At 36.4% G+C, this 72,089-nt stretch overlaps 2 protein-coding genes across 2 annotated transcripts; one reads left to right on the plus strand and one right to left on the minus strand.

The window, feature by feature from the left end:
- Positions 1-6,411: 6,411 nt before the first annotated feature.
- On the plus strand, positions 6,412-25,844 carry LOC129262114 (photoreceptor-specific nuclear receptor-like). Its single transcript, XM_054900160.2, has 7 exons — positions 6,412-6,545; positions 9,175-9,278; positions 17,783-18,070; positions 18,361-18,635; positions 20,864-21,101; positions 22,803-22,908; positions 23,533-25,844. Exons 1-7 carry the CDS (start codon positions 6,412-6,414, stop codon positions 23,663-23,665), a joined length of 1,278 nt encoding a protein of 425 aa, XP_054756135.2. The 3' UTR covers positions 23,666-25,844.
- Positions 25,845-31,691: 5,847 nt separating this feature from the next.
- Positions 31,692-55,500, minus strand: LOC129261554 (small conductance calcium-activated potassium channel protein 2-like). The gene is made up of 7 exons (XM_064100238.1): positions 55,271-55,500; positions 54,209-54,397; positions 51,802-51,937; positions 49,403-49,513; positions 45,472-45,599; positions 43,798-43,867; positions 31,692-35,402 (listed from the first exon to the last, which is right to left on the minus strand). Exons 1-7 carry the CDS (start codon positions 55,456-55,458, stop codon positions 34,938-34,940), a joined length of 1,287 nt encoding a protein of 428 aa, XP_063956308.1. The 5' UTR covers positions 55,459-55,500; the 3' UTR covers positions 31,692-34,937.
- Positions 55,501-72,089: the final 16,589 nt, after the last annotated feature.

Below are 72,089 nucleotides of genomic sequence, written 5' to 3' on the forward strand. Positions count from 1 at the left end.
ATTCTTGTAGTTGCATAGCATATAAAAATCAAAATAACAACTTGATCATGAACCAGTTAAATTAAAAGGAAATAGGGGAAATTAAAATAGAAAAGGAAATAAGAAAAAGAGAGATTAAAGGTCTCCAGAATCCAGCCTCAGCACTCACAGACGGACCGCGTCGATCAATAGGAAAACGAAAGAGATGGAAAAGCGTACGTGACATGATAACCTCTTTGTCTCTTTTATCTCATCTGTGTCCAACACGCTAAATGTAATATCGTTATTATATATATATATATATATATATATATATATATATATATATATATATATATATATATATATATATGAATATCGTTAAACCATCTTTTCTATGGTTCGGATCTTCTCCAATACTTTAGTAGTCAGATGAGTAATCTTTAGTTCAGAATCATTTTCAGGCAACATATACTACATGTATATTATTCAAGTATACGTGTTCCCAAATGGTTATATGATAGAAACTGCTTTACATCAAAAATAGATGTTAGTCTCGGGACTATTTTTCCCACATAGAATATACTTTTACTTTGAAAGGCCAATTGGGAATGAAGGGGTGTTCCGGAATGGATCAAAACTACAGAAGATCACCAATTCTGCGGAATACAAAACTTTATATCATTTTTGCTTCCTGAAGTTCCTGTTACTATTTCTGCTTTAAAATCCCTCCAATAATTATTGATGCCAGGCTTTAACACATGTCACGATTTGAAATAGTCGCTGGTTTTCCACAAGAAGAGACTTAGGGCAATTTTTACGATTATTATTTTTTATTTTATTCAAATATTGAAAGAATACACAGAAGGCTATCTAATGATGTAAACAAATATTTCGAAATTTCAAGTAAAACTCAAAGTATCAACAACAACAAAAAGTTTCAAAAATAATCATCCCTACTTGCGGATAGCCGACGAGACTTTGTCTCCATTTTAGTAGAGCAGAAAATTTCAATTGTTACTAGATTGGTATCAATATGGTAATGTATTAAAAGAGAAGCATACGAAATAAAAGCATCATCAAACATGTCAAAACATTGCAACTGTGTAATAAGAATAATTTTTTGTAAAAAGAAAATAATGTTATAGTGAGAAATTGAAACACTTATTCCATTATTTGTCAGATGGAAAAAGTGTTACATATACCTGGTAACCAATTTACAAGTTAATGATCAGGTATGAGATTGAGAGTGTCTATATATCTGTATATTCAGTCTAAATCTATAAGAGAAAACGGCTTAGCGTGACACATTTATTTATCATGTGTATTCTTAGATGGATCAAAGATGAATATCGCTCCAGGATTTGGGTAGAAGATTTTACGTCATTTAAAGAAAATTCTTCTGATATTTCGACCAATTATTTATAATATATCAAAAAGCTATCTACTTTCCTTTTTAGCCTGTCTCGATATCGGGTCTGCTTATTTAAAACCATTATGTGCGATTAAATATCACGATTACACGGAATTAGATCACAACCACTTATTAGCTTATAAGAAACACGAATATTACAAAAAAAATCACCTAAAGCAATATCAACCTTCTTCCTCTCAATCTTGAAAATTATTGACCTATTTAGATATAAAGCTGAGCCGTTGAAATGAAGTCATCCAAGAAAATATCTGTTCCTGTTTCTGCATTTATAGTTTCCAAAGGTTACCATTTGCATGGATATTTCACTGAATGAATGGTACAACCCATATCCTAGATTTTATCTGCTATATACGGCAGTGAGTCCAAACTTCGCGCGTGTCCATACTTCGCGGACGGTCATTATGTAAAAAAACTAGCCAATATCCTTAAAATCTGACATCATCAACGTGAAAAACGACCTAAAATTAACCTTTGGTGTAAGTTTTTTTAGGATGAGTTAAGTATTCATGAAAATATTGGCAAAAGATCGGCAAATTTGTCACCGTTAGCGCCCGTTTTGATAAAATCTGATATTCTCAACAAGCATCACGATATCACCATTTTGCAAGCAGAAATCATCAAACGTGTGAGTTAAATGTGGTACTAACTGATTCTATAGCATTTTGCCGTCAATCTGATATAAATATGACACTTTTTGAGCTTGAGTTTTTGTTTAAATGTCCACAAAAACTTTGGTCCGCGAAGTTAGGTCACACTTTTTCTGAACGGTTTTCCAGCACAGCGCGCATTCGCCGATCGGAATAGAATTTTGAGATCGCGATACCGGCGAATCCCCTTGACCTACTTTACATTTTCGTCCATGATTTCATAGTTTACGATCTTGCCGTCAATGTGGTAACTATTTTCTTGAATTGGTTTTGTATAAATTATGAATATTTTGTGAACAAATTTAAGCCTGATGAATTTTTTTGAAAAGTGCGCGAAGTTTGGACACCCCATCATACACTCGTAAAATTGGTGGGCAGCATACTGTCCACACAACAATTGGCTAAAGCTTTATCCAATGCCGGGTAGTTTTAAACCAATAATGTGTGCTTTGGGTGAAAACTACACAGTATTAGTTGAAAAGTACCCAGAGTTGGATAATTTTTGGATAGTATGTTGCCCAACATTTTAAGAGTGTAGATTTAACAATATTTAACACATTCATGTCTTCATAATGTGTCTGTAAAGGTAGTTCACTTGGTTGTATAAATTTACATAATTGACATTGATTAAGTTAGAATATGTGCCAACAATCAAGTAAAGAATTTGAAAGAAGATGTTGTTAATGCAATTCCGTTCAAATTTCACAAATAACTTTATCATAACTCTTGCTATATTTTTTTCGAGATCAGTGTCTGTTTAATAAGATAATTTCTTGGTTGTGGGTCCACTCTTTAAACCCCTCCCCGAAAAGTCAATTTCAAAATGATGACGTTCTGGTAAATAATTTGAGTACACACCAAGAAAAGAGATCGCATTAGTGGTCTGCTCCGGTCAGTGAGTATAATAGTAATAATCTGATCCAACCGACTATATTTAGTATAGAGAAACGGCAGAATCCTGTCTTTGGTCGTCTTTTCGATAAAACTTTTCGTCATTTTAACTCGAATCGTGTAAAAATTTGGTAAACTCGCGCAACTGCCCTGGAAGAAACGTATCTCGTCTATCAAAAATGCAAGCGCGTAGCGCGAGCTAAAAATTATGGATATTTAGCACTTAAACAAATCATGAATGGGATGCGTATCTCGATTAAATAAAATAAGAAAACTCGAAATGCGAGCAGTCTAATTTGTACATATTGACTTGAAAACAATATTTTAAGCCCATCGTTTTTAATATTCTCTTCAGCAGATTGTCATCACAATTAAGCGCAAAGCAAGAGCGATTTTTTAAAAAAGTTTTATATGATCCCCATTTTCTTAATTTCAAATTACTGCCCTCCCCTTGTTTCCATTCACTTTTCTTTGTCCTCTTTTTTCTTCCTGTTCTCCCCTCCTTCATTGTTTCTTCTCTTATTTCATTCCTTTCCCCCATTTCCCTAATAGGGGAGGGGCGGCCCCTTTGCCCCTGGATCTGCCTATGGTTCATTTGGCTAATTTTCCACATCCGGGTTGGATGTCTTTAAAAAATGACACCGTGCATTTTTTCACTGACAATCGAATCATGAGCTTCCAACCGCGTGGAGTGTTAACTACTAGACCATTATACCATTCAAACTTTCAGGCTCCCTATCTGCATAAAGATACGCCGTAAGTGAATTGGCTGCCGTTGTCAGCGAATTCATTTACCTATTACGTTCAGTTCTTATATGTATATATATTTTTCATTTTGCTGCTTGTATGGTTTTGATACTGAATAAAATGAAATAAAATGAAATAAAATAAACTCTAGGATTTGTTAACGTTGATGGATGTTTTAAAGAACAGTGCAATCAGTTGTGAAATAAATTGAAAAAGAGAGAAAGTTGAAAAAGAAATATTTTTTAAGTGGTGACCGATTTCATTCGAAGCCCCTACACCAGGTAGGTTGCATAAATTCATATTGGTATTCAAAGCTGCATGGTATAGAATAACTCTTAGTTCGTCCCGTTTATTTTATTTTCTATTGAGATGCAAAAATCGTACACAGCTTAAATCCATGACTTGGTAGGCCTAGTTTGATATTTGCTTGATTCTTCTTAGTTTTATGCACCTGCGCAGATTTGGCTGATTAAGTTGTCAAATTGTTTGGAGTCTCAAGCAGACAGTGTTCAGATATACTTTCTCCCCTCTAAATTCATTATCCTTTCGTGCTTTTCCTATTTTGCTTTCGTTTTCTATTCTACTGTTTGGCACGCTTATTATGCGAGGCTAACAATTCCTTACATTTGAGCTATCCTCGCGAATTTCTGATCTCAGCCACCAATTTTCTAACCTTACCATTGGCTTAAACTGTCAATCAAACAAAATTCAATAATATTGTGATTTATCTCTCTTTTATTTTCCCTTTGATTCTTGTTCGCTTCTCGTCTTACAGTTTCCCTTTCTTTTGATATATTCATTAATATCAGCAGCACCATCCTCGTAATCTTTAGCCAAATCACCTAGGATTTGGATAATCCTGATACTCATTGCTAATTCATACACGAGCAAATACTGAAAATCACCTGAATATATGTAGAAGAGGAAATTAGGGTTCTTATTTTCAACCCTTGATTACTTTTAATCAATTTGGATTTCTTTTCTTTTGCTCTTATTCCTCTCCAAACAGATGAGCTATTATGATAAAAAGTAAGAAACCTGGATATAATTTCTTGAAATTTTTGGCCGTTACAACGTTTTTTTTTCCCCACTAAACCATTGGTTGTCATGAATACCTGTGATCAATAATTACCACTTTAGTCAATAGAAAATCATGGGAATTCAATACCTTGGTCATCAATAATAAACCCGATTCTGTTAAAACTTGATACAATTTGAATACAACTGACTATTTTACGAAGGCCACTTGTACGGTTATCGGACTGTAATCCAAGTTGTGGAGAATTTTTCATGGCCATGAGCAGCGGGGGGGGGGGGGGGGGGGTAGGGTTGATGTCTCTTTGATTTTTTCGCTGTTGAAATCAATAACCTCCCCTTGTTGACTGCAAATAGTACTGTAATTACACTGTTAGAAAATTTCTACTTAAAAAAAAAACAATTCCTACTTCAGAGTCTCGAGAACACCTGTAATCTTGCTGCACTATGCAATATTGCATGCATTTGTGTAAAATTACAGAAAATAGATATTTGTAGGGCCTCCAAGGACAACAGTATATCAATTACTGATGGAGCCACCCTACTAAAAAAAGACTTATAAATAAATAAATAAATAAATAAAATAGTTACTTCTTTCTGTAAAATCTGCTTTTTAATTTTTCTTTTGTAAAATATTTTTTTTCTTCTAACAGTGTATATCAAGGTGTGCACTGTTGGGCCCCATCTTACAAAACATTGCAATAGAATAAAGAATCAAACTCAAATTGAGATCGTTCTGAATTTCTATCCCTTAATTACATTGCCTCAGTTTGAATTTATGTTTAATAACCAAACCTTTCAATTTCGTTAAAAAATGTAGGAAAAACATTTGTCATCATTTCTGTCGCTTCGCCCCCTATATACATTTGAAAAACCCTTGTCTATACATGAACAAAAAATCTTTTGGGTTACACATATTTTTGTTTGGAGATTATTCTTGCAGTATATGTCATCTATAGTTACACTTTTTATTACATCCTTGCTGGTAACAAAGCTTGTGGCAAACAAACAACCAAAGGAACAAACAACATTTCAATTTCCACGACGCCTGCCCATCGGATCTTATATAGTCTTTATAAGATGACGAAAATCCTAGAGTCGCAATTTAGAGACACCGAGAAAAATGGTTAAGACATTGTTTAAAAGAAGGCGTTATGTGAAATCCCAAACCATTATTTGTACAGAGATCTGAGATGAGCAACATTCTAAAAGGATACGATGTAAGGGAACTCGCCTTTGAGCATGATATCGAAGAAATACACTTTTATACCTCCTAAAGCTTGATACTTTACCTTATTTCTTTTAAAGTGATGCAATTAAATATTTCACATAAAATTTGCTACAAGCACAATGATGATAAATTTAATATCATTGTTTGAAGGATAAGTTAAAGATTATATTTTATGATAAGCTGCAAAAGTGGCGCTGATTAACTTCATGGAATTTTGTTAGCAATATCTGTACCTTGCCCATTTCTGTTATACGATTTCAACTTTTTATCCGTCATAAAAAAAAATCCTTGGCTGATTTTTTGTCAAACTTTTACTTTTTATATACCGCTTAAATTTGTCTCCTCCCGATATATGAATACTAGTATCGGAATTTATTCTCCTTTTCAAAATTACAATCTTTTAGAAAATGATGTTTGGTATAATTCTAATAAATATCAAACATTTTTTTAATGTACTGCGTGCAGGTATGAAAAGAGTGTGCAGTGGCTTGACGTGTACAGTCTGTGGCGATGTTTCGAGTGGTAAGCACTATGGGATCTACGCCTGCAATGGATGCAGTGGGTTCTTCAAGCGCAGCGTCAGGAGAAAGTTGGTCTACAGGTAAGTGGTGTGGTGTAGTGTGGTGTGGCGTAGTGTGGTGTGGTGTAGTGTGGTTTGGTGTGGTGTAGTGTAGTGTAGTGTGGTGTGATATGGTGTGGTGTAGTGTAGTGTAGTGTGATGTGGTGTAGTGTGGTGTATTGTAGTGTGGTGTGGTGTGGTGTGGTGGGGTGTGGTGTGGTGTTCGTTTCTTATGCTAGGCCTATACAGTCACACCAAATAAACCATCTCCAGACCGATCTAAGCTATTACGATATTTCGAATGGCGTATCACCGGTCGGTTAGGCGTTGATTTCCTGCCGAGTGTGCCTGTATAGCTTAGTGTTTTCGCGGTAAGCCAGTGATGACATTTCCACATGGTGGCCACACTATGAATCTCTTGCTACACTGTGACTATCAATCGGATTGCTTGCTTGTTGAAATTATTACCTTCTTGTGAAGGGTGTTTACACTGTGACCACACTGTATCGTTCACACTATGGAAAAATTGAAATTATGACCTTCCTGTAATAGTCATTTCACACTGTGGTAACACTATATTGCTAACATTGTGAAATATCATAAAAATTATTAACTTCTTGTGAAAGGTATTTTACTCTGTGACTATGTTTATTGTTCACACTGTGGAATATTATTGAACTTATTACCTCCACGTAAATAATAATAACAATGATAGTGATGATGATAATAATAATAATAATAATAATAATAATAATAATAATAATAATAATAACAATAATAATAATAATAATAATGACAAAACGGTACATTTACCCAGGGTAGCCAAATCAGTTCCGAAAACTGTTCTCCCACCTGGCCCTGCTATTATTACGGTATTTTACTCTGTGACTACATTTATTAGTCCACCGTGGAATATTATAGAAATTATGCCTTCCTGTGAATGTGACCACACTGCATAATTTTCACTGTGGCAGGAAGTAATTCCTCAAAAAGCTGTGTGCACCTGAATACGTAGCCTAGCTTAGCCGGGGTAATAATAATAGCAGGGCCTGCTGGGAGAACAGTTTTTGGAACTGAAGTGGCTATCCTGGGTAAATATACCATTATTATCATTATTATTATTGAAAATATTACCTTTTTATGAAAGGTATTTTAAACTATGACTATACAGTATTGTTCACATTGTGAATACCATTGAAATTTGACCTCCTTGACAAAGAGCTTTGTATTTCCTTTTTACCTGCGATTTTAATTTACACTACATGTATTTTAATTGATTAATGTATCATAAAAAACAATATTCATTATTAACACAAGAGGGAAAACGCAAGGTAGAAATTTATTCATGCCTTGGCACAATGGCTGCTACGCGTGTGACCATCCCCCCCTCCCGACCAGGCATGCCTTTCATGAAAGAGGAGCATCGCTTTTTCATTTAAAGGGCATAAAAGATTGAATAGATTTCAATTTTTCCGGAGAACAGAATCCCCCTGTTCTCTCTCCCACTGATTCTGTTTGCTAGCGACGCCTAGCATCATTGACATTATGTGCTATTCGTGTATCGTTCATTAATGAGAGATGAGGTGTCTTTACTAGTGTCTGATAGTGGAGAACTCCCGGTGATACTCTCTGAATATTGGTTCAATCAAAACAATCAAGTAACCATATTTGTGTTGTATAGGGAAAATCTTAAATTAATAATTAAGCAAAAATGTTTACTTTATTAAGATTATTTGCTTGCATATCCCTTTAAATGTGTTGGGATATGAAAAAATCATCTTCTACTACCAATGGACAGTAGGGGGGGGGTTGCAAGATTGGAAGACATGATAATGGCAAATCAATCCATCTTCAGCACATGGTAAACAATAGAACATGCATCCGGGTGGGGGTGTCAACCTGTCCTAAATTGGTCCCCTATAAATGCTCCCTGTGTCAACGAGAGGTTAAACCCCCTTTTGTTATTTTTAAAGGTCAAGTCCACCCCAGGAAAATGTTCATTTGGATAAATAGAGAAAAATCAAACCGGCATATTGTTGAAAATTTCATCAAAAATCGGATGTAAAATAAGAAAGTTATGATATTTTAAAGTTTCGCTTATTTTTCACAAAACAGTGATATGCACAACTCAGTGACATGCAAATGAGTCAGTCGATGATGTCCATCACTCACTATTTCTTTTGTTTTTTATTGTTTGAAGTACACATTATTTCATTTTTTACAGATTTAACAAGAAGGACCAACTTGACTGAACCATATAGTATTAAACAACCCCTAATTCCACATGTTCAGGGAGGAATCAGTGTTGTTTCACCTGACAATGAGGAGAAAATTAGAATATTTCATATTTCATATAATAAAATACAAAGGAAATAGTGAGTGGATGACGTCATCAGTCTCCTTATTTGCATACCAGCCAGTATGTGCATATAACTGTTTTTTGAAAATAAGCGAAACTTTAAAATGTCATAACTTTCTTATTTTACAGCCGATTTCGATGAAATTTTTAGTGTTATGCTTGTTGGATTTTTCTCTTTTTATTCAAATAAACTTTTTGTTGGGGTGGACTAATTGTCCTTTAATGGGCCCTACTCTGGTAAGATCCGGATCCATCACTTGGCCAACACTCCCTTGTACATTCAATGCATCTGTCTTTTCTTTATTTCTCAAGATGCCAAGCTGGGACCGGATGTTGTTTAGTAGATAAAGCTCATCGCAACCAATGCCAGGCATGTCGTCTTAAGAAATGTTTGGAAGCAGGGATGAATAAAGATGGTAAGTACCTACATTTATCAGTTCTTCACTCTGTTTACTATTGATAACAATCATTATTTCGGTCACAACTTCAGATACACGCCGTCATTTTTTAATGAAAGCTGTCATGTCTATTTCTTTCAAACTGTTCTTGTATTTGCTCTGCACGGTCGTTTTCATCATCATAAGCATCATCATCACCATCACCATCATGGTCATTATCATCATCGTCCTCATCATCATCGCCATCATCATTACCATCATCACCATCATGATGATGATCATCATCATCACAAGCACCACACATCACCACGATAGTTCGTCATCACCATCAACATCATCATCATCATCATTACCATCATCAACATAATCTTCATCATCATCATCATCATCATCCTCCTCATCGTCATTCGAGGAATAAAATCCATCTCTTCTGTCTATACTAGTTGCAATTATTCTCTCATTCTTTTACAGCTTCAAACATTTCCCGCTACTATTTCCGTTTTGAAGAATCTTTCTTGAGTATTTCTCCTATTTTTGAAGATTCATTGCATTATCGATTGTTGGAATACAAACTAGAAGCAACGCAACACGATCCCTCATATTCCATTTGTCTTTCCTATCCATGATTTGATAACTTCCTCTCAAGGCACTTCATGTTGATTCTCCGATCTTCTCCTTCCAAAACCTTTCTTTACAGAACAACATAAATCAAATTTGATGGGCGTATTCCTGAAAGTTATCCCCCTTTTCTGTCACGCCATCCCCGAAGTGTAAGCAAGCATCGCCTATTTTTTCTTTATTAATTGAAAATGAAGGCAATTCAAACCAAGTGCAATGTATGGTCGTCAACATTGATTTGTTACGGACACACATCGGAAGCATGCAAGGGCACGTTTCGTTACAGACGTAACGCATAACATCAATACATTTTACCTCTGAGAAGCGTTTAAACAGCTCGATGCAAAACAATACAGATAAGTTAACAGGTGGGGCTCTGCCGAACGCCAAAGTGTTATCGGATACCCTTGAGTTTAAGCTAATTAGATCAGGAAACTCAGGAATGTCTCTTTGACATATCAATAAAATAGCAAAAGAGACGAAATGGGCTGCTTTTATCACAAAATGGTAAGATTTAATAGCGAATATGGGGAGAAGAGAAGGGGGTGGGGTGTTCTCTCGTTTGGATGCTGCATTGATGTGCGTGCTGTAAGCAACATCAAACAAATTAAATCGCGACTTTTTCCCGCCTAGTCGCTATAACGCCTTCGGATCATTTCGAATCACGGACTAACGCAGGCAATCTCTTTTTCGTTTCTCTCTATTATATCACTCAGTTTTATCTTTTAGATGATATAAACTGATTATTTTATAATTCATATACCATCAAGATGGACTAATAGATTGAGGGATATATGGGATAGATAGACAGAAGGAGAAAGAGAGTGAGAGAGGAAGAGAGAGAGAGAAAGAGAGAGAGAGAGAGAGAGAGAGAGGGGGGAAGGGGGAGGGAAGACGAGAGGTAAAGGCGTTGAAATTGTTTTCAAGGTTAGCTCTCCTCTTATATTGTGGGATCAGAAAGCTGGTTTTCAATTTGCATACCAATCACTTAACAAGAAATGATGGATTCCATTCAATATTAATGACTAATAAATTTCAGTTTAGATATTAAGATACATGTTTTGAGAGTGTGTCACATCTGAGCGGCTTTAATATCCTATGCTTTTGTCAGTATGTAAAATATTAAAGGCTCATGAACGTACAAGAGAAAAGAAAGAAGAATGGCCCCTAAAAGAAACCCTGTGGAACACCAAAGATGCAAAAGGGAATATGAAAACATTCTGTTAGTGGTCCTGGCTTATGTAATATGATGCCCTGTTTGGGACAATAATTATCAATAAATATTGGCACATTTTCAGGACTTATATACCATTGAAATCTAATTAACAATGTTATCTCCACATTGATTTCTTTTCAGATTTTTGGAAAGATCATAAAAATAATGTCCCGGTGTTTTTTGTATTTAACTGGCAAAATAGTATCATATCCTGGACAAAGATTGAGTTTCGATTAAAGTTGATTGTATGTTTAGGTGAAGGATGATTCTATTTCACATTCCTTGGGAATAAAATTATCTGAAACGTGATAGCAGGGATATTTTACTGGGTTGACTTTGCACTATTTCCCATTACGCAATTGTGGTAATTGTAAACTTGCATTACGAATCGTAATAACTTAATTTCACCAGCGGTTACATGTCCTATAAGTGGCGTACAGATGGTGGGGGGGGGGGGGGCTTGGTGGGGGCTCTTCCCCCCGATTTTTCACGACGAAGAAAAAAAAGAGGAAAGGAAATAAAAGGAAAGAATAAAAGGTGAAATATAATATTATTTTTTTATTAATATTATGTAAAATCTATCACAAAATTTGATTCTTACCATGAAAATTTCAAAAATGTTACGCCATATCTAGACCCCTCAAAAGTTTTGGCACATTACACAACTGTGTCCCACGCAAAAGGAACAAATCTAAATTAAGCATGATAGTACCAATATCAGAATGATGAAAATAATAAAGTTATGGAATAGATTTATGGAATTTAAATGCCTCGTTAAGAACCTTATAATGTCACATGTAGGAAAACTGTAGTGCTACATAAAACAGGGTTCAACATTATATCCATGAAACAATCAGGTAAATCTGACTGACAATCGAGAAGTTTGGCTTCTTCAGAAGTAGCGTTTAGTGCTGCCCTATACCTTTCAACACACGGCTGTACTTTTCACTTAGGTTACTTTTCTTTGCCGTATCTCGTCACAGGCTCTCCTCGGAGAACTCCCCGGCACAATCTTGTCAAATTATAGCCCGCAAAAATCATTCCATACTTGCGTATTATGTTACAATTCACCAATACGCCAAATGTCTCTGCCAAAATCAAGCTGCCCCAATTTCGAGGATGTAAGGAAAAAGGGAAGGGAAAATAGTAGCAGAGAGGTAAGCTAGAAGTGGGGATTGCCCCTTGGGAAATCTCCAACATGGCCAAAAAGGAAAAAGGATCATCTACGGGTACTGTAGATTTAATCACATTTTGTCTTGTTGAGAGGGCGAAAGAGGGGAAAAAAGCCCGCTCTCCTTTTACGCCCCGTCCTCTTGGGGGCAGTGGGCCGGGCAGATCGGCAAGAATTTCCGATGAGAATATTTTCTATTAAAGAACCGCGAGCTGGATGCTGGCAACAATAAAAGGCAGGAGGAGAAAGAGAAGGCTCCGTTTTGAGGTTTGGTGCAGGAACTAATCCAATTTAACCTACACGAGGTGTCCCATTACCTTACCATCAAAGGTCAGAACATTTTGACGCCCTTAAGAGATGAAAATCACTTCGTAAGGTGATCTCCATCTATCCAGCCTAAATTTGTAACTTTTTTCCTCTTCGCTTCCTCTTTCTCTTTTTATTATTGTTGTATCCAGCGCGCACCGAGCAGCGTTCCATTTTCTTTTGTGCGTCTTCTGGCATCATCTATGCGGTGAAGGAGGTGTGTGCTAGCGGCCATCGAAAGATGATCGCTGCAATCATTAGTGTCTTGGCTGAGGACATCTCAACACAACAGAGGCGCCGCAGAGAAAAGAGAAAATATCGTTTCATTCATCTCCCTCTTCAAGAAAGCAAATCTTCCATTATTAAGAAGGCATTTTCGGTTTCAAGATGATAAAGTATACGTACATACACCTAAGTAAAAAAAAAAAAACTCTCGTTGATCGAATAAATAAAAATTACAAACAGAGTTAGCACAAGCAAAGGGGTGTAAGAAAGAAACAAGAGATAGATGGGATGAAAGAACGGGAAAGAGTGAGAAAGAGAAAACGAGAAGGAGAGAGAGAGAGAGAGAGAGAGAGAGAGAACACAACGTTAACAGACAGAGAGAAAGAGGGGAAAAGGGATAGAGAGAGAATATGGGGAGGAGGCTTCCAGCTATCGTACATTCTTTAAATATTTCTCGAACATTTTCAATGATTTTTTTTTCATTATTTTTTTTCCAAATGATTTTAAATAACACTAAAACACTACCTACACGCATTCAGATTATGATATTAACCAAGCATGATCCTAGTAAATTAAAAGACAAGTCCACCCTCACAAAAAGTTGATTTATTTATTATTTATTTATTATTATTTATTTTGTTTTATTTATTTTATACTGCAGGGTAGGCCTGATCAGTTCTTAAAACTGCTTTACAAAGGCGCCCTGCAGTTTAAAATACATGTCAAGATAGCTATGAACAACAACAACAAACAAAAAGAGAAAATTCCAACAATCATAACACTGAAAATTTCATCAAAATCGTGTGTAAGATAAGAAAGTTTTGACATTTTAAATTAAATCACTTAATTTCACACAATAGTTATATGCACATCTTGGTCGGTGTGCAAATAAACAGACTGATGACGTCACCCACTCACTCTTTCTTTTGTATTCTATTATACGAAATATGAAATATTCTGATTTTCTCCCCCTCTTGTAAAATTGAGTTTTATTCTTCCCTAAGCATGTGATTAACATTTTTTAACATTATGTGGTTCAGTCAAGTTTTAAATTATTGTCAATTCTGTAAAAAATGAAACATTGTATGATTCAAACAATAAAAAACAAAAAGAAATAGTGAGTGATGGACATCATCGACTCTCTCAATTGCATATCACTGAGTTGTGCATATAACTGTTTTTGAGAAAAATAAGCGAAACTTCAAAATGTCACAATTTTCTTACTTTACATCCGATTTTGATGACATTTTCAGCGTTATGCTTGGTAGATTTTTCTCCATTGTTTCAAATCAATATTTTTCTGGGGTGGAATTGACTTTTAAGACTTTCTTGTATAAATGACCAGATTCTGGTAAGATCATGAAGATGATTTGTACACATCACTGTATTCTGCATAGCTATCAAAATGATTGGGTCAACACATGAACACACGAGTCATAGGCTCCGTAACACGATGAATTGCAATGAATTGCAAATATGAAAGAATCTTACTGATCATGCTCATTGGTTCCCGGTCAGTATTTTAAACAGAGCGCGCGTGCAACGATGATCTTGATTGGTCATTGGTATTTAGCGATTTATTGCATAACTTTGTGTTACGGAGCCATGGGGCCCGTAACAAAAAGATTAGCAATGATCGTAGAACATTTTTCTACGATTGATTCCATTGACTTCAATGTACAATCAGTCGTGAAAATCAAACGTACGATTAATCGGTAACCTTTGTGTTACGGGGCCCAGGTCAGATCACACCTTTGACTAAAAGTCTAGTCATTCTGAGCTTGGTCAATCCAGTGTAGAGATGTGTAACGAGGATGCAGAGATCTTGACAAATAATGTTATACAACAAGGATCTGATTATATTGACTAAAATTCGTATTGTCTTTAGCAGGTTTTGTGGCTGTAACATTAAAGCAAGACATTGACATTGTTTATGGCGCAGTGCCTGGTTAGTAATTATTAATATGCTTGTTTCTCATTGTTTGCTTTTAATCACTAGAACTGATTTGTGTTATTGTCAATTTGTGACTTGCTTGTGAGGTATGTTAACATGTACAAACACATTTTTAATGTCAAATTGTATTTTGCCATGGCGATAAAGGGGAAAAGAAAATGCTTATCGAACGTCAGAGTTAGGCATCCTTGTTTTATCTGGAGCTAAATGTGCATTTTTCTCCGACAGAATCAGCAATTGGGCATATCACAGCTTTGGCATTATAGTGAAATGGATTATCACAATCATTTTTATTTGTATTTTTTTTAATCAATTACAACTGGGCGAGGTATCGTGGCTGAGTGGTCTATCAAGGTGCCTGACTACACTATGGAAGTCCGGGGTTCAATTCACGGCTTTGAGCAAGGAATTTTATCTATATAGTTCTTTTATTTCGCATCAATAATTGAAAATGCTTGTATTATTAATACCTATACGTGTGCAACGTGATTTAAAAAATAACATAAATGAATGTAGTTCGTTGGCCTTCTGGATTAAATCCTAAAATAATGGGAGGTTACTTTGAGTCAGATTTTGCTTTTTCTGTTGGAAATTTATTACTCCAAGGAGTTATAATATCACATTGCTTTTTATCGGTTTTGATAACCGCTAATTCGTAAGAGAGGATGCGGTTCTTAAAGTAATTAATTCCGTCCAATTTTCCATATAGAAATGACGCAATGATAATGATGATCGTATAATGTTCCACTTCATAGCGCTTAATAGATTGGAACGAGGTCTAAGCGCATGACAGATCTTCATTTTTCTCAGTTAATTTGAAGATTACAGTCATGGTATATATACCAGTGATCAAGCGAGAAACATGAAGAGGAGTGATTAGAGATGGACAGAGTGGAGAGAGAGAGAGGAGGTAGGATAGGCCTATACACTGTAAAAATGCTGTTTGAATGTTTAGCATATTGTTTAAGCCTGTCACTTTAACAACTATTGTTTAAAGTTTTTAACTTTTTAAACAATCTGTTTAAAACTTTCAATAATACTTGTTATAGTGTGACGGACTTAAACAACGTGCTAACAAATTTAAACAGTGTTTTTACAGTGTAAAGAAAGAAAGAAAGAGAGAGAGAGAGAGTGTGGGGGGGGGGGGGAGATGGTCATTGGCATCATTGGTTGCTAATTATTATTACGCCCAACCTATTAAATAACGTTATATAGTTACACTTTATATTACTACACTTTGTTACATTGGAATTATTATTACCCCGGTCATCGGATCCTTGCATGCCCGCGCACACGATGCCTCCACCAACGTTACCTGTACTGAGTGTTACTAAAATGCATGTAAAATGTGGAATAATATTAAACTAAACTGTGGTAGGTTCATGTTAACCAACCAAACATATCAGCTAGGGTCTTTTAGGGGTCTTTTAGATATGTTAGACCAGCACGTGAGAAGGAGGTGGGGGGGGGGGGGTAAGGATGAATTATATAAGCATTGAAAATATAATATCATTCCTTGTGTTGTTGCCATGTTTGTGCTAGTATGTTTTTCAGTGTGAATTATGTGCAATGCAATAACAAACATAGATCACAATCCAAGCAAATCTATAGATTGGGCAGGATTTTAATGTTTGTTAGTCTGTCAAAACGTGTAAATAAAAAAGCCTGAAAGTAGAACAACATGCAGGATTACAGTCAAATTCCTTATCAAGAAAAAAAAATGATTTTAAAGAATATTGAAATTCAAAGAAAATTGTTAAAATATGTAAATGGAAAAACATGAGCTAATGGGAATGTTTCATGGAGAACATGAAAGGAAAAATAATGGTGCGGATTAATATTGGTACACGGTGTTTTATTTAAAAAAAGATGATAGAATTTATAAGGAGATTGTATTATTCTCGACTTTCTATATGAAGACTTAGTGAATGTTAAAAATTTGAATAATCATGATAATGGAAAAACAGTGCTAAAAACTATATGAGGATATATCATGTCGTACTTTTTTCGTATATTCTTTTAAAAATGGGGATTCGCTTTCATGAATTCTTAATTCATTTTCTCACGTTAGGAATTGTGCCTAACTTGAATCTCGTCCTGGAGCAATTAATACATAAGGAGCGTTGCTAAGATGAAATTTACGTTTAGCCAATAATCTTCAAATTTTGATGCGTGTTTTTTTTTTTATATCAAAAACTTCCCTCCTTGTTTTCCCCCTTTTCATTCGCAAAGTAAGCGGAATGCTTGGGGCATTACAAAGTGTACGTAGCAGATCAATGTTTCGCACGAGCTTCTACCAAAGCCCTCATTTCAATGTACCAAAGAGAAAACAATAAAATCTACCACAGATGCGACGAATATGAATAATGCATGTCATCATACCGTATTAAAGTAATGCATCTAGTCTTAGCGGATTGGTTTGCCTTTTAATGGCTTTTGATTGTTCGTTCTTGTTGCATACTATATAAAGTACGCACCATCCTTGTCCTTAGATGTTGTTTATAAACTCCTGGCTATGTCAGATGGATGCTAGGGTTGTTTAATTCTAATTGAAGCTCCTCGTCGACTCGACCGTTTGTAGAATATAAATCCAAGTCTCCCTTTTCTGAATTTCGCACGACACCCATGATTTGTTTAAGGTGTATAATTTTAATTTGCATTAACAGCTGTGGGCAGTTCCATCTCAACGGCTACAAAGTCGGTAGATTCAATTACCATATTGATGAAGGAAAATCAAGTGGGTGTATATATGTTCAAAGTCTGAATTTATTAGTCTTTGATTGTAATAAGAATTTTTTTATTTAGATTTGTAACGAGCTTTCGATATAGAAGTGGCGGGTCTTTTGTGTGATTTATGAGAAATGGAAAGTAGTGAATTTTTAGATTTTATTGAGTTTGAACAAGCACATCCTACAATTATAACTAATATGAAACTGAGAATTTATAAATATATGATTTACAATCGAAAGATTTGATTATGTTAAGATCAATATCCACTAAGGTTTTTCTTCTTTTTATTTTCTTTTGTATAGCTGTACAGAATGAGCGTCAGCCTCGAAACATGGCCCATGTCCGACTCGACAGTGTACCTTCTGTCACAACGGCTGAACCCCATGAGCTCGCTCCCAGTCCGTTGGCCCGAGAACCGACCTCCTCATCGTTCTCCACGTCGTCGTCATCATCGACGTCACCATCGTCATCGTATGGTGGGCCGATGTCGGCGTCGGCGCACGCTGCTGCGTTTGCGTTCACGGCCAATCACCGATTCATGGCAGGCTTGATGACAGCAGAAACATGTGCCAAATTGGAACCGGAAGATGGTAGGTGACATTCTATCTAATAATGATCAATTGAATAGTTGTTGGAAGAAGTTGGTAGTGATGTATTCGATCTGTGATTAGTTATCTCTAAATTTTCGGCTACATCGATTTTATTCTTCTTCTTCTTCTTCTTCCTCCTCTTCTTCTTCTTCCTATTCTTCTTCTTCTTCTTCCTTTTGATCTATAAGTTTTCACGTTCATATCGTCGCACTGAAAAACATATACAAGATTCATGATCACACTCACTAAGTAAATATCTAAGCAATGTGAAAATTCACGTTATCATGCAGCACTGCAAGACACATGCGAGATCGACGTAACCGGTGACATTGAGCCCAGAAGCGATCTCCGACCAGATCATCGTTCCGACCATCATCACCATCATCACCATCGACGAGCAGGAATGATCCTGAGCGGATCGGAGCTTGCGACCACGCCCAAGGAGATCGCTGTTTATCCATCAAGCAATGATAGCATCTATGAATCATCGGCACGCCTTCTCTTCATGGCCGTCAAATGGGCCAAGACGCTGCCATCTTTTTCTAGTCTCCCTTTCCGAGATCAGGTAAGGATATATGGTGGTATAGTAGAAGTAGTAGTAGAAGTAGTAGTAGTAGAAGTAGTATGAGTAGTAGTAGTAATAGTAGTAATACTAGTAGTAGTAGAAGTAGTAGTAGTAGTAGTAGTAGTAGCAGCAGCAGCAGCAGTAATAGTAGTAGTAATAGGAAGAGGAGGAGGAGTAGAAGTAGTAGTAGTAGTAAGTAGTAAAACAGTAGTAGTATTACATGTAATGGTAGTAGTAGTATTAATAGTAGTAGTAGTGGTAGTAGAAGTAGTGTTTTATTGGTTTTCCGTTTAGATTTTTGTATATGTTTTAAGAAAGATTGAGTTATCCATGTCGTGCTGTTGTATATAGTGAAATATAATTTGTTTAGTATTTTATGTAATACTATAAAGGTAGAATAAGGAAATCGTGACATGAACATTCTTAACTTATTGGATAATCACTCACATATTAAGATAAGTGATTCTTGAAAATGAGGTAAATTTACAAAGCTCTCACTGAGGTAAATGTTTCGATAAGAGAAGATTTTGTTGACATCTTACGTAGATGTAGACATACTCTGTGTGGTCCTTGCTACGAATCAATATTTCATACAAAAACTAATAACTTCTGACATCGAAAATTATTTCTTTGGAAGTAAAAACTAAAGGTAATTGTATTTGGTGTTTCATTGACGTTTACAATTTAAAAAGAAACGATCTGTTTGATATCTTACGTAGATGTAGACATTATATTGCCATTACATTGGGTTTATGGGGTGCAAAAACTTTATATAAACCAAATGTGAATTACCATCCACATAATCGAATTATTTTTTCTCTCTAAAAATATAGTGATCGCCAACATCACCAATGTTTGAGTGAGTCAGTGAGACCATAGATAGTTTACGTATTTTTGTTGATATCTTGCGAAGATGTAGACATACTCTACATTTTTTGTTACGAATCGAAGTTCACCCAAAACAAGTGTTCTATATCCTCTTCCTCATCACCATCTAACAAACTTATTATAAAAAAGGACAATTAGCTCCCTCATTTCTAAAAGAGAGTATATATGTTGATATCTTGTGAAGATGTAGACATACTCTGTATATCTTGTTACCAGTCAGAGCGAATACACTTTACAGTATATAATGATAACAATAATAATGATAACGTCATATTTACCGACGGTAGCCACTTCAGTTCCGAAAACTATTTTCCCAGCGGCCTTGCTCAACATCGTAACATGGTAATTATATTACCTCGGCTTTACAGTCTTCCTGAAGGAATTTTAATTTTGTTGATTCCATGTGAAGAAAAGCACGCCATACTTGATTCTTATTATTATTTTGATTCTCATTACAGATCTAAATAAATTTTTATTTATTTACTTTCTACACTGCAAAAACTCCGGTGTTGATTTAGCATCAGCCCGTAATCTATATATGTCCACACCAGAGAAGTGTTAAACAACACCAGCTTCGTTTTGGTCTAACACCAGAAAGGTGTTTTTACAACGCCAATTAGTATTAAAGCATCGGTTTGATTCCAAACTGGTGTTGTTTCAATACTTCTCTGGTGTGGACATGTAGATTCCGGGCTGGTGTTAAATCAACACCGGAGTTTTTGCAGTGTACTTTCTTCTGAAACATAAGTAGATTAAACAAGTCAGGTGAAGATGTACACGTATTCTAAAAATCAAAAATTCACCCGAAAAAACAAAACAACAACAACAAAAAAATAACACGTCTTCCTAGAACGAGTGAAAAACTTTATGGTTTTAACTCTCTACTTATAGATAAATCAGATTTGTTGATATCTTATGACGATATTGACATTCCCAATGTTGATTTTTATTAAGAATCGGAATGCATCGAATTGGAATCTAAAAAGTGACTCCCACATTCACCCTTAATGGAGTGAAACCATCGATATACCATCATACGTTCTTTCTATATCGAGTTAGAATTGTTGATATCTTGTTAAAATGCAGACATACTCCACACTCTATGTGATTATTCTACAAAAAGGAATTCACTCAAAAATTATTGATTAATAGGCATATTGCTATCTTGTGTACATGTAACTTAGACATGCTCCATGCACAAGATATGATGCTGCTAAATTTTTTGCGAATCACACTAAAACCATGTGATATTTGTCCTCACCAATTTAAAACAAATTAAAACAAATCTTACAGCACTATCATCTTGTTCGAATAATCTTTGTTCGCATCTTGATATTCAGGTTATTCTTCTTGAGGAAGCCTGGAGTGAGCTCTTCCTGCTATGTGCTCTTCAGTGGTCTATGCCGCTTGAATCATGCCCGCTGCTCACCGGCCTGCACGAGCAATCCCAGACGGATAAGTCGGCGACTTGTGTCTCGGACATTCGCCTGCTGCAAGAGATCATGTCTCGTTTTCGGGGGCTTCGGGTGGACCCAGCCGAGTTCGCCTGTCTCAAGGCGATCGTGCTCTTCAAACCTGGTGAGGGCAAAATCGGGTGTGATTTATTTGGATGAAGGGAAGGGGGGGGGGGGGGAGAGTAACTTTTTACTCCCTTGATGGTAAAGATGGTGATTACTCTTCATATGGCAGTTCTAGCGGATCGTTACAAAAACATTATAGTGATGAGGAAGGTAATGAAATCCATCCACGAATTAGAATTCTAAAGACGCTTGAATATCCCTTTTCCGGTTTTATCAACGTATTATTCAAAAGAACTCATACCCGGCGTTGTTGCCTGTGATGAAAATAATTTTGCCATTTGCAATGCTTAATATTTTTTTTTCTTTGTTTAGATTATTCATGAATCCTCTGAAGGTTGAAACACTGATCTTTCCGTTTACATAAATTCTATTCCTTTTTTTACATTAAACACATCGTTGTTTGTGTCTATTTTTCATTTCTTTAGAATGAGTTCATGAGGAAGGATTAATTGAAACATCCCTATAGTCACGCACGACTGTTTTTATCGTCTTTAATTTAAAATAGCTAGACATGCTAGAGGACATTCCCCCATTTGAACATCATTCAATCGCGGGTGTGTTGAAGAGAATTAAAGAATTTAATGAAAAAAAAGTTTGCGGGTAGAAGACGAAGACAATAATAATAACTGCTAAAAAGTAGGAAATGTAAAAGGGTGCACGGGGAGGGGGAGAAAGAGAAGAAATTGATGAAAAGGGAATAATAGTGAAAATAATAATACTAAATAACAACGATGATGGTGATGATGATGATGTGATGGTTATAAGAAGAAGAAGAAGAACAAAAAAAAAGTGATGGGGGAGGGAGAATAAGATAAATGAAAATAAAAAAGGAAGTAGCTTAGAAAAAAAAGAATACAAAAATATTAATATGTTTAAGAAGAATGGGTGAACGTGAATGATACTGAGGTGTAATATTGCCACTAGATGGCGCTTTGTATTATAAATTTTTCAGAAGAATTGACTGTAAATCATTCCGCGGTATGAGTAACGACATAGGGTAGTATTCTCATAATTAAACTTAGATTTAACCCTGGTCTAAATTGGAATTATAAACCACATTTCAATATAATGTTAGCTTCATAACGTTTTTTTTTCCGATATTCGTCGCAATTAGTTCCAGTTAATTCATTATAAGTCATTATATTTGTTTATTTTCATATTTTTCCCATTTCACAACTCAATTAATTTTTAAACAACTTTTTGCAGCAGGATAAGAATTATCTGTAATTGGTGAATAAGATGACAACTCGCACTTCATAAGAAGGTGTGGTCTAAGTTAACCCAGGTTTTACTAAACTATTAGAATACTACCGATAGACGATAGAAACATTAGATTTATGAAGTTACAAGTGCAGATCTTCACGTACACGAGAACGTCATATAATTCGGCGACCTTTTAAAAAATGTCCGAAACGCGCTGATCTGGCAGAAGCGTCCAAACGCCGATTATAATTTTTTTTCTGCGCAAGCGCTTTGCATTATTTTTGCCAAATAAACGCATGACTAATGTTGCATGCACACAAGCTTCCTATGTCCAACAATGCTTTTCATAATATAACCACCTTGTTCAATTTATTTCACCACTTATGGAACCATCGAGACAAAGCACGATATCAGTCTTACTTCGAAATGATCATTATGTATTTATTTAATTATTTTTTTAAAACGTTTTCTTGATTTCCTTTTCCGTTTCTTTTAGAAACACGCGGGTTAAAGGACCCACAACAGGTCGAAATTCTGCAGGATCAGGCGCACATGATGCTGACACAGCACGTTAGGGCACATCAACCAGCGCAGTCTGCGAGGTAAGGGGTTCGATTCTATAAGATGGGTTCATAATTATAAGCGAGGAATACAACACTTTAAAATATGAAATTTCTTCCTTATAATGAACGTCATCAATCAAGCATGTTACTCGACATCATTTTATTTATATCCGCATGTATAGCCTACCTAGATTAAATCCTGTATAGTGATTAGTTCAGATAGCATCATGCGACCAAATATATTTTAACCATGTTTCTTCGTCTACGAATTGTCCCCTTTTAATCAACAAAGGAGCATACTGATTGTTCACATCAGTAATGAATGAACTTTCGTTCATCGTAGAGGGCACTTTGAACGATATTCTAGATGGGGTTTATTGCTTTCACGCATACTTTTTGATTGATCGAGTCAATCATAACTCTTTGTAACATGGTATAGCCACTAGCCCTGTCTTAAAAGAGAGTAAGTAGCAATATTCAATTCGAACTCAAACAGAATTATTCTCTTAACCACATGATTTAAGATGAATCTCAGTTTGAGTTTGATTTGAAATTATCACAACTTTTTGTGAGACTAGCCTTGGATCTCGCATCGTTCCTAGATACCACACTTGCCTACCGTATAGTATTGCTTTATTTTTGTTTCTGCCTTCTCTCCGGTAGGTTTGGTCGTATGCTCCTTCTCCTCCCCTCTTTACGATTCGTGACGTCAGACCAGATCGAGCGACTCTTCTTTAGATGTACCATCGGTGACACACCCATGGAGAGGTTACTCTGTGACATGTTCAAAAATTAATCAGAGTCTGGAAAATGATGGAGGGGATCGTAAAGAGCGAAAGTACCATTGGCTTTAGAACAGTGGTCCATTTGCTGAAAGACATTCAAATCATGGACAAGACCATCGTCAGACGTTGTGAACAGTCTGCGAATGCTGGTTTATTACGGCCTTCTGGAGATTGGCTTTAGAACAGTGGTCCCTTTGCTAATTAGAGACAGTCGTTGATCACGTGCAGATGTCGCGCTGAAGTCTTCTATGATTTTCCTTTTCGAAAACAATATTGATGAAGTAAAGTATGTGCGAGGCATGATCAGCAAAAGGGTATCATATTCAGTGATAGGCCGGGATTGGTATGGATACGCAACTTCATTACCACTGGCCTTTTACTGCCCCTAGGTGTGTCGGAAAAGAAATGTTGACAAAGGCAGGGTCCGCAATAAAGAAGAAGTACCTCCTAGAGAGGTATTAAGAACTCTGACATTGAGGGCGTTGTTCTTTAAAGAGGCGAAGGTTGATTGTGGAAAATGTGACCTGAAATGAGTGCCATATTATAAATGGGTGAAAAGGCAGACAGGTGAATTACTCGGAATCGTGATCTCAAGAAATGGACCGGACTTCGACTGAACATTGGGAGAAGTTGGAGGGTACTGATATGCCAAGTAAAGTCAAATGAGGGGCACATCCATCGGCTCCTACAGGTGCTACGCTACCCGAGTACAAATGATAATGATTATATATAGAGACAATGATTAATTAGTGCATACTTGTTGAGGGTGGTATATCATCGATATCATTGGCTCGTATCTATAAACACGCAGTTGGGTGTGGCTGTCCAGTGCTGTCAAGAATGTGCAGGTAGCAGGTAGGCGGAACTGTCCTGAAGAGCATTTCATGAAAGGACGTTTCAATCCAACAACGTCTGCTTTCTATAGCAGTTACCAGAGGAGCAGTGCTGCTTCTTCTTCTTCTTCTTATTATTATTATGAAATGCTGGCCTGAAGGCGGCTGCGGACGTAGCTGAAACGCAAGTAAACAATTAAACGCAAGGTGCAAATGGGTGCGTCCGCTTGGTTGAAAAAAAGGGAAAGTTGTGCTTGATAACCAGCTGCTCTTTGACGTGGTTCTGGGGAGCTTTTTCATCGTTATTATTATAATTATTTATTTAATTAGTATTATAATCAATATCAACATTTTATGGGAGTTGTCTAGTTTCCCAAAATACATTCTTCAATGGTTGTACTTTATTATTACTTGTGTATCCCTAACAGTAACATCATTTGTCCGGAAACAAATCGAGAAGGCCTCGATTAAATCCACTATTAGGTATCATTCGAAGTTATCAAAGTTCATATTGATTGTTACATGAATGTTGGGGCATGCAATATTGCATTAAAATATTATGAAACTACACAGTGTATGTAGGGAATGTGCAATTCATGTGTATAGAATGATTTCATTCAAATTATTGAAGTTGATATCAAGTGAAGGTATCGAAAAACCGGTGATCTGAAAGTGACGAACCCCACCCCCGCTAGTTAGTCGACACTTTTTGTTCAACGACAGAAACGGACTTTTACGTCGCTAGTTGATCTTGGAAGAGTCTTTTAGCCATGTCTTTTATGACATGTGAAAATTTTGTCTTTCGCAACCGCAACGGTGACATTAGATCTGCGGTTCGTGTGCAGAATTCTAGTTGCTACTTTGGTTACAAAGACATTTTCAATTTGGGACGATTCTAGAGCCACATGATAGTCGTTGAAGAGCTCGAGAGCGCATCTTTATAAAATGGAAGTTAAAACAAGTTGTTATCAGTACTTGTTACTTGCTTTGCCAAATGTTGAATATGTACGTCCATACCTTATATGTCAGACCTTGCCATATGATTTGTGTCCGTTTTCTAGTCCATTATAAACAAGTAATTTCATGGCATTAAAAGTTGAAAATTGACGATCAGAAAGTTGATTTGTTATTGATTAGCCCGGTGAAGCAATTCGCCTCGTAATTCTTTGAGGTTCAGAGGCGCACCTAAATAAATTCGTTATGTATTCAAGAAGAGCAGCATTCAAAATGCTGAATTAAAAATCATCACGAAGTTCAGGAAGCATTCAACTGTGCACGCTTTGTGATTTTTCCTTAATATTTTGTGCTACAGTGATGCTCAAAATATGTTGTCAGTTTAAGCTTGGATATAGTATATACCGTGATACCTTTACAAACTTGTTTTGCTTTGTATTTTTACTATGTAAATGCATTTTCATCATTTATGTATATATAATCACGGTTATCTATAGAAGATATAGTAAAACATTGTTTACATCTGTTTGTCCTCGTTTTTATTCGATGGATATGTGCTTTGTATGAGATATAAACATTTCGAGACTTGGGCCCGTTACATGAAAAGTTACAACTATTGTAAATTTTTCATTTTATAACTTTCATGAAAACCTTAAAAGTGATTGGTTGATGAGCCCTCTTACCATGGTAATTGTAATATTATCAAAGCTACAATAGTTGTATAACTCTTGATGAAACGGGCCCCTGAAATGTTCTGTTGATGATAATGTGAATGGATAGGTAACTCTCTCATTCAAGATTAATATTAAAAAAATAGTGACCAGGCTCAAAGACATCTTACCAATAGACCCACTGGTTCATTAGTTCACGATTTTATGAAAAGAAGTATGGAAAAAAAAAAAATCGTCGCTCTTTATTTTTTTGTCTGTACACGCTCCCTCATCCCAGAAAGGCGATTTGAAACTCGACTTCATGCTTAAAAGGGATGTATGACAGTTTTTAGGAAAATCCTCACGTTTTAGAGAAAATGGCAAGGGGTTGGTTCTTGATTTTGATATTTTTTTCATTCCTCTTTTTTCTTTGCATTTACGCTTATACATGGTCCTTCAACATGTTCAACCGAGAAAACCGATTACAAACCCGGCTCCATGTTTACATAAGTAGAGTGCGGGGCAGTTTACAGGGAATTATTCAAATCTAAAAGCAACGGGTTTGTTCATGATTTAAGAAAAATACGACTTTTTCCTTGCGCTTGATTCTTTTTCTTTTAATGCTCGTTCATCCGAAAAAGCTGATATCACCTGCGAATGCTTTTTTGAGGGGGTATGTGAGATTTTTTGTTTAATCCACGAACTTTTTTTGGATATTGGCAAGGGGTTAGTTCATGATGTCAATAAAACATATTTTCTTGGTCTTTATTCTTTGTTTATTAACATTCTCTCATCCAAGAAAATAAATTTCATCTCCAATTGTTTAAAGGGGGTCTGGGCTAGTTTTCAGGAAAGTATCAAAATCTTAACTTTTTAGAGATCACGCAAAGGGTTAGTTCAGGATTTTCATGAAATAAAACAATTAATTTTCATTCGTCTTTACTCTTTTTTTCCTATTAACATGATTAATGCTCCTTCATTCAAGAATGCCGATTTCAACCCTGGCTACATTTTTAGAGGGGTTTGGGACAGGTTTCATGAAAAATCCTCGAATCATCACAATTTTTTGAATTTGGCAAGGGGTTAGCTCATGATTTTCGTCAAAAATATTGATTTTCCGTTCATCTTTATTCTTTGTCTATTATCGCTCCCTTATCCAAGAAAGCAGATTTAAACCTTGACGTATCGTTTAGGGACGTAAGGGCCGTTTCAGAAAAAGAAATCCAGAATTTTACTTTTGGAGTAAATGGCAAGGGGTTAGTCCATGATTTCACCCCCACAAAAATAGCCACTGTTTCTTCCCACTTTCATGTCTTTACCCTTTCTTTGTCTATTCGATATTCCTTGTCCTTGATAGCCGATTTCATTCCCTATTTATTATGATTGACCGAGTACATGGGTCGTTACAGAAGAGACAACCGAATCGCCACTTTCTTTATTGATTGGCAAGGTGTTTGTTCATGATTTCATCGAAAATATTTCTTAATTCGTCTATCAATGCTTATTCATCAACGAACGCCGATTATAGCCCCGACTACATGTTTCGAGGAGGATGGGGCAGTGTCCAGGAAAATATCAAAATCCTCACTTTTTTGAGAAAATGGCAAGGGGTTAGCTTATTACTTTATCAATAATTTGATTTTTTTTTCGTTGAAGCTCATTAATAAGTTAGTCAATTCATTCATTAATTAATCCATCCATCCATTCATGCAATTATTAATCTACACAATTACATAATTCATTAATTGTTGGATTGATTCATTCTGTTATTCAATTCATTCATTTATTCATCATTTATTAATCGTCGTTCCATTCATTCACTGATGTTCATTAATATGTTAATCAATCCAAGCATTCATCCATCCATCCTTCCATTCATTCATCCATTCATTCATCCATTCATCCATCCATCCATCCATCCATCCATCCATCCATCCATCCATCCATCCATCCATCCATCCATCCATCCATCCATCCATCCATCCATCCATCCATCCATCCATCCATCCATCCATCCATCCATCCATCCATCCATTCATTCATTCATTCATTCAATCAATCATTATTTACTTCATTTAATATTCATCCAATGGTACATCAGTAATTTGTTCTACTGGATCAATACAACTGCCTCTAATATAGAGTGAAAATATACCATACACAGTTAGAAAAAAAAGGGTAACACTGTTTTTCGGAAAGAATAAAAACACAGGTAAACATAAGTTGATTTTTGTTATAATTCCTTTTTTGTTCATTATATGAAAAGTACTGTATTTAAAAAGAGATAACCTTGCACTCTTGTGTAACGTCCTCATTTACATAGATCTCTGTCGCTTTCAAGATATGTACAAAACGATTTCCCACATAATATTTCAATTACAAGAGTCTTTACAAGTCATACATGTTTGTAATAATAGAATAATAAAAATAACAATCAACTTAATAACATTACTAAATATACCATCCTGCTCGTTTAGATAATGATACCAATGTTATTTTCGACATACAATAATTCTTGGCAGTAATAAAGACACTTTGAGTATACGTGCAATATCAAAACGCTATTATAGTGCTGGTATAACATTATCATATGGACATTTATGAACACAAAGAACAGAACCATGTATGGTGTAATTACGTCATACGTTAACATGTAAACAGAACAAACACATCCCCAAGAACATTGTTATTATCTTATGACGATAATTTGTCATACTTGTATTCATAATGGCAAACTTACTACAAAATAACAACATAAATCAGATCTCCTATTCTAAATCAAGTTGTGAATTAAAACTTTAAATCAGTCATGATCATTGAAAACCCAATCGAAACATTTAATGTTCAATCCGTTGTTAAAAAGAGAACTATTAAAATATATTCTACATAGGCGTCTGCACGAGAAAAGAAATCCGTTTCTAAATTGGATGAAGTTTCTTTACAAAATTTGTATTAAAATGCGTTTGAAACAATGACAAATTTAAATTAAATTTCATCACACAAATTAAAACAAATGAGTGATGGAATTTATTATAAGATTAAACAAACCTAAATATTAAAATCTTTGTGTGAAAAGAAAAAGCGAATGAGCCTATAGCAAAACTGCTGTGTACTACAAGTGGCAGAGGCTGTAGTCTAATTCCATGCACTTCAACACTTTGATATGAAAAAAAAGTTGTGATTTTTAGTGAGAATGGAAAATGTGTTTGCCCTGGAACAGCGTACACTAAGACATGAACGTGGACTGGACCCCATCTAACAAACAATATTCTCTCTCTCTCTTCTTCCCCTCTTCTTCCTCTCACTCACTCGCTCACACCCTCACCCACACACACCCCTACACACCAAAGCCGTCCACACTATGCTCATCAAGCCATAGTTAACGCATTGACATGTAATTTTAATCTGCTTTACTGTGTCCATACTTTGTTGACAGTGTGTTCATACAACAAGTGACCGCAGTTAAATCTTGAAAGAAAACGGTGTGCTTTCAAGATATAACTGCGGTCACTCATTTCAACAGTTCAAAATTTATTTAGTGTACCCACACTACGTTGTACTTGGGAAATATGGTGTGTTTAAGAGCTCACATTATGTATACTCCGACTATATGTGGCTACATTAGATCGTCTCTCTATAGTATTAGAATCTTTTTAGATTATGGAGAATATCCACATCGTAGTGGCAACACTTTGTCATAGAGTGTGGTCCTACTGCCACAAATTTGATCACACTGTGGTACATACCCCGCATCGGAGTACACATATGAGATAACTCCATGCACGTAACACAGCTTGAATGAAAATACTGTGGAAAAGTAACTAAAGCATACACAGTTACACACTTTGGTTAAACGGTGATAGTCACATGTATAGCTGTGATTACAACATGTGAATATTTTAAGAATACACACACACACACACACAATGTGCCAAAATATGAACGCTGTGTCATGGTGTGAACATTGTGTATTAAAGCATGTACACAGTGTGAACGCTGCGTGTGTACAATCACAGTCATTACTGGATAATGTCTGACCTTAAATAATCAATATTCTATTCAACCTTACGGGGAATATTAGTCATATATCTTTAAATCATCCTAATATTCTACAACCATCTCCTGAAAAAAAATCCATAAAACATTTACCACATATTTATTTAAAACAAACAAATCATACAATCGTGTTTGGGCGTAATTTTCTTTAAGTACATAAACACTTTCATGTATTACTCTTTAATCATACTTATCTGTGAAATTAAAAAGTTATTTGAGTTACTATTTGTTAGCGAATAAAATTCATTCTAAAATATAATACAGATAAAACAAAATGAGTTATACTCATTAGGGCAAATAATGGACATGGTATAATAACGATTAATTTAAGCGATGGAAAGTTTTGATGTAAAGTGACACATTTCCGCATGTTTTCATACTCTAAAACTAGAACTGTAAATTTTTAGAATAAAACATAACTGGTACAACTCGGGAAAATATTGCGGAAATGATGTCCCATTCATGAATTCGTGTGAAACACACAAGCTCTCTGACCGACATAATGACAGTAATATTGTAGAACAAACTTGGCGGAGCCAGGGGTTTTTCATGGGAAGGGGGTTCGAATGAGAACCAGGGTGTCTTAAATCATGTAAACTACATCAGTAGCGAGAAAATAAAGACACACAATGGAAACACACATTTATATTAATATCGTTCGGTTAAAAGAGTGTTTGTGAGTGTTGGGGGATATTTCCTACCGATTCCCTGGTTCCCCCCTCGTTTCAGTATTTTCCTCGTCACAATTCTCTTTTCAGACACTTTTCCAATAAAAAAAAACATCTGAATCCTGAGTCTCTTACATTCCTATCTAGTCGACATGTCCCCCCTCCCCTCTCTCTCACAACCCCACTATCTCTCACGCACACACACATACACACACCTAACCTTTTGCTCACTCAATATCGCAATATATATATGTATATATAATATAAACAGTTAAGGCACGGGGCGGTGTTGAAATCAGAGTTGCAAAATGGTAAACGTTAGCATTACCTTACAAACACGCACAGTCACGTAGGCAAGAGTTCTTGTATATCTGAACCATCCGGTCAACCTACTTTGTAATCTCGAACTAAAGTTTAGTGCAGATTAAACTCAAAGAAAACCTCTAAATCTAACTAAAGATACACCAAGTAACTAATTGAAGTTTACGTTACGTTGTTATTACCCGTTCTTGGTAGTTTACCAGTTTTTGAAACATTTGGCGACCTTTGAAGGCCCATGTAACTCAAATGCATGCTTCCCCTTTTATAACTTGTTATGGCTCCACAAAGCTTAAAACAAATAATAAAAGGGTCTTTATGCATAGATGTTATTATTATGGGAACTTTGGTTGGTATCCAATGGTAACGTCCATGGAATCCTTGATTTCGATTGGCTGTTGGGCACTATTACCATGGTAACCATTATAGAATGACAAAGTTACCTTAATATGAACTTTTATGCAGTGGGACCCTGATATTATTCCTGCCAAAAAAATGACTATACAGATATGTGATACACAATTTTGGTATACCTGGATTTAACAATGTGTAGATGAAGAGGAACTTTTTTAATAGTGTGAAGAGGATTCCATACTGTTTTCCACACTGTGAATACACTGTGTGTCACAGTGGGTTTTCTTTTCATAATGGAGGTCAGGGTCAATTTTTCGAATCATGTGAGATCTTTGCATAGCAAAATGTGATTTTTTTAATCAATCACCTTAAATCAAGAGGAGTAAGCATGCATGTGGGTTACATAGGCTACTTAAGTCTTCCTGGTAGCTAAATAATACCATAGTCTAGAAGCATACCCTTAATACCTGATATATTGTCTTGTTGTTATTTTTATTTTTTTCTGAGTCGGGCTCATATAGTCTATATTTCTATAAGCCCAAAATTTCATGCCACCCAAGTTGACTGTTATATGAAAGGTAACAGAATGAAACATAATTATATCCACAGCAATTGTACCAGCCTCATAAACCATTCACGTGATGATGCCGTACACAATGAAACAACAGAGTAGCATGTGCAGGTTTTTTTTTTTCAAATGAAATTAAGATTGTTTTTTAGATAAAAATAAGACATTAATACGAAACTATCGACCCCTTTACTATCCTCACCTTTCACAATCATAGCTGGCATATCATGATGTAAAATCATCATTCAATACCAGCCAAAAATGATCAAGGGTGCTTTGATTTATATATATATTATGAATTATATTCTTCGGATCTATTTATGCTTTGTGCGTCATTTTAGAGGCATAATCATTATTTTTTTAAATTTATTTTTGCATTCCTATGAGATTATTCTACTATCTTGTTGATTATTCATATTTTTTTCTTGCATTACATTAATTAGCCGATTATTTAAATCGTGCTCTTCATTCATTGGGGGTACGTTTAAGTTAAATACGCGTAAGGAGTATCAATATAACTGTCGTAAAGGGCGTGCTATTGTGTGTGAGTTAGTGCAGTGCACATGTTGAGGGCTCATTAGCGATAACGTCCTAACAGAGTTTGCAAGAAATTTACCTTTCTGTTCAGATTTTTTTTTCTCACAAAGCGAAATAGAATGACATCGAATGAACTTCGACAGAAAACTAATAAGAAACGGAAAATACTTTTTCTTTAAAACAACCCCCATAACACAAAAAATATTCTTTTTACTTTGACAACATAACCATCATAAAACAATAATTAAAAGTTTTTTTTATAATTATAAACATTGATGGATTGGACGGTTTACCTTGTGTTACTGATTTCGAATAATTGAAAAAATATCATTTTGTACAATATTGAATTACGATGTTGTACCTTTTTTTTCAAATAAAGACAATTGTCTCTTCAAAATTATGACAAATATGATTTAAAACATATAGCAGGTATCTGTTCCAAACATGGTTCAAGTAAGAACAATTTATATATAAAAATATACTTAAATACAGAATGGAAAAGGAAGGATTTTTTTTGGTTTTTAGTAGGGATAACAAGTTCGTCGTAAATTAAACAATTGCTATGAAATTACTTTCACATCAATTTGGGGTTACGCTAAAAATCCATATTAAAAATAAAAGTTGTGAAAGATGTTTGTTGTGAAATTGAATTATCAAAATTTGGTTAATTTGATGCAAGGCTCCGTGAAAATTCACCAATGAAATTCACATTCTGTGTAAAATCTTACCTAACGAGTGTGCATGTTCTTTCTTTAAAATCTTAATATTGGGTCAATGTTACTCAAACTTCTGTCGATACACCAAAACTTTAACAAAATACGAAAAGGTGATCCAGATAAATTAAAAAGTAAAACTCCCCGAAACCCAGTAAAATATAAAAATCTTACCTAATGGACTAAGAAAAAAAAAATGATAGAAAATATCACTGCACTCTAATTCCCTTAGCTGAAAAAAGTATTTGACTTCGATTATAAAGCACATTTATTATAATATATCTCGCTGTTGTTTATAAAGAGATGATAGTAGCAAAATGTGACTATTTTCTAGACATTATATTGAAGCTATGTGTATATAATTATGATGAGTACGAAACACACCTTATAGTTCTATCGACCCGTATATTCCGAGGAAAAGTATAAAGCAGCACTAAATAAGTGAATATTGATAACTTGTAATAACATTTCCCAATACATGTTCACCACTTTGCCATCCGTGACTATGGAACGCTTCACGGGCAATAATGCATAGGAAGTTGAGTGCGGTTACAAACGAGTATATATATCCCTGGCGATCGAATCTATTATTCGATTATAGACCGTTACAATCGATACCAAGGTGGTTATAATTTGAGTGGCTATGATAATCTATATATCAGAGCCCCATACATTTACTAGATTACCTTTTTAACTATAGAAAAGCAGTTTTGATGCAAATTTGATATTTATTCCAAATGTGAGAATGTACCGTCATCAGAATATTAAAAATATTGGAATAAAAAAAAACATCTACATTAATTTTGAGGATAAAAACATGTTTTAAAACAGGTAGTTAACACTTTGCATTTGGAAAGGCTACCTTTATATAGATAAAATTAATTCCTATAATTTCAGTAAGAGAAGGACTTATAGTTAGATCTCCTGAAGAGAATATCGCCCTCTACGTCAGGTACTTATATTCACTGACAGCCCTTTTGCATGGCGGCACTTCTTGCATCGGTTGCGGACATCTTTTTATCCGCCGATATAACAACGAGCTTCTTGTTCTTATAAAGGTGCGGCAACGACTGGCTTCAGCTATTGTCTTTGGAATGCATCATCGTACCTACTAATTGTTCGGATCTTTGCCCTTTTCCTCAAGTAAGTGTTGGTTTCCATCAATCTGTACTGACAAGTATAGAATACTGAAAGTTGGGCTCTCATCGATATCTATGTGTGCCAAAGCATTGATGACAAGAGGGTTAATGGGCCGATCATCTGGCATGGCCACTTGATCCTGGTTTGCCATATTATGCTAAATCATAGAGCGTAATTCAACTGGCGCTAATACTAGTAGTCTATTACTCTGACCACTCCATTATGTCAGGCAACCGCGCGGCTCAATGCGCTCATCAGGGTGCGGCCATTGCGTTGGTGCATGTTTTCTATGTTTGATACATGGATTTCAGAGGTATCTTGTGACCAGGCCATCCGCCATCTTTGGAGCATCTCAGGAAGTCACTTAAGATATGTGGAAGCCAAGCTTCACGACTCTATCTTCCTCGTACTCTCTCCCTCTCACACACACTACACACATACACTCTTTCTCCATACATTTCACGCGCACTCACGAGTTCATGATAACCACTATCAAGGTCCGCGGTTTCCTTCTTTTGATATACTGACATCCGGTATGCTGAATGCCCTGACGGTATCGTCTCGTCGCGGTTCTTCGTTCGACGGGAACTGCATGGGTAACGAATGGAGCGGTCGCAGCCGCATCCCTGCGGAATTACGCGTCGAGTTCATTGCGGCGTGATGGTTATTGGTTGTGAGGTCATTGTCAAGACATTGTAGCTGGTTGAAGCGGTTGTCTTGCATTGTCGGCTGGATGAGGTTGGGCGAAGGGGGCGCTAGATATTGCTGAGAGGAGAGGAGCTGTGTCTGCTGTTGAAGAAGTTGAGCGTTTTGCATGAGAGCTGACATGACCTGAGGCAAACCATCGAGGGAGGTCTGTAGTTGATCTAGTCTTCGCTCAAGACGACTAACCCTGTCCTCCAATTCGGCTTTCCCCGTATGCATATCTGATATCATCTCGAACATGACGTTTTGTGTCTGGAATTAAACATACACGGACACAATAATTATTGGAATGAATAGAAGGCTCATCTAATCAAATGAAAATAATTGGTTACATTGAGATGTTTCGTTTATCATTTGTTACCTGAAATAATTCCTGGGAACATTAACAACAGAGTGGTGACATTTTCATATTGCAATGTTAGTTAAAAGGCGAGATGAGGAAATAGTACTTGCCATGGGTTTGAAAGTAACAATAAAAATCACCGTAAGAAATAATAACCTCTGGAAGATCAAAGTGCTATGGGGGTGAATTTCTTGTTTACGACGAGAACGCTTGTTCTTGAAAAGGTCCCTGAATTATCACCATGAAATAATCCCACACTGCGGTGTTAAAACTGACACCAGTTGGTATTAATGGAGGACCACACCCCGAGGTGTTAAAATTACACCGTAGAGATTAAAAATAACACCAAAGCGTGTAAATGTAACAACCAAAGGTGTTGTAATGACACCTATATGTGTAAAACTAACACCACCAATTCAACACCGGTGTAAAATAACTGGTGTGGTCCTCTATGTACACCGGTTAACACCACCGTTTTTGCTGTGCACACAGTTTCTAAGCTACCAGACTATCCATCCTAAGACAGAAAATACGTACACTCAACAAACATACATGTACATCAGTGACATCGAACTTTATGACACCAATTATAGAAATGCCAACAGGGAAGCGCTCCGCGAGGCGGTTCGACGAACAACAGCAAAAACAACAACCACAAGACTTAACAATTCATGTTACTTCAAACTGTAGCAAGCAGTGTCTTGGTGCCATGCTACAGTACGAAATCGAGCAACAAATCTTGTCTTGCTTTCGAGGGTTACATCGATGTTTTCACAGGGAGTCTGGTTGATGATATTGATATTCGATATCTCGTCGTTATTAAAACATTGCACGAATAATGCAATGTTTCTTCGTTTAGGAACATATGAAGAAATCGAGACGAATGTCGCCGGGACTTTCAAAGATTTCTGGAGAATGTATGTCGGTACCTATGCTAAAACAATCATACAACACGAAACGATACAGTCACAAACAGCCTCATGCATTTACATGCAAAGCCTTATATCAATAAACATAATTCTATTACAAACGTGTGCTCTATGTGCTATAATATTTCTCACATTAAACTTTAAGTACAGCCAGAATGGCAGACAGCGTCAACACAAATAAATGAATAAGTTCTTGATTACGTTTTATATAGAAGTAGAAAGTAAAACAATTGAAAAAAAATAGGAAAGCGCTTCGCGCAAGGCATTTGCAAAAGTAGTTGTAGCACGAAATTATATAGAATGCGCAATGGCTTTCGTGCTGTTTTCATAGAATATCCGGCCGCATTATTGGACATGAATTAGATTAGGTATTGTGTTCATGGTATTTTTTGTGTTAGGATGAGAGCGTAAAACTTTTTAATAAACATCAACCGATGTGCGTATCATTTTTCCCTACCACAAAAGACAAATGAATGATGTGTCACATCAAAATAGGCCTGTTGATGAGTCTAGCATTGTCTATTCAATGACTTTGAATTCTGGCATCTGTGGATCTAGGACAATGTACGTGTATATGCTGTCTTGGAACAATTTATCTAATTTATGAATGTATTTAATTTATGAATGTCTGCAATGCAAGACTGTATTAGTCTTAGTCTAGAAGAAAAAAAATGTCGATAATTACGCATCGAGCAAAAGGCCAGTCATGTCAGCCCAGAAGCTATGTGTTTTAACACCCACGCTTTACGTCAAATAGAAAGGCGCTTAAGTCAATCTTAGACTTTCTCGACAGTCGTCTAAGATATACACACATGGTGACGCTGTGACAGAGGAATGGAGGAAAATGAGAGATCATCCCAATTCCATATTCTGGAATCATAAATACTTTAGTGGAATCGATGAAAACCAAGTTTAGCTTCGCAACAACTTTAGCACCAAACAAATGTTTTCATGAACACGGTTTACTGTTGTATTCGATGGAAATGCCACTAGATCTGTACAAATGCAACCAATTTACTTTAATGCTGATTCAAGAACGTATCTGAAATTAATTCACTTATTTCATCAACAGAGACAAACAACATTATCAAGCATTAATTATCTACGATGTCGGGAAAACACCAACTAAATTAAGGTAGAATAACTCTTTTTAGACTTTACCTGTTTAAATACAACTCTTATAAGACAATAGTTCTGTTGTTTTGCTCTAACTATCATGAATCGATCCACGTTTTCATAGAATTTATTTGACACATTGTATATAATACAAATTCCCCCATTGTAATACATACATTAGTAAGATTAGTACACCTCAATACGCTGTAATCGACGAAATAAGGGCGTGACGTCAGTATCGATGACCTGCTGTTCCGCACGACACGCAAACTACAGAAAAATAGCTTACAGGAAACTGCAGGTATATAAATATATATATATATATATATGAATATAAATATTGAATAATATAAATATATACATATCGATAGGCTTTTGGATATACAATATTGACTTGAACATGTATTACCAAAAGAAATGTTAACATTATACTGTAAATAATCTGTCTTAATATTGGAGTAAGCTGCTAGGTTGAGAGAATTACGGCGGCAAATAAATAATACACTGCAAGAAAATAAATAGGAATAAAATGATAAAAATAAATCAAAGGCAGTTATAGGTGGTTATAATTGTCTTCTCACATCAAGAGAAACTGAAGAAAAAAATTATAGTGAAGGCATGAATGCAAGGCTAACCATGCAATCATACATGCGAGGACTAGTAAAGCCATTTTCTGACTTGGAGTATGGCGAAAACATATGGCTTAAGTGGATTGGATAAAATCTAACAGTTGAATAGCTCGGGTAAAAAAGAATATATATATATATGGTCGTAGAAATAGAAAACAATATGAAAATTGGCAGATTAGGTAGCCGGGTAGACTGGTTATAAAAATTAATAATTCACTTGTCAGGTACAAATATAAGAAGGTAGTCGTTGATTATAGAGATAGCATATTATACGGGGAATAGCAACATGCGGGTTAATAGTAACACCTCTCTCTAATTTGAAGAGTATAATGTTAGGGGATGAGGCGTCAACAGAAGATATGAAAAATGAAATCAACGGATGAATGCGAGCATAAAAAGAATAAATTCTCCATGATGATAATAATAATAATAGCCATCGGAATAGCAGGGAGAGGACGTAGAGGGCGTATTACCTACATGTCTGAAAACCACTGGTGGTTTTGATGCGTACATGGCCATTTCAGCTCTCGATACGCGCACTAGCAACGGCTGTGGTACACAAACAGAGAAGTCAAAAATATTTGCTTGGGGATGAAAAGTAAAAAAGGGAAAATATATTGCCAAATAGTTCACCTCAAGTCATTTTATTTTTAATATTTTCCGGTTTATTCTGAAAAGAAAGGTTAGTTATAAGGGGATAAAATAAATGTGAAATTGTGGAAAAAGGATTTTCTTATTTTCTTTTCATTTTTGGTTCGGTTAGACCACAATGAGCAATCGACGGGTGCAGCGCCAAATTAGTTTGGCACAAAATTGAATTGGCTTTTTTCCGAATATACTGAAATGGCAAGCCCATTGGTCTATTGAAAAAAATCTCCCCCGATACTTCAAGGTTTCGACCACTTGGTGCTTTGCGCAGATTACATTTTGGTATAGAAAATAAGTTTTATATTGTTTTGATAATAATTATGATAAGAAATACCGAAAGCGCATTTTCTCATTTTCTTTGTCAATATATTAATTGTGTTTTCTCGTGTGTTTCTTAAGGCACCATGCGCCCATACGAGAGCTCGAAGTGGCCATCTATACATCATGTCATACATAGTGGTTACAGCCTATACAATTTCTTATTGGGAGGTAAGTGGAGGGGGCTCTAAGGTTTCGATCGGGAATAATGAATTCTTAGGAGGATCTAGATCTATGCGTGATCTACGTGATGTTACAGAAAAAAGTCCATAAAGTTTTCACAGGTCACGTAATTAGTGATTTAACTAAATGAGTTCATGGGGTGACGGTTAGTTCTGTTCTTACTTCATTATTTTTTAAAAATAAATATTTACTTAAGTATATACATTAGAAGTGAGAAGTACAATGAAAGAAATGAATAGCACTGCTTTGCATAATAATGAATAATACAAGCGTGATAAAACAATATATAATCGATATAATCTAGAAAGGGTTTAAAGGTATCACGTCATCGTGAAAATTTCAAACAACTTCGAACACACGAACGGCTACCGAAGTAGCTGAAACGCTCAATGTAATTTGATCACGTCGTGTTCGGAAGTTCGAAACTAGCCTTGTCTGAAAGTTTCACGATGACGATTTATTGTGAACTGCAGTGTCCTGTTGAGTCGTACATGCCCTGTATGACGTTTCTCATATCATGTTTGCCGATACTTAAAGGGGAATATTACCGTGATTTTTTTTTGCAAAAATACCCGAAAAATGATAACCAAATATTGGTGAAGGTTTAAAGAAAATCCATTAAAGATGAAGAAAGTTATCAAATTTGATTTGTTTTATTTGTGACGTCATACCAGCTGCCCAGAGGTTGTGTAACATAAAAAAAATGCATAAATTGCATTTTTCAAATGGTGCATGATTATTAAACATTTTTTCTTTCTCAGGAACGGGTGTGAAATAATTTGTCTGTTGATATATATTTTTTTTCCATACATGGGAAGCTGGTGCATGTAAATAAAAAATTAAATTCTTATACTGCCTACCCTGCAGTATAAAATGAATAAAACAAAATAAATAAATAAATAAATAACTTAGATAATAATCTTTGATGAATTTTCTTCAAACTTTTACCAATATTTTTTGAAATCATTTTCCCGCTATTTTTATAAGACACTTTTTTTCCAGGGTGAACTTCCCCTTTAAGAAAATGGAACAATTACACATCTCTTCTTGTCAAGAACTGGCATACACCTCGACTGTGATTTGGAGAAAACATGCATGCAAACCAATGTCTATTCTTCTCTTTTCATGCTCTGTCCGTTTGACGTAGAAAACAGTCATTATCCCATGTTCTTGAGGTCTTCACCCGTCTGCATCAAAGTCCATACTTCCTGAAGAAAAACCTTGCTGATCAGATCCATCGTTGAAGGCGCTTTGCATTCCGAGTTGACACAAAGCAGCCATTTCTGACTTCGTGTAAGTTTAAGTAACATTGTTTTTTTTTATACAATATGTTTAATAAATAATTGCTTTATCCCTGTCCACTCTAATTAACTGCAAATTGCTTGAATTGTTTAAAAAAGAAATGTTTAGAAATATACATGTTTTGTCTTTCAATAACATTGTTATATAAAATTGTGACAGTATAGTCATTACATAACTACAGTTATCATGGTAATCTACCTTTTTCAGTTTAGGATGTGCATTACATCGTTTCTTTTCTAACGATCACCATGGTGTGTCATCACCAAAAAGGTAATTAATTATTTATATTTTATTGTTAGGATGTATATCATATAGTAGCTTAACGATAATACAGGCTATTCCATTCTGATTCCAACATGCCAATATATTGAACGTGTTAAACGATGATTATATTTGGATGTTATAGAGTATCCTAATATAAGATAGATTGCACCTCGGTACACGCTCGTATGCACTGCAAAATGAATAATAGGCACTAGTAAGCATAGAATAAGAATTCTAGCAACAGATGATATGTATGAGCAGTGATGGAGACTGTATATAATATGCAATGTTACGCCATATCAGAATTGAGTCTGCATTTTAGAGGTAATTCAATACACAGAGTGTACGCAAAGCGGCAGAGATGCTTTTTTTCAGGCCCCGGGCCATGCGCTTGCAAAAGGTCACGGCGTCAAGAGAGGGGAGTGCAACACCTAGCTTCGGTGTCTACAGGGAACAAGAGTCGGGGCTTGATGTGGAATTTCTTGCGTGGTATTACCGTATAGGAAATATGCAGGAATTCAGTAAGAATTATCATTAGAATCATTATTATTATAAGCACGCTCTTCGCTTCTCTGTAGGGCAATGCATGGCGTGCTGGCATGGCGGTTGTTTGGTTTAGACATTAAGTTTAGCTTTGCCTTGACCTATAAAGTGGTAAATGATAAGAAGATGTCCGACCTTCCAGCACGTTAATTATCATTCTTCATCACACAAACTATTCATTCGTGATATATCACAACTATCTAATTGAAAATTGGAAAAAAGGATGAAAGAATCCTCCCGCCGATCACCTAGATATAATCACCACGCATCCGAATACAAGAGATCAACAGTCTACTTCCCTTTTGGTTGAAGGTGTGTGTGTGTTTGTGTGGGGTAGCTTCTTGATATCATAAAATCCTTCACTTTTTCATTTATTCTTTTCCCGCCTCTGTTGCGATTATACCATATCATACATGAAAACTATCACAACCAACATATATATTCTCCAAATAATCAATCATTCAAAATAAGTTCACTGCAGATCACTATTGCCGGTGCACTATGAAATGTAAACTTGTTTGACGGAACATATTGTCATGTCATTTATGAGATTTTTTTTATTTTTTATTTTTTTATTATTTTATTATTATTATTTTTTTCTTTCTTGGGGGGGGGGGGAGCGGGTTATAATAGTGAAAACAAAACAAATCATATGTTTTGAAGGTATCATCGATTCACTGACGGAATTTTCGCTTCTGTTAAATAGCAATGCGCCAAAACATGGAACACATTATTATTTGTCATAACAAGTTTTAAGTTTTGAAATATATTTGCTCTGGTACGAAAATCCTTTACTAAATCTCATTTCTAAGCCTATATATCGGAATTCCGTGTTCATTCAGCGTACAACAGAATTGAAATCTCGTTATATTGGGTCTTTAATCAAAAGTTGACATGTCACTGGACGAGCGTGGTATTTAACTAGCTCAACCCGACTGACTCGGCAGGGGCCTGACTGAAATGACTTTATCGCAGTTGGAAAGGTATACCCATGCATATACCATTTAAACTTCAATAGGTTTTTCATCAGAACGCATAATATGGGTGCTTTTAGGGCATACCACCTGCACAAATTCAGATTTTATGGTGAATATGATTTCACTTTAATACAAACAGTGTCATTCTCTGACTACTCTAGAGAGAGGAAGAGATGGGGGCAGTGAGTGAAAGAGAGAGGGGGGAAGTAATCAATTGCAACAGCGTATGCCAATCAACCGTGCAGCGCATTAAAATCCGCAGAGCAAAAAAAAAAAGAAATGATACTAATGATAATGATAACCAATGATTAAAATTTAAGAATAAAGAAAGGAGAAAGATTTTGGTCAGCAATGTGGAGAGACAAAGATATAGAGAACGAGAGAAAGGGTGCAAACATATTCAGTGTGCATACCAGTGATCTTCGTGCATCTTATACTACGTTTATCTTTTTTATGGTCGTGTGTTGAGCGCATTGGCAAGACGCCTTTTCGAGGTCGAGTCAAGACATCACAAAATGAATGAAAAACATACGGATGGAAACAGGTGACCACGTGACCGACAGATACACGAGCTTAGTTTGTGAAGGTGTAGGCAATAAGATGATGCTCTTTCCAAGTCAGGGGGATGTCCGCTTTTGATGGTCAGCCTAATATCTTGGTCACATTTGCTCTACGGCGGCCGTACGGCGAGTCAAAAACAGCCGTTTTGTTAATTTTAATTCAAACCACCTATATGCAGCTGGTACAAAAATTTTAAAACGGCTGTTTTCAACTGGCCGTACGGCCGCCGTAGAGCAAATGTGACCAAGGTATAAATGACGGCACAGAAACTGTTGCCTGTTGCGAGGCCACTTGTGTTCCTGATATCTGTGCCGTAATTTTGATGACACCATTAAGCCATCAAAAGCAGTCCCCTAACTGGATACAGACAAATATGGCAGATGGAACTACGACCAAAGACGTCCAAGAAAATGAAGACCGAGTGGATTCACATAGTCATTCAGTGAATCTTTACATTCTTGGGATACAGCCATCAGGTGTTGTTTGGGACAAACTGATTTTTCAAAGGCCATTCATGGACAATGTTCACATTATCACGCGTTCAACACATAAAGACCCTCATTCCTTTCAACACAATATATACAGTCCATTTTTCATACAAGACTAAACTATACAACGTTAGAATTACATACTGACCAAGTTATTGCGTTACGCATTCTTAATCTATGTTCATGACCTCAGGGCATTAAGAGTTCCAGAGGGCAGTGGGAACTAGACTACAGGATCCACTTGATGATCAAATTATTGAAATGAAAACTTTGGTGGAATACAGATGGAGAAGAACAGATAAATGCAAGACGATGATACAATGATCACTTTTACACACAGTCTTACCTTCGCCATATCAACGACAGTGCTTGCTTCGTCAGCTAACTTTCGCTGATCCATTTTTGTTTTTCTTAATCTGCAGAGGGAGAGTGTGTAGATTGTAAAGAGAGGAATATTTGCACAAGAAACTGGTTAGTCCGGTGTTGTCTGTGATGTAAATCCTCATAACGTCATTAAAATCATAAAATACCTTAACCCTGTCATCAACGGAACACGCCGCGGGGCTGGTTTGGACTCGAGGAATGGAGCAAAAAATGGAAGGCTAATTTTGGACTAAGTGGGAACACTGGATTCGTGTGAGTAATTAAGCTTTCACAAGAGGAACTTATGGATGTGAAAAGAGCAGGAGGGCTTAGTTGCAAAAGTTCACTGAATTCATTCATTTTTCAAGCATGATACGGCCAGCACATTTCGATTTGAAAAATGCAAAAAAGAATATAAAAAAATAACCATCGGATGCATAACTCATCATACTATTCTTTACCCTTTCCATTTTTCAAAGCTACCACTACTTCACTTGAGGCGAACGAGGCATATCATCAGTTTCTGACGTCCTATGCTCTTCGAATTTCGCGCGCTAGATGAGAAAACTAGTTAAGATTGAACTTTTTGCTCAGAAGGCCATCGGAGTGGCCAGATCATATTTCCCATTAATTCTACATGAGGGTAACATCAAGTCTACAAAGATTTTTTTTTTTTTTTTTTTTTTTTTTTGGGGGGGGAGGTAGGGATAGTGGGAAAAACGTAACTTGTATCCAGTGGTGCCACTAGTTTTTGTTTTAAGGTGGGTGTGGGGAGTAGAGGGCCACTCTCCATTTTTTATTTATTTTTAAAAATTCTTGGCGGGCTACTGGGGGTGGGGTGGAGTAATACTGAATACTAACCACCCCTGTTGCCGCCAATGCCTGTATCCTTTTACGTCATGTTTTGCCTTGGTACCAAGCGGCATTTTTTTAAATGAACCTTTTCCTCTCACATATGACAGACGAAGTCTTACGCAAGAGGAGACAATTTTCAGCTGTTTTCGCACAATCTATAATTGCAAAAAATATCAAATTGCATGTCAAAAGCTCAATGCAAGCTTTCGTTTAAACATTGCACCGGCTAGGAAAACGAAAACGATCATAAAACTAAATTAAATCAAATCAAACTGAATTAAATTAGATTAAAACGAAAGATAGATGGGACAGACAATGGACGCAAGTACCGAAAGTGCATTGCCTCCGTCAACCATAATAATAATAAACTGTTCTTGTATAGCGCATATCACATTATGAATATAACGTCTCTATGCGCTTCCAAAGGACTTGGATATTATTACACTGGCATAAGATTGGCGGTCGTAATTACTTACAGCGTACACGTATTTCAAGGAATTAATTCCTACCGGTTACCCATTTACCTCACCTGGGTTGTGTTCAGCACATTGTGGATGAATTCCTTGCTGAAGGAAACTAAGCCATGGCTATGGCTGGGATTTGTACCCACGACCCTCTGTTTCAAAGTCCGGAGACTAATCCACTGGGCCACAACGCTCCGCCCTACCATTATGGTGGGCGGAGGCATAACTATATTATCTGCGTTAACAAGTTACTGTAACCCTCCCTACGAGAAAAAGGGGAAAGGAAGGAACATAAGTGAAAGCAAGGCAGCGTTGGAAATAAACAAACCTATACTTACTTATGAATCGCATTTAAAAATTTTCTTTGGTGTTTTCTAATTCTTCTTGTGCTTGAGTGTTTGACTAGTTTGGTGTATTTGTAGATCAACCAGGTTTCTCTCAATACATTTGCAGCTGCATTCTTTAACTGTGGATGAGAAAAACACCAAAGTAAAACATTATATTTGAGAAAACTTCAATGAACTGGTAGAATGTGATTTGATTCATTTGATATAGGCACACCTGGTGGTAGATGTCTGCGCGTATTTGGGCATTGGCATCCGTTATGTTTTGGTCACTTTGGGCCTTCGAGTACCCGAGGAGACCACAGGACGATCGCACGATTTCTGTACGATATGCATAGCCTTTGGAAAAATCTCCCCCTACGTAAAAAAAGTGCATTAAGATACACATTATCATACAAGATAAATTTGCCGTATATGGACACTTTATAGAAAATATAAAAGAATTACGTGAAAAAAAAGGTATTAAAAAAAACCGAAATAGAGAAAGAAAGAAGAAAAAAAAAACACCCCAAACCTTCCTGCAAGCTGAACACACCCACTATTATTTCCTTATTCGCCATGTCTGTCAACTTACCGAACGCGTTTATTTCATATCAATTAGATTTGTATTGATACAATGCATTCCACAAGGGATTTGTTAAATTTATTTCATTGCGGGATGAATTATACAATCTTGTTTCCCCTTTAATAACCAGCACCATCATATACTTTTCAAAGGTATGGCATAACACATCTCGTGTCTATTGTCAGTGAGTACGTATTACATTAGCCTTGGCCATAGTAGAATCATATATATCATGTTACCCATAACACAATGTGATTGATCCAACTATTAAAGGGAAGAAACGGAGGACGTATGCATATCTTTTAAACACTAAGTAGTAATAACAAGGGTAGAACTTACTTCACCAACCCCCTTTTAGATCTTATCCAAGTTTAATGTGATTTTGGCATGAAACCCGAATCGTCAACTTCTCAAAACAAACGGAGTTAACGTCGTTATTGGTGTTGGTTTTCATTCTTGCTGGATTTACTTTACACCACTTTTCAACAACTAAAATTGAGAAAAAAAAATAGCTGAAAATCTAAATGAGGATAGATCATTGCAACGATTGCAGACTTTTTTTGTGCACATTTTCCCCTATTTTCATGCAAAAATCTCTACACACTTTCAACGAGAGAAGTTAGTAACGTAACTACCGAGCAATCATCAATATTATACATGGATATAGGCCGTTGAGATAAACAGCAAATCATTTCTATTTTTACGCATGTGGTTTTAAGCGACTAATTTAGCAAACATAAAAAGATTCAGTAGTTAACAGTTGTCAGAATGCAGTATACGTCAAAAGACGGCTGTGGTTTTGAGCCAAAGTCTTGCGTAGTATTTTTATCAAAATGATTATCTCTTAAGCCATTTCCTCCTTCTCTCATCGGAGATGTTCCCATGGCAACGAAGTAAATCCACGTTTATGTATAGAAAACCATGAATTTCAGTTGAGAACTGTGACGTCATAGGCAGCTGATGAAAACTAACGATCTGTATTAAAACGAAACCAATCATCTTCAAAGAGATCCAAAACAGACAGAGAGAAAACTAATGCTTAGAAGTTTATGCCGGTACTTATTGTGGTATGGTGGAAAAATCCTAGTAAAAAAATACCACAAAATGGAATCATACTTTCGACTTTTTCCCTCAACTTTGTTGTAACATCGTGTGAGAAGAAATATACAAGACATATTAACATATGAGGGAGGGCAAGGACGTAAAGGGATGTGTGTGGCGGTTGAATTGTGCGTTTATACGTATATTATGTGGGTGTGTACATTTTTAAAGTACATTTTGTGCGTGCATGTGTGAATGTGCATGGAGTAGGTCCATGGAATGTGCAGGCGCGTATCGGCTGGTGGATGTGCGAAGTTGTGTCGGGGTGTTTGCACCCGTGTTTTTCATGTGCGTGGTTTTGTGTATGGGAAGAGTGGTGTTTGTGGGGTTTTATACAGGAGTATGTGTTGAGGAACAATGGTGTATGTTTGCGGTGCGTTTGTGAGGACCCTTATGATTTATGTGCAAGAAAAGAGCAAAGTCGACAAAATAGAATCTCATCTCGCAAAAAACATGTATTTAGAGGGAGTGATAGACATACACAGTGGGGGGGGGGGGGGGGGCGATGAGAAGGGTGTGTGTGGGTGTGCGAGGGTGTGTTTGTCTGTGCAAGACTAGAGGGAGAGAGCAAGGGAGAGATGCAGAATGAGAGTGAGAAACGGAGTTGTATTAAAGAGAGAGGGAGAGGGGGCATTGTGCACTGATTGCGTGTGTTTTTCATGTTGAACGCGTGGAAGATGGGTTCGTTGGCATTCTTGATTATGTTGAAAGGGGAGAAAGGAAACTGAAAAAGGAAGGGCAGATAAATAGATATGGAGAGTTGTTGATAGGCATGTATCATGTTTGATTGAAGCTTTCCTTATTGCCAATTTTCTTGTAAACGAAGTATTTACCAATCCAATACGCGACAGGACAGGCTTCACTCCAAATAATACGTTACTGCTGTACTGGCATTGAGCAAACAATGTACGCCAACATGGCCAATGTAGTACAGAGAGGTGAACCAACATCACCATATATTGAATTAAGCAGGGCAATTTATTGTACTTTCAATATGATGAATACAGTACTTGAATCAGACCACTTGTGTGTATTTCTTTCTTTTTTTCAAAATTATTTTTAATGTATATTATCGGAATTTTTTAAACCAACATCCACATTAGTTAACATCATAATCTACCAGCTGATAATTTACACAAAATGGAATAAAAAAAAATCGATGGACATTGTTTTGAACAAACGGTTGTTTAAATATCGTTTGAACAAGGTAATGTATGAATATTATTTCATCATCCGGGATTTCTAAAATAGTGATGTTCATGCTTACTATGTTATTCTAATCTCTGCCCCTTTTGCTTGACTCATACTTAGTAAAACTACTTGAGATATATTGGCCCACTTTCTCTAACTTATTATTTTCTTTCTTATGCTTATAGCTCTGCCAGAGACGAAATCAAAATGACATATTCGGTTGGTTTATTCAAATGCCTTTGCATCTCTTGTTAGGGGAGGAGGGAGATATTATGCATACTTAGCCAAAACATACATCGCCCATTTCTTTAGTAAAATTGTGTTATGTTTTCTTTCGAATGTAGATCACACTATAGAGAAAGCTAAAAGTAGTGCCGCGAGACTACTTGGAAGCGGGACGATAAGTGTCTCCGGAGACAGAAATATGTTGAAATTCATATCGTATTAGTAATATCATGGACCTATTTATACCAATCCAACAAGTTTAGGAATGATCGAGTAATACTGTGACGTATAATGCTTCAGAGCGACTGTTCCTTTATGATATGACATTACCGGTGGCTAGCCTTCAAGCCGTAATAAAGTATTTGGAGCGGGAATAGGGACATTTTTGTTTTGTGGATTCATGTGCTAGCATTAAAATTTACATTCCACTTCGCCAGCCAAACCAATAATACTTTCCTTCCATTAATTCGATGTAATCCCCAATATCTTAGAAATCCCAATGCTAATTGCAATTATACTCATCGGATCATTTCTCGTGTTTTTACGTTGTTCTGATTCTAACTTTAATCCCATGAAGTCTTTATCATTTCCCGAATGAAATGCAGACGGTGGTCTACGCTTAAGTTTGATCATTGTATTTGATATTGATTTTAGACATGGCATGTGCATTAAATATGCAACGTAATGATGAAGTTAACATTTGGACATTCACATTCTTAACCAAAATATCATTGCAGCTTTTGGAGATAATTGAAATAATGAAAACAACATGAAAATTGATGAACTCGTCATCTAATATGTCTTTTTTTTTCATTTATCTCTTGGTGTGCCTTGTATACTTACTCGTTTAGTAAGTTGATTATCCATCATGAAATTATGGACGTGTTTTTCTGCTCTGCTCAGCTCTAACTTTGTCGCCAAGACTGCTACAACAAGAGCCGTGCAACCCGCTCCCTAAAATAATAGAATAAGAAGAAGAGCATTAAATCACTATTCACTTAGAATAATGTTTTGGTTATTAAGTGTCATAGTTCAGGTAATATCAAAGCATGACGAATGTTACTAAATAAATCACTAAAGACATTGACATGCACGAAGGTAAATTAGAGGCTAAAAGAAAGTGATATTGAAAAAATACAGGAAGAGAAAGGGGGAAGAGAGGGGAGGAGAATTAAATAAAGGGAGAGAAGAGAAAGAGAACATAGAAGAATGGAGGTGAGAGAAAGAGAGCGAGAGACGACAAGACATTGTCAAACATAAAAAAGGATGGAAGTGAAAGACAGAGGAGAGAGAGAGAGAGGGGGGGGGGGAGAGGGGTGGGGGAACGAAATATGGAGTGAGGGAGGATAAGCGACTACTCCTTCTCTACAGTAAACATCTAATTCGAACAACCTGTTAATGCTATAACTAGGTAATTGATCATTCAAATTTCACACCATCCATCTCGAGGACAGCTTGGAAAATGACGGGGGAAACGAACCAATAGCAACACCCTGTCCGATCACTCAACGAACACGATAGCTTTTCTTTCTACGATCTTGACATCAAATTAGCTGCTTTCGTCGGTTTTACTATACGGTAAGACTACATCTGATTCTATTTGAATTTTGTGAGCTGTTAAATGTAGATGATTTTTATTTTGTTATTCTTGCGATTGTGAACGAGGTAGCCTAACAAGAAAACAACAACTTACAGGCGAAAAAAAGAACATATCCCCAAAACAGCTAAAAACTATTTTAGAAAAATATCAGGCCGTTCATATATATATATCAACAAAACGTTGGATCAAAGCAAATCACACGTTAATCGAATTTGCTTTTTCCTTAACTAGCGTTTCGTAGATTGATATTAAACTTATTACAGGTTGGTTTTACCGTTCTTGGGAGTACATCCAGTATGGGAATGGTTTTCTCTTTGTATCATTGAACCTTAAACTGATAAACTTCTCATAACTATCTATTTTAGTGAAAAGGAAACGTGTCTCGTAAACTATTTTTTCAGACCCCTTACATACATTTTACATACAATGGTCCTAGGCTGGTCAGCTTAAAACTTTACCTCAAAACCGAAACAAAATGTTAATGGATTTATTCATATTCATTTGTCACCTAAATCCTTATAATCCAAGCCATCTAGAAACAGCACAGCGGATGGGGAAAATGTCGAGTCACCCATACATTCCGATAGTCCGATTCAAAGAACTACAGTTGTGTGTTGCACAAGAATAATTATTTCAAGAAAAGCAAATATAATCAATCAGACTCTGCCCAAACATTGATTTTTGTAATTTTTATCAATTTTCTTCCGAGTGACCTTCTCATCCCGGTGAGTAATTACGAGATGACTACCAGGGATTGGATGAAGGACATAGATAGATGGATATAGAGAGGGGGGGGGGGGGAGCTGCAATCATTAAAATCATAGAATATATAATATCGTAGTGACAAGTTAATAATGAGAGACGGGGTTATAAACTCCCAATACATGTTCATACGAGGCTGTGTCAATTGCTAAGGTGGAAACCTCAAGCCCTTTCTCCCGTTATTACTAATTTGTTAATAGTTGTTTAAATTTTTTGCTTGGGGACGCATAAAGGATTCAAGAACGCAGCAAATGTATTGACAATACCCGTCAAATGACAATGAGCAGCTGGGAGGTCTGTGTCGAAAAGTGGTGAACGGGAACAGCAAGTTTCGTCCTAGGTCCTGGAGCCGATGTCGTTAGTCCAGGATGAAGCTACTCTTTTGATTCACCGATTGTTTACAAATACTAACTGGGTGTTCATTATCATAAGGGCATTAGACCATATAATTTCTACGTTCTTCAATCTGCCGTGAGTCGTAGAGCAAAACTCCCTAATTCAATTATTACAAAGAACGGCAAAATGGCCGAGAGACTGCAATTCACACTCTCTTTGAACCGATATTAATACGCCTTTACATGGTACATGGGCGGGGTAGAGGTGATTTCTAATTTGATCTATAATCTTATTACCGGGTTTAATGCTCATTTTGATACTTACGGCATCACTAGAATCTTGTTAATTCAATAATGCTTCTTCATCAGTTGATTAAAAATATATTATGGAGTTATGGGTCTGCCTATTGACAGTTATATATTTATTTTGTGATTACAATTCCTTTAAATAAGGTGTACACTAACATCTTTTGTAACGGTGCACTCCCAACGGTGACAGATATACCCGGGCAGAAACTTGACATGAATCTGCTAGTGGGACTTACCATTATACCAGTGATGACGGCCACCCCTCTCCCGCAGTATGTATTGGGTACCATATCACCGTAGCCTATGGATAGGAATGTAATGGATACGATCCACATGGCATTGAGGATCTCACTGTTGTCTTTATCATGGTATCTGCGAAGAAAACAAAAATATAAATAATCATTTGTCACTATCTATAGATCGAGAGACTTCACTAAATATGCAAGTAGAAAAAAAACACCATAAAAAATAAACAACAACGAATCATAATTTTTTCTTAATTACATGTTATTTCCTTAACTGTGAAGAATAGGCTTAATATGCCCTGCTATGAGCATCTTTTTATGAGTAATAGAGAGAGCTGATCGATATATATTTTTTCTTTTTTTTTGTGTTCTCATTTCCTTTATTTTCCTTCCATAACGTGATTTTTTCTATTTGTTTTTTCCTGTTTCCTGGAGCATATTCCAGTCTGCTGATAATCTTCTATTTTTCAAGATATCTATTTCCGTGAGTATCCCACTCATAATATGAGATGTAATGATTATCTATTAGATTATCCACTTTATCACTTACAAATAACATGTTGCACAAAGAGTTTCACTCTAAAAAAATCACCAACAATTTGATTTTCAACTGATTAGAATCGTGCATGTATTGTAGGGGTTTGCTATTAATCTTTTTTTTCAGTTGCGTTTGATAATAACTTCTTTTTTAGCGTCAGACACAAGAATAGCACTTGCATTCTGAACACATTGCACCTAATTTTTGTATCTGAAGGGGAAGGGCGAAAGAGACTTTTCTCCACTGCACCGCACCGCGCGTTTTTATCGTCTGCAAAAGCAAGTTATGTTGTTCAACATGCATTCTTATCTTGCTCCTTGCATCAAAATAATCACAAGTTCCCCAATGTTCTCTGTTATAGATTTGTATGTCAGAAACCAATGAAAGCGCGGATTTGATACAGTCACGCGCCTGCACCTGTCTATACTCATCGATATTGAACCATGATGGCGAGACAAAGCACTCCATGTCTTCATTTTATCCTTACAGAACAGCAGAGGCGAGACAAAATGCAAGAAAAGAAAAAGAAAAGGACGAGAGATAAAATCGATGAAACTCGCTACACGTCGTCCAGAGCATCCAACGATCATCCTTTTCCGCCATCGCCATGCGAGATATAGGCGCGATAATAATGCGCCGAAATCTACCACGCTACATGCTATCAGAGGTAGATATTAAGCTACCGTATTTAATACACACACATAAACACATGTTATGTAAGAGTATGCAGGCAGAAAGATGAAGTGGTGAATGCGGTATGGAAGACTTCGTGTGTCTCTTTATTTTCCCCTTAGACCACAATGTAAAACAATTTACTATTAAATCAAAATAATTATAGCGGTGTTAAATCGAAGATAAAAAGTCTACATAGTATTCAATAGAAATGTGGGATAGACCTAACATGCCTGGCGGGTGTTTCATAAAGTTGTTCGTAAGTTAAGAGCGACTTTAAGAACGACTGGTGATCCTTTCTTGTAGTAAATGGTACACACCATTGCATGATTGGCGATGATTTAGCGCGCAAGAAAGGATCACCAGTCGTTCTTAAAGTCGCTCTTAACTTACGAACAGCTTTATGAAACGGCCCCCAGTTTCATCAAGACAGTGATCACTTCTTATGCTCCTGCCACACTTGCGAAACAGACTCGAGACCGACAAAAGCCATCATGCTTTTTTTTACAATGGCATACTATCGGTTGGTACGGGTTTCGTTGGTGTGACTGTAACAAAGCCTTTGACCCCGCTCCATCAAAGTAGCTGCTGAGCATAGCCTCACTGGTAAATAACGGTATGAAAATATCCAGGGGAAAAAACTGGCCTGAAAAAGGGCGGGCAATTCGAGATAAATTATATTTGTATTGATCTATACCTACAAGGCACGAGAGGATTCACAATGATTGGGGGAGAGGAGGGGGGGGGGGGGGGGGGGTGGGGTGACGGTATGGGGAGGGATGGAAGTATGCCATTTTCAACCAGACAAATATAAATATATCATGACTTTCTATCGTCAAATTGCTGTCATATCGCATCATGAATTATAAGTCACTTAACACCTACTTAATATAATTTTTTTTAATTTTTTAACATACTGTGTTATGTAATGGTTAGTAAAAGGGAGGATACACGGAGCGAAAAGGACGATTAAAGTATTATTGTTTTTTTTTGTTTGATTTTCATTCCGATTTCGATTTTTTACTTTAATTTCGAAATTTTCAAATTATTTATTAATTTATTTATCTATTTATTCATTATTTATTTGTATATATAAAATCACTTATTTATTCAATTACTTTCATTATTTGTTTCGATTTTTTAATATTTTTTTCGGGGGGGGGAGGGGGTGGGTAGGGGCGTGTTTACCTTTCACACACGTGCATGATCCAGCTGGCGAGGATCCAAAGAGTGATAGTTACTACAAGGAGAACTGTACCGGGACATATCGTCATCAGTGTTTTCATGACGAATCGAGTGTTGAAGTTAATTCGGTTGAGGGCGCCAATAGAACGCGATGAGGCGTCGGTGAATAACTTACTGTGTAATAACATAACTCTGTCGGAAGAGAAAAAAAATGGAAGGTATTGGGTATGTAAGAGTTATGTAACAAAATGGTATATGATATTGATTAATCAAAATAAAAAAAACATATAATTCGACCATACTCGTATAATAATCATATTGGTTTTGAAGTGACAATTAGGTAAATTCTTCATCGTATGAAAGGTTGTGCTTTATAAATAGAGAGTTCCCTGATTTGGCAGTTTGAAAGTAAAAGACGGCACTTACAAAATAATGCATGTTTGAGAAATAGACAAATAGTAAATCAATTAATGTATGCTATAATCGTTTTGTAAAGCGCTTAGAAACACTATGTATTAAGCGCTATATAAATGCAATGTATTGTTATTATTTAGAATGTAAAAAAAACCCAAAGTAACAACGAGACGCGGGTATCATAATTATTTTCATCAAAAATATCATTATGCATCAGTAGTGTTGGAGTGTTAGACACGGGGCGATCTTTTAATTATTTTATCATTATCATCATTTAATCATACACATACTGTAGCTAAAAAGCTGAAATGTATTGTGTATTTACATGCAGAGGTATAACATTTTCACAATAACATGCAACATAAAACAATGTAATAATGATAAAACTAATGGTACATTAAGAAAAATCACGTATACACAATGAAATTATAGTGAAAATATGCAGTTCACGAGTTATTAAGGAGATTGATAAAATAAGGTATTGAATTGTGTTTAAATCGGGTAGTCCTGCATATTGTATTGCATATACTTTTGTTCACTGCGTAAGGTCATGCCAACAGCTATTACAGGAGTCGGACGAAGACATTTTAATTCTGGTCATTGTCTTAAATGGACTTCTAAAGAACCATGGATAGATGATTTGAAAGTTACCTGCAAATTAGATAGAGGCGTAAAAACATGGGTATGGATAGGAAAATATCGACGTCGGCCTCGGCCTCGCGTTCTTCGTGAGTGAAGGCCCATTGTGTAACCCAAGTAAAGGTATAATGACCAGGAATAGGGTGAACTGCGCAGATGACCAGCTCCGCTGTGATTAGGGCGACCCGCGACCACGTCATTGCTATCCGCCATTCGTCTGCACAGTTATCTACCAGAAAAAGCTGTATGTGAGAAAATGAGAGAAAAGAAAAATAGAAAACAGATAATAAAATGGATGAATGAATTTGATTTGATCATTGTAAAACATCAAACCCGAAGTGCGAACCATGAACCCGCTAGCTACATGTAAATAATATTAATAATAATAAAAAAGCAGTTACCCTTTATAGTTTATGTGAAATTTCCTCGAACAGACATTATATTGTATTTGATTTATGGGAAATAATGGAACTTCATACGAACATGGTAATGTAGTTGCACAAATCATTAAAACATATTTATTTTCAAAAGTGTAAATATCTTTCTTTTAAAGGACATTTATCATTTTTATTATCCCGAACATAATGAAATCTATAATTGGCAAAGCTTGTATAGCTTTACATTATTTCATGTAGAACTATTTAGGGAACCGAGTGTGTGATTTATGACATACACATTACATTGTCGTGCTTCAGTAATAACCATTAAAATATTTTTAGTATTGCAACTCAGAAAGCAGCGGACGATAATTGCTGCCAGGAAATGGAATTCAATTCCATTTGTAATATTGTTAGTGTACGGAAAATCAAGGTATTGTAAAGTTATACGCCGTCAAAGATTCAACGCTGCTGTGTTAAGTTTCACAGTATTGCGAACTAATTACCACGTTCCCTCCGCCGTGACGACTGCCAATTACCAGCTGAGGTCTAACTATTATGCAAACCTGTTACATCACTGACAATAATAAATCTATATTTAGGTATCAATTTGAGAAACGTGAGAACTTCTTTCTTATTCATGTGTTACGATAGCCTATTCTGTCTATCTGCCCCCCCTCTCTCTCTCTCTCTCTTACCACATTCCTCCCTGTCCATGGACCGCCTTTCTCCCTCTCTGCTTGTGTCTGTCCTTGTCTTTCTCTCTCTCATATTCGCTGAGATAATGCAGTGATTATAGGAGCTGATATTTATGTCGAGAGGGCATGTCTAGATGAACGTCATTATAGGTTGTCCGCGAATTATTACCGTCATAATTATCATTCTCACGGGGGACATATCGCCTGCCGCCTATCCAGCTCAAAATCTTTCCATTTTGACATTATGTATCCTACGCCTCGGGTATAACTTCAACGCTGGAGCGGGAAACCAAGTACTGGCGTAGCCATAGCTAGGGGAGCGCATGAAGCAAGATGTCCCTCTTAAGAAAAAATGGGGAATAAGGGGGGAAGATATATGAAGGTGAGTGTGAAAACAAAAACAGATCAGAGAATCAGACAATTCCATCTAGACCTGTTACACCAAATCTAGGACCTTCGTGATTTTGAATATTCGACCATAAGTGTAATCGCGTCGCCTATCATAATTTCGTACACGTCGTTGATGCACCACACGCAATGGACAGGATATGGTTCTAATTTATAGTTTTGATGCATATCTACTAATTCTATCAAGACGAGAACATTCTTTTCCTCGCTGGATACCACCAAAATCATTGTCTCAAACACACAATAGAACCCTTGTCAGTGCAAGGTATCGGACTGAAATAACGCTACGTAATTCTTTTTATGGCTCAGAAAGCTTATACCAACGACTGATAGAAAAATACAAACTCGTGTCTCTACTTGTGAATAATCCTTAAAAGGCATAGACCAATCACATATGTTCTCTTCATCTTTGTATTCATTTTCATAGCCTAATCAGGGCTCCGTAACACGAAGGTTAAAGATTAATCGTACGTTTGATTATCACGATTGACTGTACATTGCGTTCAATGCAATTAATGTTCTACGATGCTTGTTAAGCTTTGTGTTACGGGTCCCTGAATAAAAGTGCGGCATTGACCTCATAACTGTATTCCTTTTCTGCTATCATAGCACAAAGAAAAATTGTGAGACAACATATGGGTGTCAAACTGATTCCGATTTTGACCCGAAGGTCAAAAAGTATATTGTGTGTGAACCTAGTAGTCCATTTCAAACAGAGCATGCACCCTAACAGAGATGCAATTTTTTTTCTTTACCGTCTGTTTTTTTTTCAGAGCAGAAGGTCGCGCGAAGAAAGAAATAAAGCGAACCGCCAAACATTGCAATGTCCTTGTATTTTAATAAAGTCAAATGTTATCAAAACAAAGAAATACCCAGTCTTGTCAGTTTTTGGTCCACTATGAATGCTGACATCAATATCCCATCTTGAATACCCTAGACACGATCTATAACTCTTGTACCTGTGCTACTTCGAAGAAATCCGCTATTTCTTCGTTTTTTTTCCTTCCTGCTTTTTTCAGGTCAGTGTAATTTCGGATGAGAATAATATTGGAAAGGTCCAAACGACAGGCGTATCGAATAAAGATGCCCCGCAGCATCCGTTGTCATGGATACCGTGACGCGATGCTGACAATATCCCATCTCTAGTGACTTTTTGTCCTTAATGGGACAAGCTAAGATAAGTTAAAAAGAAAAGTTGAGAGAAAGGGGGAAAGGGATTAAATGGAAGATTACGAGGGCTTGATAAAACGTATCAAAACTATGGACTCCCACTTGTCTACAGATAACAGCTCCCTTTATCGCAGTTTGTTGTTTAGTCTAGAACAATGTGGGGGAGGGGGGAAGTTTGGTTACCTGTATGACATCTTAATAGTTAAAGCTAAATGAACGTAGTTGCAGTAAAACACTGATTTCGTGAGAAAGTCTGTAAAACCAAAGTAAAGTATTGATATATCATCGTGGATCTAGATCTGGTACAGTTACATAAACTGGACTTTGTGGAATCATAATATCTAGCTAAAAAACGATCACACTGAAGATCGCCAACACAGATAGGCACACGTGGGACAGTGTATTATTATTACCGGAATAAAGACCCGACGGAAGTAACCGAATCCGCGGTTATTTTGCTCATTTCTCAGCAATTACACAATTTCTTCCAGAATCCTTTGGCACACATTATTTATTCATACAAACATACACTTTGGTGATCATTACATTAAATTCTGTAAAAAGTCATTTTGAGATCGTTCCCACAACTGGAATTTATCTTTAAGAAAAAAATATAGAAAAGTTGGGGTTCAACAAACATAACGGTCGACAGTTTTCAGATCTGGGGCCCGTTTCATAAAGGACTTTCAACTGTTGCAACTTTGCCATAATGGCAACTACCATGGTAACAGGGCTCAGCAGCCAATCAGAAACAAGGTTACCATGGTTGTTGCCATAGTGGCAAAGTTACAATAGTTGCAAGTCCTTTATGAGACGGGCCCCTGGTCTTCAACATGGGACAACCCATGCATGCACCCCCCCCCAAATAAACCCTCCATACTCGTCCGTCGTCATGAAGAAAGCGGGTGGAGGTGGATTTTCCTATATTTTTTCTGCAAGGTGTATACATCTTTAATTGTATCTTGATTGAAGTACCTTTCTACGAATCACGAATAGGTAATTAACTTATCAATAAAATCGTTTGCAAAATATGAGTCTTCGAAAGTAATATCTCCACCGCAAATCGGGTAATTGTGTAAACCATGACGTGAAATCATTATTGATTGTCAAATATACTGCTTCAATATGGAAGGTTAGTTTCCATTATTAAAGTATGGGAGAAAGAGAGAGAGAGAGAGAGGGAGAGAGGGAAGAGGGATAGAGGAAGAAAAAGCACTGGCACAGCCACGCAAAAGTGACCATGAAAATATTGTAAATAAGGAAAGAAAACAAAGGAAAAGAATGAAATTTGACTTTTTTATCAACATTATGTCAAAACCTACCATTGTTTATTCGCTCGCATCTCTTTAGAATCTTTGCTTTATCCGCCATATCCACTCCCACAGCATTTTTGCTCATATTACGCCACAGAGAGAGAGAGAGAGGATGAGAGGAAGGGGGGGGGGATGGAGGCATCTCTTCATCAATCTCACCATATATGATCACAACCCCACATGGAAGCTTTATTAAATTATTGTAGGAACATGAACCTTCGACCGACCCACACATTTCGATTTCTCATCCGCGTTGAAATCTAGAACGCTCGATAATATGTTTTCGAGGGAGAAAAAGATAAAATGGATAGAGAGAGAGAAAGATAAAGAAAGAGGTAAAGGGGATGAGGAAGAGACAGGGAAATGGTAAATATTTAGGGCAAGAGAGAAAAACAATTCCTTACGTGAAAGGAAAATACCCTAAAAACCATACATTTCAGGTAACATTAATCGCAAAATTAACAAACTTTCATCTCATATATCATTATTCATTTCCCTCCCTGCCCTTATCCCAAAATAATTTTTTTTTATGTGAAAAAAAAACAAAGTTGGAGCAAATGTGAAGCACGGATGTCTTGTTATTTACACCCTAAACATCTTGAAGGAAGCTAAGTGTGTCAATGAAGCATCATAATACTACATAAAACATACAATAAAACAAGTATAGGGTGTAAATGCAGTATAGAACCGAGTCAAGAAAGCACTTACGGTAATGGTTTTTTAGTTCCATGTCAAAAAAAAGTCGTATTCAGTATTCCCTTACAACATGATGTAAGATGAGGTGACTAAAGGAGTGGAAACACTGTGAGTATGCGTGTGCATTAGTGTTTTTATCATTCTTATTTTATATTTAGCGAATTTGACGCTACATACCATCTTAGGCAGTAAGGGCAAGCCAATCGTAATATGTGCCAGTTAATTCAGCGTGTACCAAATGTATCAATAACACGGTAAAAACTCTATTTTTTTTAATTACAACGCTGTTTACTCTATAAACCTTCACTGTAAAAACGGCGGTGTTAAAACTGACACCAGTTGGTGTTAATAGAGGACCACACCCTGCGGTGTTAAAATTACACCCTAGAGATTGAACATAACACCAAAGAGTGTAAATGTAACAACCAAAGGTGTTGTAATAACACCTATAGGTGTAAAACTAACACCATCAATTTAACACCGGTGTAAAATAACTGGTGTGGTCATCTATGTACACCAGTTAACACCACAGTTTTGCTGTGTTACAGTAGTTGTTTAAGCGATTTAAAGAAGTGTATAAATTCTTAAACAACCAAGTTTAATTATTAATATTTATTTTTCAACACATTTAGCATAGTTGTAAATTATCAAAAACTTGCTTTCTTGACAGATTATGATTATTTTCCTTCAATATGTATTTTGAGTTGATGTATTTGCATTTAAGTTGATGACCTACTCATTTATGTTAAGTATGTGCATATGTGGGTGGATGTGACTGTGTGTGTGTGTATATATGTGTGTTTGTAATAGTTTTCCATTCTATTTTTAGCATCTTAACCTTACTATATTTTTTTTCTCTCCTTTTGTATCTTGTAGATCAGTATATCCTATGTTTTATGTTAATAATCATAGGTATTTCAGGGCCCTACTCACAAGCTTTGCCTTTTAAAGGGGTCCTAAAACCAATTCGTCTAAGCTATAATCTAATTGATGTATGTTTATGTACTCATTTACGTTGTATGTATATCTATTATGATTATGATGTGATATTTTTGGTTTTGAATAAATAAACTTGAACTTGAACTTGATTAAAAGGGTTAAGTAATTACTATAAGGTTCACATAGTAAAGAAAGTTTTTACTGTGTATAACCCAATATGTGAAATCCACTTGACAAAAATGAACAAGAGACATGAGAGAGGTCAATTGGCGATCCTAGAAAATGCTGAAGGCAGAGTGAGACTACTTTTTTTTGGTTGAAATGTGTAAGCATTCGAGTGGTATTAAGCACCTGTCTCTATATTATAGGTCTCTATCAGACCACGAAGCTTCCAATCGGAAAGAAGAAAAAAATGGTCCTATGTAGTTCGGATTTTGACAATGGTCTCTGACCTTGGTCTCTCATCACACGATATACCAGTATAGAAGGCATGTATGGATGTCTACGTCAATTTTTTTTTAATTTATTTTATTTTTTATTTTTTAAGAGAGTGGGTGTGCTTAGCATGCGCTTCCGTGTCTCTGATAATGGTGCTGAACCAGATCCACCTATAAACAGAAATTAACTAATCTGGTTCTAAAATAGTGTATACTATAAGCCCAAACACTCTTTATAGCTTGGCTCTTGGAGGCATAACAATAGTATCCTATACGAATTCTACAGTCTGAAAGTGTGGAAATACAAACAGACCTTAGGTAAGGTTATTAAAAAAAAATGACATTAGAGCATTGATTTAATATTTCATATAAGAAATGGATTGAGATTATACAATGTTACCGCGTATACATGAATGCAGAGAAGTTTGGTATGGACGATAGGTTCTGGTTTATGGATAAACTTAAACTCTTCAATGGCTATTTTTAAACATTGTTCACATATTGTTGTCATCAGTGTTTGTTATCTCAAAATGTCACAAAATCTATGTAGTTTTTTCTTTCCTTGAGGAAAAGTCACTTCGTTTACTTGTACGAAAAAAAATTGTATAAGCTAATCATAACTCCATAGTCATTCCGCCATCATCCACACACTATTCCCTCGTCACCCAATTATTGAGCTTGTACGTATTGTAAGGAAATGTCAAATATGAAAATACGGGACGGAGATGTCCTTAGATAGTGTCAAAGATAACAATGAATGGATGAGACAGATGGAAAAATGGTGAAAAGGAGACTTCGTATGATTTTTTTCTCGTTTAATAATAGTAGAAGAGGTGTGAAAAAATATCGACCAACGAACACTTTTTGAGATTTCTCACTGCTCATGGAAATTACACACACCATGTACCAGCATAATACTTGATCGCAATGCGGGTATCAAGTGCATGTGATTGCACGCGATTTAGGTTCATACACACTGTTAGAAAAACAGAAGATTTAACAGAAGACAAATAAAAAAAAAACAGATTTGACAGAAAGAAGTAATCAAATCATTCTGTTAATTGTTAAAACAGGAAAGATTTTATACAATCTTTATAGAATTTTACAGAACAGGTCTGTTTTAAAAAGGGGTAAACATTTTTATTACTATAAATATGTAAAGTTAAATGCACCCAATATCTATTTTCTGTAATTCTACACGCATGCATGTAAGATTACACGGTGCAGTAAGATTACAGGTGTTCTCGAGACTCTGCTGCAGAATGTTTTTGTTTTTAAGTAAAATTTTCTAACAGTGTACATTATTAGTGCAGAGTCTACAATATGAATATGATTATGAAAAATAATTCAAAGACTTAAGAGGATACTCACAAATGAACGTACGCAACAGAACAGACGAGGGCCCCCCAAAAAACGTACTGTTTTGGTTTATCGACAGAAATCAATATCAAGTATGCAGCAGTCCTTTCGACTGAATATGAAATGTTGCTATTTTAAGATGAAATGAACTCTTCAATAACGATAAATTATCTCTTTTAGACGAGTATGACATTTGCAAAAATGGCTTCCCATCTCCAAAATGGGTGTATAAGTGTTTTGTTTTGTACTATGTATGCAAAATGTTATTCGTTGACATTATCATGGTCATAGAATGCTTGGCGTATTGATATGTTTTTGTCGTCTCCGACGTTATAGATCAGGGTGTGTGGGAGAGGGTGGGTGTTTAAGGGTGTGTGTGTGTGGGGGTGTAGGTGTATGTGCTTGTGCCTTGCAGATCTGGGGCCCGTAACACACAGGTTATCAATCATCGTAGAATAATTTAGTTTTAATGCAATAATGATCGTCTTTGGAAACTAACCCACGGTGTCTTCAAACTCTTTCGACACTTTTCAGGGATGTTCGTCGGTCAGACCAAGGGTAACGGATATATTATTATACTGTGTGTTTCCCCCCTCTCTGACTGCATCCTTCTGTCTTTTTAATCCATCTCATTTTCTCCGTTCTCTCCGCCCGGTTATCGCTCGAATGGGAAAGAGTTTAATTTTCATTTCCCCTTTGATCGTGCGAGAATATATGATCGAAGATTTGTTATATTTGTCAAATTTGATTCACAGTTTTACACCAATTTAACTAATTAGTTTTACTTTATCTCAATTTGGTATTGATTTCGACGTATGTATGTGTGTTAGTAAGGGTGTGTGTGCGGGTGTGCTGGTACGTGTGTTACGTACGTATATAGTATAGGTAATTAGGTTTGATGTCTATGCAATATTCTTATGAAATGAAAGATGAATATCGGGGTTTTATTAACCACTGTTTCTCAACTTTCATATTCCTGCCATGACAATATTATGTACGAACGAAGCATACCCACAAATGAATCGATTTTCTTTTTCTCGGTTTGCTTTGCGGAGTATTATTTTGTTTTGTTTCAGGAGCAATCTATCACTGCCTCGATTCCATCTCACTAGGGAAGCATTCCGCCATCTTATGATCCCTTCAATCAATTTGTCAAAGAAAATAGAAAATGGTGAGATAGCCACTGCCATCTGCCGGGTAGTCTCATGCGTTCGTCGACCTCAAATCACGTAGAATACTGTTAGATAATGAATTGTAGATTGAGAAGTAAAAGGAAGATGAAATAGAAAGAGAGAGAGAGTGTGAGTGTGAAAGACAGAGAGAAATAGAAAGAAAGAGCTTGGTGTTCATTGTTTGGGTGTGTGTGAGACTGTGCGTGTTACCGTACATGTGTGAGGAGAGATAAAGAGCGCGCATGTGCGCAGATAGATGTCTGAAATGACTGATGAATAACGAGGAAGTTGAAGAATTTATGGGATAAAACATTTATGGTAACGTGAATAGAAAATACGTACACTACGTGGCATAAAACATTAAAAAAACAGAGCTCCATCTTCTTACAACATTGAACAAATAATTTTGCCCCATCTTCACATACAAAAATACACACACAAAAACACGTCATTATTTTTGTTTCCTTGTCATTTCATGTAATGCTCATATTAATACGCTGCCCCTCTTTAAATACTTTCTACTCACGAAATGTGTTTCTCTTCTTTCTTTCTTACTTTTTTTGTAAAAAGTTCCCGCATCCTTTGTTCGATTATCGTTCAATTCCTTCTTCTAAGCACAACTTCGTCTATACCAATTTCCATTTTCGCATTTGCGCTCAGTTCAAAATGTCATATTGTTTTGCAGCTCAGAGAAGTAGCCAAAAACCATCCATGATACATTTCGTAATAATTATGTCCCTATTCCACACATTCTACAGTCCTTCGCTACTCTACTTCATTCCCTCATAACTACAATATGTTTGTGGTTTGTTTTACGAGACGCTATATAGTATAACATGGCTAAGGCCTACTAAAGACGAAATCAAGGCGACTCAGTCCACCTGGGAATATTTTTACCCGTGTTTGAGAAATTCACCCAAATTATCTACCACATTATTCCACACGTTGCAGAAACTTTATATTCCAGTCTGCTTTAATACGAGCTGATAACTAATTTCATTTTAAACTGTCAAGTGGGGATAGAATACAAAGTGCCTCAATCTCATATAGGATTGCAGTATTTAAAGGAAGTATGTCAACCAGTGGCGTACCTGGGATTTTTCACAGGGGGGGGGGGCAAAACCGTCCGCCAAAAAAATTAACAAGCAAAAAAAAAAAAAAAAAAGTCTTCAATCACAAATGAAGAATTTCGTACCAGAAAAAAAATTGACAAGCAAAAAAAAAAAAAAAAAAGGTCTTCAAGCTCGTCAGGGGGGAGGGGGGGGGGCAGGGATACGTCCTTTGCATGGGTTGTGGCTCGTCAGGGGGGGCAGACTGCCCCCTCTGCCCCCCCCCCCCCCCCCCCCGTAGGTACGCTAGTGATATCAACACGTAACCTGCCTACTGGACTACGGGTTAGCGACTAGACCCGAACACACGAGCGTTACCATTGTACAAGCTATATCAGTTTGGTTAACCTGTGTTCGGAAGTTCGAAACTATCCATCCGATCTTGTCTACATGCTTCACAGTGACACATTTCCTTTAAAAATAAATTGCACATGACTGTCATAAAGTGTCGAATGGGTCGGAATATTATATCTGTGTACAAAGATTATCGTAGAAATTTCCCAATAGAAACATAAGACCGATAAAAAGCTATAAGAATGCGACTATGAGGCTCCCCATGTTGGTAATTCCTATTTTCCTAGATATTTGAGCATTTGACGAATTGCATTACCACTACAATACCGGAACGAACAAAAAGAAGAAGAACAGATTGTGAGTCGTGAATGTTGAAAAAATAATTAGACTATAGTATGTCCAAAGAGCCTCAACCTATTATTGGGACCACCTCCCCCCAGTAGTCTCAAATTCGATTACAATGCGGCGGATGATCATATCTTAAGGTGTTTTTTGTGAATTAAACCACTACTGTGGGATAAGAATGTCGCCTAAAATTATAAATTCATAAATTCTATAATTTTGAAGTTTGATTTTATGATAGTTCTCCACTTAGTATCGAAATATAGACTTTGGTAATGATAATGTAAGATGGAGAATGGACTTAACCTTAAAATGATATGGTCCAGTCGTTTTAAGAAAGAAGAATGCCTTTGAAATACACCGCAGAACGCGATACAAACAAACTACTTTGATATATACATATACATAATGGGTACGCCCCTCCTACTCATGACTCAAAGTGCGCTACACTTTCAATATGAAGTTCTCCCTCCTACGAAATAAACAAGCAACAAGCTTGAGTGTATGTATGCGAGTATGTCAAAACGCCTGGGGACCCGAGTCTATTAGACCCTGCGGACAAGAGGTCACAGCATGTACATTTTTTGGGGTTGGTATGAGAAGAATGCCGGCACGCAGAGAGAGGGAGAGAGAGAGAGAGAGAGAGAGGGAAATAGAGGGAAACAAAGTGGATGTGTGCGAGGGTGTGTGTGTGTCATTAGCATTGGTCTAATATGAGGGAGGGGGCACCCCTTATTGAAAAAAAAATATATATATACCCAGATATGCATTTAGGCAGAGAATAATTTAATATTGTCATACACACAACTTTTACAGTTCCAGGGTGTGGATATTTGAATTTAGATTGGGCTTTATTTTCTCCTCCACTTTTAAAAGAAGAAAGGAAAACAAATACACGAGACATGATGAAAATGAAATCTAACTGCTTTTGCACTGTAACGCATTCAACAAAAATGTGACTGATTATGTGACTTATATTAACCATTTCATCGACATTGCGATCCCTTTTGTCGAATTCCGGTTATCCTAACTTACCCAAGCTTCTTCTTCTTCAAGAACCGGATATTGCTATTCAAAGAAACCGTGTATCCATAGGGAATAATACAGCTTCGCTTCCTCAAATCTGAGCGCCTTGCTCACACTCGCCCGAGGATAGCTACCCTTTGGTGAGTGGGTGTAGGGCGGGGTGAGTGCACAGGTATTGATAACAGGTAACTCGGTGGTAAACTTCTGGAACACAGTTTAATGGTTGTAATGGATGTGGTGATTAAAAGAGAAAAAAGAATCTAAAATTGTTTAAAAAAAAATAAAAAAAAAATCATTTATTCAAGTTCACTGTCCTAGCGCAAATGTTTAAAATAAGAGACATCGTATCATCGTCAAACGGGAAACGAAAGGATTTTTATAGAGTTTGAGTGTTATAAATCTTTTGCCTATATACCCTCATTAAATTCATTAAAACAAGGATGATTACGGTCTTGAAAAGAGCTAGACGCACATTCACTGCAATTAGACAGCACACGATAAGTTAAAAATTAATTACAAGTACAAAACGTACAAAATATTGTAGAGCAGAAATTTTCATCACAGGAAGACGTAAAATGATACACGACTATAAAAACAGGGACATGAGGAATTCTAAGAAGACTATAGAAATACATTTTGAATAATTAATGAGTTCATCGTTACCGAAGAGAGATGGTTTTCGTCTTGGACAAAATAGACGTATTATGTTCTTAAATAAACCCATAAAACTGTACCTCTGTTGAAAAGATGACAATTCAAGTAAAACAGGGCTAAAATCCTTCTTTCAATTCATGTTTTTCCCCCTTTTTAGGTAAAGTAATAAAGACTATTGACATAATGGCTCTCAGATGAGTGGCGACCACTCTCCAAACCATATAGATTGAGAGTTATAACAATAATGTAACGTAAAAGCCTACTGATTCATATTGGTATAAATAGGTCCGAGTGTTATTCGATTGTTCGTCAAAAAAGTTACTCGTTCGTCTGAAGATGTAGAGATACTTTATCACTTGTATGAGGCTGACAGAGAGGGCGCTCGTATATTTGTGCCCATTATTGCCATCCGGTAGATCTTGATTTGCATTTTTTCCCCTATTTTCCAGCATACTTCCTTACAATTTAACACAAACTATTGTTATACTGAGTTGTATCCATATTCTATCAGTACCTATATCAATACGTGTTTGCAATTTTGAATTATCTAAACTGATTGCCAAATATTCTACAGAGTTGTTAATTGATAGAGAAATCATATAAATAGCAAATCTGAAATCTAATGCAAGGAAAAACAGGGCATCCAGTGACTGAAGATCCTGTAAGCAAGGTCTTACCCTCTGGTTACCTATTCCTAGATGTAATCAGCGCATCGAGAAACTATAAAAACTACCAATGTAATTATATTGGAAAACTGGTTCAGGTAGCCCTAATATTGCCTATTTCATTAAAAATGGAAGAGTTTATTCTCTAAAGAGACATTCGCATTAGGATGGCATCAGAAATGGTTATCCTTGCTCGGGGCTACGGGTTATTAGACATCGAGGGAGTAAGAGAAATAACGAGAAAGTCACTGTGGAATAGTTAAGTTGAGGAGGAGGGGAGAAAAGAAGATGGACAGAGCGATGCGGTGGAGAGAGATCAGTATTAAAAGGAGGAGAAGATTCAACGGCCGAGGGGGGGGGGGGGGGGGCGCTCAGCCAGAGGAGGTAGTTTATGAAGTTGGGAGAAATAGACGTAGTATGATTGTGAGAGGAGATTGGGATAAAAAATGAACAGAGAGGAAGAGAAGGAGAGGAAGACAAACAGATAGAGGCGGGCGAAAAGAAGGAGAGAAAGAGGTGGAAGCGGACGAGTAGAAACGAAGAAGAATGAAGAGAACAGAAGAACGATAATGCTGATTATGAGGGCCCTGGATAAAGATAGGGACCAAAAGCAAGGGTGGATGCATATACAATAAAGGAAAACAAAGATCATAGAGCCGAAAAATAATAATTGAAAAAAAAAATTATGAAAGGGGGGGGGGGGACACAAGATAGACAGGATTAAGATACAAAAGGAACATCTTACAATATCTTTTTACAACATATCGATTTTGTAACCAGTAAGGGCGTTTGTATCACTTTCACCAATAAACATAATAATTATGATGCAGTTATCAATAATATTACAGAATCAATGTTATCATTAATCCAAGGATACATTAAAACCAGGGATAATTGCAATGCGTTGTCAATTCAACTTAATGTGGACGGTTGACTGGACCCAGTATGAACGACGTCATGAATTTTACAAGAAACGAATCGGCGGCTGGAAGGTGGGGGGGGGGGGTGAGTATTACCCCTACCAGCTCCTAAAATAGGATGCACGCTTAGGCACAGGAAGAAGCCATTATAAAAAGACACAGGTGAGAGCGCATCCATCATTTCTCCTGTTTGACCTTTTTAACATGTCTAGCGACACAGCCCATGTGCTGCCACACGCTTCACGGTCTACTTATCCCTCGCCCATACATCATACCGAAAAACACAGGCAGCAAATTATACAGAAACCAACCTAATTAGAGCAAAGAAACTGGTGAAAAGGTCGCTGATTTGAGAAATATAATGCAAACCCCCTTTTTCTGTACAGATGCGCTGAATGTCTGGGCAAAAATTCTAGATTCGACTTCGCTTCCATTTTTTAAGCGAAATTCTAATAAATCTTTGTTTGTATTTCCTTCTAGTAGGACTATCTGTTTTTTTCTTAATTCTTGGTGAGATGTGACGACATAGAAGTCATCTAGAAAAAAGGGTATTGATTATAGTATAAATTGTAAAATAATGTTATCAGTATCGATGCTGATGACGAAGACACCATAGCAACACTAACAATTCCAATAGTATAATATGAGGAAAGGGTTTGATTCATCACTTATTTTTTTCATTAAAAAAAGTTCTTCCTCAATACCGTCTTCTGTATATCAAAATAGTCCTTTAATTTAGAGTATTTTATTCACAATGGAATAACCCGACAACAGATACCAACTACCACACTTTTATTCAAATAATGTCATCTTCAGAACCGAACATTACGCGAAACTCAAATTTCTATCATAGATATATTAATTCTAAGAACATGGCTGAGGTCCCGAGACTATACAAATTATTTACAGAAAACTCTATAAAATGCATCTAGTTCCGGGCTGTGTGTAAATGATATCAACCTTAATCACGTACTTGTGAGACAAGTATGATTCATGGGATTTTTACTACCGTGCGAACTAGCGTACAATTAACACGGTTGGGTGGCATAAATACGCCTACGTTAATAAGCAGATTCAGAGAGATAAAAGAAAAAAAGAGTATACCAGTAAAAGCCAGTATTCTAAAAGAGCAAAGACCTTCTGCGTTTATGGAAAATGAAATATATTTCGCGGGTAAATGTACTTAAGAAGCCAAGCTAACCTTTAGAGAAGACATATCAGGTGCATGGAATGTGACTTTTGAAACAAATAGGAAGGCTATTAACATATAAATGAATATGAAATAGAACTAAAGCAACGTTTGTCTTCAGAAGAAAAAGACAAATTACTGTACGGGATGTGAACGAAATGTCTTTTGAAAAATCTTTTTTGAATAAGAAGAAGAAGAATAAGAAGACGAAGAAGAAGAGGAAAAGGAAGAAGAAGAAAGAAGAAGAGGAAGAAGAAGAAGAAGAAAGAAGAAGAAGAAAGAAGAAGCAGAAGAAGAAGAAGAAGAAAGAAGAAGAAGAAAGAAGAAGGTGAAGAAGAAGAAGAAGAAAATACAAAGATGATTAAAAAGGAGAAAGAGAACAAAAGAGCTACAACAAAATAATTTTCTTAGAAAGGCATTAAAGAAAACTCAAGACAAGCATGAGAATATCCAACTTCAGAGAAGGGAAAAGCAGCGTGAGAAGAGACAGTGAAGAAAAGGACAATCCTACTCGCCTGGTAAGGATGACGCCATGCATCCCTAGCACAAACACCGGGCTTTATTCGATGAGCTAAGTTCCATTGAAAGCAATGTAACCTTGACCCAATAGTCCCAGGAATAGAGATACACTGTGTGTTTACATTGATAGCCAACGAGAGCGAAGGGTTAGTGGAGACGGGAAGAAAGGAGCAAGAAAGACAACAATTTGGTCATCATTCTGGAAGCCATAAATGAAAAAAAAAATATCCTCCATATAAATCAGTGAAGTATTTTGGCAATTAAGTTTATTATTGTTTATGATTTTTTTAATGTCATAAAGGTTGTATCAGAAATTCATAAAGTGACAAAAAACATTGATGAGAAAACAAACGCCTTTGAGCTCTTTCATTGGTCAAGAATGAGAAATGTGTATAAATGATAAGAGAGAGAGAGAGAGAGGGGGGGGGGGGTAAGGTGGATATAGAGAAGGATTGCGAAGGGAGGCGACGATTTCAAGAAACAAATCAAGAGGATAATCTTAAGGGGTGAGAGATAAGGTGGGATAGATAGACAAAGAGAGAAAGAGTGAGCTCCAAAAATAAAGGCAAAGATAGAGGGAAAGAAATATAGAAAGGCAGAGAAGGAAAAATGATAAAAAATGATAAAAAGAGAGGGGTAGTACGAACGTTGGGACAACACGTACAGCCTTTAAGAGGCGAGTGCTGGGTGATTAAAAACACGCGGTCCATCCATCGGATTATCATTATCATCGGCTTTCAAGCTCATCCGATGCGACCGACGGATCGATTGCCGGTCCCACCATTGACGTCATATGTGCCGTTCCCAGGCACCCCGGTCACATTGATTGGTGACGTCATCGTTACTTGTAACAGCAAGCGGGGCCCCCGCAATTTTTTATCACGGCACTGGAAAGGAGGAATTGCTGTGTAGACGTGTATAGTTTGTTGATGTGTGCTTTCGAAACAACTCGACAAGGGAGACGTATAATACAGAATCCTGCCAAGCTAACGATTAAGCGTCAATCACAGAGGCTATAATGAGGTCTAAACAAATTTACTGAACTCTTCCTACAGCCATAGTCTCATTTATGGAAACTGACGTATGTATTATAGATTAAAACATCCCCATAAGTCTAGAGCATGGCAACGAGGCTTTCTTTCTCTCTCAGTTACACTCTTCCGAAAAATATTCTCAACCGATTTTAGCATGAGGGGAAAAAATGAGAGCCTATAAATTTTGGCCTCCAAAGTAACTTTATTTTGGATGAAATCGTTGCACCTGCCGTGGAATGAATCAACAATATCAAGCGAAGACGCCACGGAAGCGAACTAGCTGCCTCTTTGAATCCTCATTGTGACGTCATTCATCAAGGTCGTGGGATTAAAGGGATGCTTACTAAAGATCACCACGTCCTTGTCATGACTTTGTGAGAAAGTAGCATGTCACAGTAAAGGAGAGCAGTACCGCTCGAAGTCATAGAGAATTATATTCAGATATGGAAATAATCGGATTTTCGTAAGGTGACACGAGCGTAGATGCGTGAGCCTATAGAGCGAAGTCAG

The sequence above is a fragment of the Lytechinus pictus genome, chromosome 5, assembly GCF_037042905.1.
Source record: "Lytechinus pictus isolate F3 Inbred chromosome 5, Lp3.0, whole genome shotgun sequence".
Lineage (NCBI taxonomy): Eukaryota > Metazoa > Echinodermata > Echinoidea > Temnopleuroida > Toxopneustidae > Lytechinus > Lytechinus pictus.

What these genes read in the sequence shown, in the direction of transcription:
- LOC129262114 (XM_054900160.2), top strand. Translation starts at nt 6,412, where the DNA reads ATGAAAAGAGTGTGCAGTGGCTTGACGTGTACAGTCTGTGGCGATGTT. An exon ending in GATCGTGCTCTTCAAACCTG is followed by an intron (nt 21,102 to 22,802) that starts GTGAGGGCAAAA and finishes CGTTTCTTTTAG; the next exon opens with AAACACGCGGGTTAAAGGAC. An exon ending in CAACCAGCGCAGTCTGCGAG is followed by an intron (nt 22,909 to 23,532) that starts GTAAGGGGTTCG and finishes TCTCTCCGGTAG; the next exon opens with GTTTGGTCGTATGCTCCTTC.
- LOC129261554 (XM_064100238.1), bottom strand. Translation starts at nt 55,458, where the DNA reads ATGACGTGGTCGCGGGTCGCCCTAATCACAGCGGAGCTGGTCATCTGC. An exon ending in CGCCTCTATCTAATTTGCAG is followed by an intron (nt 54,398 to 55,270) that starts GTAACTTTCAAA and finishes CTCTTCCGACAG; the next exon opens with AGTTATGTTATTACACAGTA. An exon ending in CTGTCGTTGATATGGCGAAG is followed by an intron (nt 35,403 to 43,797) that starts GTAAGACTGTGT and finishes GTTTAATTCCAG; the next exon opens with ACACAAAACGTCATGTTCGA.